The sequence below is a fragment of the Adiantum capillus-veneris genome, chromosome 9 (assembly GCF_014529385.1).
Source record: "Adiantum capillus-veneris isolate H3 chromosome 9, ASM1452938v2, whole genome shotgun sequence".
NCBI classification, from domain to species: domain Eukaryota; kingdom Viridiplantae; phylum Streptophyta; class Polypodiopsida; order Polypodiales; family Pteridaceae; genus Adiantum; species Adiantum capillus-veneris.
The window spans coordinates 340,017-412,105 of record NC_140939.1 but is presented as its reverse complement, the minus strand read 5'-3'; the positions used below and the strand labels follow the sequence as shown (position 1 = coordinate 412,105).

The 72,089-nt window shown below is 42.0% G+C and overlaps 2 protein-coding genes across 2 annotated transcripts; one reads left to right on the top strand and one right to left on the bottom strand.

The window, feature by feature from the left end:
• Window positions 1-31,763: 31,763 nt before the first annotated feature.
• Window positions 31,764-34,804, top strand: LOC147450013 (pentatricopeptide repeat-containing protein At4g18520, chloroplastic-like). The gene is made up of 9 exons (XM_086520972.1): window positions 31,764-32,052; window positions 32,128-32,298; window positions 32,434-32,532; window positions 32,623-33,290; window positions 33,391-33,483; window positions 33,816-34,084; window positions 34,243-34,395; window positions 34,497-34,668; window positions 34,751-34,804. The coding sequence occupies exons 1-9, from the start codon at window positions 31,764-31,766 to the stop codon at window positions 34,802-34,804; spliced, it is 1,968 nt and encodes a 655-aa protein (XP_086377098.1).
• A 2,019-nt stretch (window positions 34,805-36,823) lies between these two features.
• LOC147450012 (pentatricopeptide repeat-containing protein At5g66631-like) lies at window positions 36,824-37,432 on the bottom strand. Its single transcript, XM_086520634.1, has one exon. The coding sequence runs from the start codon at window positions 37,430-37,432 to the stop codon at window positions 36,824-36,826; it is 609 nt and encodes a 202-aa protein (XP_086376760.1).
• Between the last annotated feature and the right edge of the window lie 34,657 nt (window positions 37,433-72,089).

The following is a 72,089-nucleotide window of genomic DNA, read 5'->3' as shown; positions in this document are numbered from 1 at the left end:
AGAAAAGTTGTGGGACAAGTTGAGAGACTTGAAGCAGGAGGGTCTTTTAGAATATGCCACCTATGAGTCCAAATTTGTGGATTTGTGGGAACGGTGGGTTGAGTCACTGGCTAGGGGGGAAGCTGCACCCGATTTCCTAAAAAAAGATCGGTTCACGCATGGCTTATGGCCGCTTCTCAAGGAGAAGGTGAAAGGTAGATTCCCGGCTACGTACGAGTTAGCCGTTGAGATTGCTCGCGTTAAAGACAAGAAGCTACGAATGAAAGCCAAAGAAACCGAGTCAACAGAATCAGGAACAACCAGCAACTACGACAACCACCATTCCACCACCACCACCGGCTCTTGGGGTAAGAGATGACCAACAAGATATGTTGGCCCATATTACTGACCAACTGCAGAATTTGTCTGTCCACTTAATACAAGAAGGGAGGAGTCAAGAATGAGATCAAGACCCTAGAAGAGCACGACGACAAAACAGGGAGTATCATTGCTACAACTGCGGAGAAGACGGTCACGGTATGTACTACTATCCCAAACCACGACAAAACTATAATAGAGGAGGTAGGAGGAACCAATTGTCATCCCCTAGAGAAAGAACACCCCCACCCCGAGCACCACCCCCACCAACACAAATTCTACGTCCACCCCAGACACCACTACAAGCATCCATCCCACCTCTTCCACCAGCCCCACCACCTGATCGCCCTGTAAACATCATAAGGCTAGAAGAGAAAGGAAAAGCCATAGTAGTGGATCCACCCAGAGCAAAGGAGAGGGACAAGGGTAAGGAGAAGGTAACCTTTTGAGAACCACTTGAAGCCATGACTGTGAAAAGAGCTAGGAGGGAGAAAGCTACACAATCAGATGATGAGAGAAGCATGAGAGGAGAAACTAGCAAGAGGCCATCCAGGCCACGACGGAAATTGGGCATCGCCGACTTCCAGCTAGGGGAAAGTTCTAAGCCCTATGATCTAACATTGGATGTGGCAGATCAAGGACCGAAGATTACATGGCCACAGCTGCTACATCTTGTACCTAAAGTAAGGCGACAATGGTCTAAAATGGTAAGTACAAGACGCTCCAAAACAAAGGTAGCCGGAGCAATTTTGGGATGCAACATGGATGACATCCTTCCAATTGTCGACGTAAACATATAAGGAAAGAGGGTTGGAAACACCTACATTGATGGAGGTGCACAAATCTATGTAATGAGCGAAGCTATGATGCTTCGATTAGGGCTCGAGGTTGACAGGCCTTCTCCATGCAAGGCAAAGATGGAAAACAACGCAAAAGTTAAGTGTGTGGGTGTGGTAAGTGCCGTGAAAATCAAAGCTTTCAACACTGAGGTAGAGGTAGATGTTTTTGTACTGCCTACTAAGGGGGAGGGCTATCCACTAATTTTGGGAAGGCCATGGTTGATGGCCATGAAGGCAAAACAGGACTGGGGTACTGGCCTTCTACGCATGACCGGTAAGAAAGGGGAGACGCTGTTAGCAACGGAAATACACTGGGTTTTTATAACCCCCGGCGTCGCTAAAACCGTCGCTACGAGAGAGTCACTATATGCGTCGCTATGAGCGTCATAGCGACGCTCATAGCGACGGTTATAGCGACGTTTACAAAGAAGACTATAGCGACGCTCATGGCGACGCTACAGAGCCATAAATAGCGACGGTTATAACGACGCCCGAGAGAATTTTTTTTTGGTGACAGGGCATTGAATGCCCTGCCACCCATCAACCATATTGTACTTGATTCACTTTTTAAAAAAAGTGCAAGGGTAGATTATAGACCCAAAATAGTCACCCACAAGACGCATTGTTTGCAAAATTGACAAGCGTAAAATTGACAATTGTACACATCATAGGCAAAATGAATTGATTGGCAAATGTAATAATGACAATTGTACAACATCATAGGCATAAAGAATTGATTGGCAAAAGGAACTGCAGTGACAAATGTAATAATATACATGGTTCAAAAAGACGTATAAAATCCGTCTCATGATACATAAGCTATGAGAAACCCTAAACTAATGCTATCTAGCCACGGCTAAACTGACGTCGTCTAGTCAGACGTCTCATCGCGTCCAAGCGGCGTATCTGTCGAATTCTGCAAAAAAAGACAATAAGACAGCTTTCAGTAAGTATAAACATATAACGACATTTATAAAACAATACAAAAAATAGAAAAGAGTAAACCCTAATACTAACCATGCCGCTGCGAGAACTGAGAATGTCCATCAGGGCGTTTAAGCCCTTCTTGCCTGCGTACTCGCACTCGTACGGTGTGGGATCACGTCCTGTCATCGACCACTGTCAAAACATACAAAGAATTCATTATGTTAGAATTAAAAAACTCATAAACCCTAAACTATCGAACATAAAGAGCAATGCGAAAACACTTACAAAATCGGCCTCAAATGATGCCCATCCACCGCTCCCCAAGTGGTGCGAGCTCCCTGCCTCTACTCGCGCTCTAGCTGCATCCTTTTGTTGCTTCCACTTGTCGGGATTCTCGCGCGCTGCTTTCTTCGCATTCTTCCAATCTTCTTTGGCCAGCTAATCTGGCATGTTCCACCCATTCTTGATTGCTTTTTGCACTTCGGAACGCTTGTGTTTGCAGTATTCGCGCATTCGAATCTTGATCAGGTCTTCATTGAAGCGCTGATCCCGTGTTGGAACGGGAAACTCATCATGAAGTATGCTGATGACTCTGTTTTTTAAATCACTTGGTACTTCACTCCATTTGTTTAGTATGTAGTTTCTAAACAGCTGAGAGCAAAGACCACGCATGCGCGAGATCACCTTCTTGCCGTCATCATCCATGATGATGCCGCCGCTGAAGTCGACGGAGTAAGGCAAGCCCTCTGGCCGGTGATGCGTGAACCTGGGTGTCCCGGCAGGGGTCTCTAGCGGCGTGTCGATGGGGGTACGGACGTCAGGTGTCTCCAGCGGCGTCTGGGTCCCGAAGCGAGGAGTGTCGAGTGGGGTGGCTCCTGGCGGAGTAGGTAGAGGTGTGTAGCTGCTAGGAACAGTCAGCTGCGCAAAACCTGGCGTAGATGGCGATGCTGTGGCTGGTGTGGGGGCGGGCAAAGAAGGGGAGGGTAAAGAGCCTCATCGAACACGAGGCGGTGTGGAGGCATCGGCGGCGGAATCCCCACAACAACCGCCACCGCCACCACTAGAGCGCTAGTGTCTAGACGAGTGTGAAGATCGTCTCGTCGACGCCGAAGCTTCGGAGTGCGCCGAATGCTCCGAAAGAGAGGGAGATGCGGATGGAGTAGGAACACGCGATGATGCGCCAGAGCGATGACGCTCCACGTACCACTGTCTCTGCTGCGGTGACAAAGAAGAAAGAAACTCCTCATCATCCATACCTGCATTAAACACACGAATATTTAAACTTAATATTGAATGAATAGAGTAGACAATGACGCAAAGACCATTAAATACAATGACGTAATGACGCATATAAATACAATGACGCAATGAATTGAGTGATAGAAGAGGCAAGTCGAAAACTTAGAATTTTCAATCAAAAGATGTGAGCGCGAGTAGAAAAGAGCGTTATACACCATGGAAGGTACTTAGAGAGCCAGAGCTTTTACAACACGGAGCAAAATTGTTCAAATATAATATTTGTGGCTTTAAGATATCTCTCTCTCATCCTCGCATAACTCAGCATAACTTCCTATATCTATATAGAGCTCCCCGTTTAAACACATATCCTCTGTTTGATTTTGTAGCTCCTCTGCATGCACCCCATATAGAGTAGTAGCATCTTGATGCTCGTCTGGCACCACCGCAGCGGCTTCTGATTGAGCATCTTCTCTGATCGCCTCCATTGATGCCGTTGTGATTGGCACATGGTAGCCTTCATACGTCCTTGCACTACGAGGGGCTACCTCTATGACGTACCACCAGTTTGATGTAGACTTTGTAGGATGAAATATTACCTGCCAGAGCCACATAACTTACATGAGAGCTTTCAAGCACATAACTTGTAAAAGGGGGATGTTAACTATTTACATACTTACTTGTTCACAATGCTCTGGTAGTACGAAAGTGTCTCTTAGGTCAGTCCATTTCTTAGTAGAATCCACCTCAAGAAAACCAGACTCTCCTCTACGCACAGTAGCGTTGCGACCCTCCATGATTATCTTGAACCATTGCACGTCGAACAAGTCGACAAAAAATCCTCTGTAATCGATCCTCAAAATCTCTTGCAGCGTGCCGAAGTAAGTGAGTTCCGCCACCACAGGATCTGCATCAGAGGAACGTCGTCGACTAGACTGTTCAAATTTTGCCATGATTCCACAATCTTGAGTAAAACGCTTTTTGTCGATCCGTTCCACCCTAAAATGTCAACCTTTACAGACCCACGTCTACATGATACTGCATGTAGTGGACAAAACCCCTTTGCCTCTTCTCTAGCTGTAGCACTTCACAGCATCTTAACATCTTTTCACAGTAGATCTTTTCACTGTTCATCTAACTCTAAACCCTAAACCGTAAGTAATTCTTGCGTGGACTCGATCTAACGTAAATAAGCGTAAATCTAACTAAAAATAAACCTAAATCTAATTTAACGTAAGTCTACATCTAACCTAATCTTTAACGTCTTTTGGGATAGTTTCCTACGACGTTAAAACTCTCTTCTTCTTGTGTGTGTGTGTGGGTAAACCTAAATAAACCTAAGTCTAATCTAATATAACATAAATCTAAATCTAACGTAAATTATGTTATATTAAAAACAAAGAACTAAACTAACAGGGATACCTTAAAATTGATTTAACACATAATTTTTCACATAACTCGGCAAGAGTTGGCATTCTCATCACTAAAGATGTGAGAGTTAACTTTCGGCGGTGACGCTGCCTCATTTCCATCCACATCTGACGACAGAAATTGGCCCTTTAGACCGTTCTTGCTCTTGTTACTAACTTTGAAGTTGCTGTTGAATGACTAGAGGTTGTCTAGATGGTCATTGTGTCGGGGATGTAGTGACTCTTGCCGCCCTGAAGATCCACCTTCTTCCCTATCTTCTGAAGACATTTCACCAGTACTTTTGGATCGACGGAGCCCACCATGAGTGAAGGCAGCAATACCCTATATTCCATTGAGGGCTTTCTTCACCCGCTTCATGCAGGCATCGCAGTCTATGGAGACCTAAATCTAATCTAATATAACGTAAATCTAAATCTAGCGTAAATAAACGTAAATCTAATTAAAAATAAACCTAAATTTAATCTAATTTAACTTAAATAAACCTAAATCTAATTTAACGTAAGTCTACATCTAACCTAATCTTGAACGTATTTTAGGATAGTTTCCTACGACGTTATAACTCTCTTCTTCTTGTGTGTGTGCGCGTGTGTGGATGTGTGTGCCAATAAAAAGAGATAAATGGTATAACCTTTCTATCACCCATGCCAAGTATGATAGATTGGTTATGCCATTTCCCTCTTGAATAATAGGTCTTGAGTTCAACTCCTCGTCGGCTAGATCTTTAGGTCTTTTAATTTTAATTAGTTTCCTACGACGTTAAATTAGTTTCTCTCTCTTTCTCTCTCAATGTGTGTGCGTTTTTTTGTTTATGCATGTTTTCTCTCTCTTTTCCTCTCTCAATGTGTGCGTTTTTTGTTTATGCATGTTCTCTCTCTCTTTTCCTCTCTCAATGCGTGCGTTTTTTGTTTATGCATGCTCTCTCTCTCTTTTCCTCTCTCAATGTGTGTGTGCATTCTTTGTTTATGTATGTGTGTGTGCGTTTTTGTTTATGTTTGTACTCTCTCTCTCTCTCTCTCAAAAACACTATGTGTGTGTGTGTATGTGTGTGTGAGAGAGAGAGAGAGAGAGGGAGAGAGAAAGAGGGGAAGGGAACATGAGAGTGAGGAGAGGGAAGGAGCATACCTGGCTCTCCTTCCTCTCCTCGTGTGTGTGTGTGTGTGTGTGTGTGGAGAAGAAAGAGAGAGAGAGAGAGAGAGAGAGAGAGAGAGAGAGAGGGAGAGCGTTACCTGCTCCTTGCTTGAGGGCGCCGAAAAACTCAGATCTGAGATCTGAGTTTTTGGGCGCGCTCTGTTATTTTTTTAGCCCAGTCGGCGTCGCTATGAGCGTCGCAAATTTCTTTGGAAATTTGCGACGCTCATAGCGACGCCGGGATTTTTTTTTTTTGAGCGTCGCTGTGTGAGCGTCGCTAATATGAATAGCCTCTTGTTTTTAAAAGGAACAATGGTTGGCAGATCTTCGGCTAGTGTTGTGAGACCCATAGTCTGTAGCTGGTCCTTGGAGAGGATTTGACTGAGAGATGGTCGAGGCGGTTGTAGATAAACAACCAAGGAGAATGGTGTGTGACTTTTAGATGTAGGCGGCCTATTGAACTCATGATGGATGATTTCTTGATTGAGTTTCTTTTTACTTGCCGTTTTCACATTTGTTTCTTTTGACACGTTCGATTCAAAGACAGCTTTTGAATCCGACTCCAAAGTTACGGATGCTTTGTAACTTTCATCGTTGGCATCACTGGAAGTGAAGTCCTCCAGATCCTCGCGACTAGTTTCTGAGTCATCCTCCTCTTCGGCAAAGTGTAGCGGCTGAGGTGGTGGCTTCTTTATTAAGCTCGCTTTTCTGGAGGGTTTGCTGCTACCCACCATGGAAATTACAAAACTTATGACGCCAACTGACGTGTATAGCCCACTCCCTGCTGACTGACTAAGGTTGTTTTGATGCACAGCCATAAGAACGTCGGACACTCAAAAGCTGATCCACAATTGCATGCATGTCCACAACACACACTGCATACATATAATAACTTTTCAATTACTGTGTACTGCTTTCACCCTGCATGTATGTATGTTATCAGGCTTCTGCTTTCACCTTGTATGTATGTATGTTCTCAGGAAGAACCCAAACTTCTAAAAGAAGCCGAAGAGGCAAAGCGATTGAATTGGGTAGCGCGGCGACAGATGTTCGCTATTAGGGCCGCTTAGAGGCAAAGCGCACAAATACAAAGACATTAAAAAAAAGTCCAGTTGGTTTTTGAAGAACCCCGATACGGTCGAGTTTGTTAAGGGAAGAGGGGTAGGGTGAATTGGTGAGGGGACCAGTTGGGTAGAGGGCGTTGCGAGAGGGGAAGGGGGGACGAGTTGGGGATAGAGTGTTAGGAAATATGACGTAGCTAAATAGATATTTGAGTAGATTACTTAATGGAGAGAGATAGATTTCACACACAAGAGATTATAGAGTAGAGAGAGAGAGAGTACACATGATATACGTGGTTCATACAATGTGGGCTACGTCCACGGAAAAAGCAGTCACTCAATGGCTTTAGTACTTCAAAACAAGAAGTAGTTTACAAAGGGATTATACCCTTAATAGAGCTCCCACCTTGCTTCACTCTCACCACCTCACACCCACCTTGTTGCATCAACTTCACACTCTAAAATGTGTGTAGAAATGGCCTCCTTTTTTAGGCCAAAAGGGCTGTCCTCTCTCATGAGAGGCAGCCATGTGTAGCCGCCCTTGTGTAGATAAGTCCAAATCGGACCCTCCAATCCGCCCATGTTTGGCTGCCCTTGAGAAGACAAGTCCGCTTTTGAATTCGGCCACCGGCCATTGCCTTCCGACCATCGACTAACCGACCAACCGAAAGATTGTTTTCCGACCACTTTTCGGCCGCCGTCCGGCCATAATATTCCGACGAAGCCAGGCCGTGAAAATTTTGGTTTTCGGCGAGTGATTTTTATTTCCGGCGAGTGATTTTCATTCACGCACGATGGCTTATCCTCATAATGGGGGCCTTACAAATGTGCATTTTTACCACAAAAAATTACAAGGGGTAAATCAGGCTCCATACTTAACAATCTCCCACTTGGAGACTTATCTCCAAACCAAACATGTGACTGCTTTCCATCCTGACTTCTTATCCTTGAATGCCGATTGAAGATGAGCAGAAGCTCAACTTCTCGTTGTTGACCACCTTTGTAAACATGTCAGCAGGATTTTCACTTGTATACACCTTTCCTAGCTTTAGCTGTCCCTCTTCCAAAAGAGTGCGTATGAAGTGATATCTCACCTCAATGTGCTTTGTCCTTGAATGAAAGGCTGAGTTCTTTGCAAGATGGATAGCGCTTTGGCCATCACTGTACAAGACACAATTGTCTTGTTTGAATCCAAGCTCTTCTAAGAATCTGTGAAGCCACATAATTTCTTTGCTTGCATCCGTCATTGCTACATACTCTGCTTCCGTGGTAGAAAGTGAAACCACTTTCTGCAGCTTTGAATCCCAGCTTATTGTTGTGCCTCCAACCGTGAAGACATAGCCAGTAGTGCTCCTTCGAGTATTTTGTCACCTGCCATATCTGCATCAGCATACCCTTCTAGAAAAATATTAGTTCCTCCAAAATACAAAGCATTTGTTGTTGTCCCTTTTAGACACCTAAGTATCCACTTCACAGCTTGCCAGTGTTCTTTACCTACTACAACCCACTGCATGTGCAATATCTGGCCTTGTCTAGACCATAGCATACATTAGAGAACCTATCGTTGCTGCATATGGAACTTTAGACATATAGGCCAACTCCTCTTGTGTCTTTGGACACATATCCTTCGTTAGTTTAAAGTGACCAGCCAAAGGTGTAGAAACTGGTTTTGCATTTAGCATTGCATAACTTTCTAGTACCTTCTTGATGTAATCCTCTTGAGATAGCTTTATTGTCTTCTTCGTCCTATCCCTTGATATTTTCATACCAAGTATCCTCTTTGCAGCACCTAAATCTTTCATTGAAAAAGATTTAGATAGCCCTTCTTTTAGGTCTTTGATGTCCTGCATGTTAGCACTTGCAATCAGCATGTCATCAACATACAACATTAGGATGATGAACTTCCCATCTCCCAAATTCTTTGTGTAGACGCAATGATCTGAGTTGCATCTTCTGAATCCATGATCTAACATCCATCGATCGAACTTCAAGTACCATTGTCTTGTTTCTTGCTTTAATCCATACAAACTTTTCTTTAATTTTCAAACCATTTTCTCCTTACCTTTTACTTCATACCCCTTTGGTTGAAGCATGTAAATTTCCTCCTCTAAGTCACCGTGAGGGAATGCCGTATTTACATCCATTTGCTCAAGATTTAGATCATGAGCAGCCATAACAATTAAGACGAGCCTAATTGAGTTCATTTTTACAACAGGAGGAAATATTTCATTGAGGTCAATACCTTTTTTTGAGAAAACCCTTTTACCACAAGCCTAAACTTGTACCTTTTCTTCTTCCTTCAGCTTGTACACCCATTTGTTTTGAATTGCTCGCTTACCTTTAGGCAACTCAACCAACTCCCATGTTTGGTTGCGATGTAGTGAGTCCATCTCCACTTGCATGCTCTTCGTCCATTCTTCTTTGGATTCGTGTTGCATAGCTTCTTCGTATGATCCCACCTCTCCAGAATCTAAGATCAAGAGATGGTTGAAGGAAGGAACAAACCTTTTTGGAGGTCTACTTGCTCTTGTAGATCTTCGGGGAATAGCTCATTTGGTTGACGTTGTTGCACTTTGTCACCGTTTGCAGTCCTTGAGTCTTCACCGTCCTCAAGTTCCATGTACTCACCACCTGTTTCTTTTGTTTGTTTTCTTTCCAAGTAATCTTTGTACTTATTTTGTTCGTTAAAAATTACATCCCTAGTCCTTAAGATTTTACCATCTTCAGGATTCCATAGGCGATATCCAAAGTCACCTTCTCCATAGCCAATGAAGAAACACTTTTTGGACTTTGCATCTAGTTTTGATCTTAGGCTTCTATCTATGTGCATGAAAGCCTCACACCCAAACACTTTGAGAAATGCATAATTCACCGGTTTACCTGTCCATGCCTCTTCTGGAGCTCCCCCATCCAATGCCGTTGAGGGTGACCGGTTGATTAAGTACACAGACGTACTTACAGCTTCCGTCCAAAGCTCAAGCGGTAGGCCTGCTTGTAGCCGCATGCTTCGTGCTCACTCCATGATTGTCCTGTTCATCCTTTCCAAAATCCCATTTTGTTGAGGTGTCCTTTGCCTCCGAATGCCATTGCTAACACAAAAGCTTTCAAAAGCTTGGCTGCAATATTCGCCTCCATTGTCGGATCTGAGGCATTTAACCGTGGTACCTGTTTCATTCTCCACAAAGGCTTTCCACCTTTGAAAAATGGAAAATACATCGGACTTATTCTTCATGACATAAACCCATGTTTTTCTAGTCGCATCATCTATGAATGTTACATAGTACAATGAGCCACCAAGTGATGGTGTACTTGCAAGACCCCAAACTTTAGAATGAACCAACTCAAGTTTTTTATTTTTTCTTTCATTTCTTGATTTTTGAAATTTTACCCTCTTTTGTTTACCATAAACACAATCTTCATAGAACTCTAAGTCCACTTCTTTCAAACCTGGTAGAAGCTTCTTTGTTTGAAGGATTGCATTCCTTTGGCACTCATATGCCCAAGCCGGTAGTGCCACACCGCACTGTCAACTTCTATAGTTGTTGCACAAGCTGAAGGTTGCGTGCTGATAGTACGTGCTAAAAGCACCCTTTGGTGGTACAAAAAGGACTGTCCTTGACAGCACCTTTGACGAATCTTCGAGCTGCAATTTCTACATGTCACATGAAAAACTACCTATCATACTATATATCAGCGGATAGATCTTCAAAAGAGAATCTAAAAACACAAGGTCCGAAAAGTTTTGACCTAAACTACAAAAATTTTACCAGTCTCCACTTTTTCATTGGTAGAAGTAAAATAGGTCCTTTTTTTGTACCACCAAACCACGCAAAGTGTACCGACCTTTTCTCCCTTGGCAACCACCAAAGATCCCTTTGAGATCTTCCACTGTTTGTTTCCAAATGCAATCTTGTGACCTTCATCGTCCAATTGTCCTGTAGAGATCAAATTTTTCCGAAGAGAAGGAACATGCTTAATATCTTTAAGCTTCCATTCATCTCCGTTAGTAGTTTTGACAGAAATTGTACCTTTGCCCACAATATCACAAGCTCCATCATCTCCCAAGTATACATACCCAAAATTACCTTTGATGTAATCTTGGAAATGCTGCTTGTGTGGTGTTGCATGGAATGAAGCCCCTGAATCTACTATCCAGGAATTAGATACATTGCCTAATGAGAGAATTAGAGCATCTTGCTCTACTTTACCTACCACATTGGCCTCTGATGTTGGCTTGTTGTCTTGAGACTCAGTCTCCTTCTTCTTCTTTAACCAACAATCCTTCTTGATGTGGCCCTTCTTGCCACAGTTCCAACATTCAAGAGTTGACTTTGTGCGTGACTTGCTCCGTCTTGAGCGATCACGACCCTTTTGGTTTTTGAACCTCTCCTTAGGCATTCCCCTTGTTTCCACTGACAGTGCAGCACTTGATGATTCTCCTGTGATTCTCCTTCGTATTTCCTCGCTTAGGAGAACACCCACAACATCATCAAAATTAACAGTATTTGTGCCAGAAATAGAATTACTTACAGCCATCACAAGGCTGTCCCAACTATCTGGTAGAGATGATAGTATAAGGAGAGCTCGCACTTCGTCATTGAAATTGATTTTCACCGATCAAAGTTGACTTATGTTTGTATTAAAGTCATTTAGGTATTTTGTAACTGAACCATTCTCTGCCATCTTTAGATTGAACAAGTGCTTCATAAGAAATACCTTATTGGATGCCGACAGTTTCTCATAGAAGTCGTCAAGTGACTTCATCAAGTCCTTCGTGGTCTTCATCTTCGAAACATTGAAGGTCACCATTGACGCCAAGCTTAACTGGATTGTTCCCAGTGCCTTTCAATCAAGGACAATCCATGCTTCATTTTCCATTGTTGCAGGCTTCTTCGCAAGACCGCCTAGTGGCAAATAGAGGTCCTTATGGTAGAGATAGTCTTCAATCTGCATCTTCCAATGTTGGTAGTTTTTGATGTTGAACTTTTCAATCTTGAGCTTCCCTTCCTCCGTCATAACTCCCACTCAATTCAAGGAATCCTTTCCTTGAGATAATTTAGCTATGAGCAAACCTTGCTCTGATACCAATTGTTAGGAAATATGACACAGCTAAATAGATATTTGAATAGATTACTTAATGGAGAGAGATAGATTTCACACACAAGAGTTTATAGAGTAGAGAGAGAGAGAGAGAGTACACACGATATACGTGGTTCACACAATGTGGGCTATGTCCACGGGAAAGTAGCCACTCAATGGCTTTAGTACTTTAAAACAAGAAGTACTTTACAAAGGGATTATACCCTTAATAGAGCTCCCACCTTGCTTCACTCTCACCACCTCATACCCACCTTGTTGCATCAACTTCACACTTTAAAATCTGTGTAGAAATGGCCTCCTTTTATAGGCCAAAAGGGTTGTCCTCTCTCATGAGAGACAACCATGTGTAGCGCCCTTGTGTAGATAAGTCCAAATCAGACCCTCCAATCCTCCCATGTATGGCCGCCCTTGAGAAGACAAGTCCGCTTTTGAATTCAGCCACCGGCCATTGACTTCCAACCACCGGCCAACTAACCAACCGACCGGTCGTTTTCCGACCACTTTTCGGCCGCCCTTCTGCCATAATATTCCGGCGAAAAGGAATATTCTAGCGTGAAAATTTTGGTTCCGACGAGTGATTTTTATTTTCGGTGAGTGATTTTCCTTCACACACGATGGCCTCTCCTCATAATGGGGGCCTTACAAATGTGCATTTTTACCATAGAAAATTACAAGGGGTAAATCAGGCTCCATACTTAGCATAGATGGACAAATAGAAAAGGTACGAATTGGGAAGTGGGGAGGGGGCGAATTGGTGAGGGGGACAAATTGTGGAAGAGGGAAAAAAGGCCAAATTTGGATTTGGGGGAGGGGAGGGGGGGGGGGGATTGGGAGAGGGGGCCCGAAGACCGAATTGGGATAGGAGGGGTGGGCGAATTGGTGAGGGGAAGGGGGACAAATTGGGAGAGGGGAAGGGGGGCGAGTTGGGAGAGGGGACGAGTTGGGAGAGAGGGGAAGGGGGCGGATTGGGAGATAGAGAGGGATTGTGCGAGAATTGGTCTCAAGTTTGTCTATCAGAGAGACAAACCAACATTTGGCATCCATATCAATCAAAGCCTCTGACTGTGAAAAAGCATGAACAACATACACCCCTGGCATCACAGGCTTGTTCAGGCTTATTGTAGTACTAACAGAGAGAAACATAGCTTATACTGATAAGTTGCAGAGCACAGGATGGCTTTGGCTTGGAGTTGGGATCCATTAGGAGATTGCAACTATAGCGCCTTGAAATAAGTAGAGGTCAAGTTTGTCTTAAAGACAACAAAGGATGTGATTTCAAAACACCAAGGCCAAGGGCGCAGGGTAGGGGGTGGGGGCAGTAGAGAGGGCAAGGGCAGACACTAGAGACAGACAACTCTGTGCTACAGAGAGAAGCATGGGAACTTAGGGAAACTATCACAAAACAGACCAGGTGAGGAGTTCAACTTGAGAGACCCCAGTAAGAACTTCAAACAACACTGATGATAGAAACACTTAATGAAAGAATTATTGGATCTTAAGAAGTTCGAGACAAGTACCCCAATACTGGGCAAAGAAAGGATACCTTAGGAGGAAATGTGGAAACTTCTACAGGCATAGCATAGACCGAGAGTGTTGCAGAGAAAGTAACAGAACACCTGTTCTAGTGGGAAGGTAGTGGGGAGAAGAGAAATGGGAGATTCATAACCTATTAGGCATAACAATTACAGGTGGCGAAATGGTTGCAGACTATTTACTCAGATGTTTACTCAGAGGGATAATAGCACTTGATTCTGGAGCCATTTACAAGTGGATGGAACACCGTCCAAAGTTACTAACTGCATTGCTCCTTGTGGCAAAATTTCATGTATTATGAATGGCCCTTGCCAGGCTGGGACTAGCTTCTTAGCTTTTTTTAGATATTTAGCTTGATAGAGTAGCACCAGTGCTCCTTGCGTTATTTTTGGCTTTCTGAGGTGGCGATCATGCCACGCTTTGCGACGAAGTTGCTCGGCTTGTAGAGCATCTGAAGCTAACATCCTGCTTTCTTCTAACATTGCGGGATGAGAGAGGTTTGTGAAAGCAGTCCCTGCTATGACGCGAACACTTTCTACTCTTGCTGAACCTGAGTTGAACTCATATGGTGCAATTGCTTCTATACGAAAGCTAGCTGGAATGGGGTGTAATTAGTGGTTGCCTTGAAGGAGGTGCGATAAGCCCAAACTGTGTCGAGGATAGCCTGAGCCCAAGAAGTTGGATGCAGGTGACAAGCTTTCTTGAAAAGAGCGATTAGCACTTTGTTAGTGCTCTCAGCTTGCCCATTTGCTATAGGATAGTAACAGCAAGATTTGCGATGAAAAATTTTGTAGTTTGTGAGGAGTGTGGAGATCAAGTCGTTGACGAAATGACTACCTCGATCACTGGTGATTTCCAAAGGGCACCCAAACCTGAAAAAAATATTTTCATACAAAAATTTTGCGACAGTGGTGGCTGTACAGTCGATAGTAGAGACACCACTTCGGCCCACTTTGTTGCATAATCCGTTGCTACCAGGAGATACTTGCGATTGTCAGGTTGAGCATGTGGAGTAATTGGACCAACAAAGTCCAAGCCCCATCGCTCAAAGGGCAACCACGCCATAGATACCTGCAGAGGGCGAGTGGATTGCTTGCTAGGCTTGGGTGCACATCGCTGACAGACATCACAAATCTTGACATGAGCAATATCATCTCTAAATATATAGGGCCACCATAAGCCGGTCTATAAGATTTTTTGCACCGTGATGTGACCAGGGTAGTGGCCACCTGCAGGACCACATTGTGCATCTTCCAGAATGTAGTCTACTTCATGAGGTGAGATGCACCTACGCAGAACACCATCTGGCCTAGATTTGTAGAGCTGTCCGCCAATCAAAGAGAAGGGTCTAGACTTCAGCAAGAGTCTTCTTTTTTGCAAGGGACAAGCATTCTCAGGATATAGGCCAGTAGAGAGCAGATGTAACACATCTCCATACCATTCTGGGGTCGTGTCAACCTTAAAGAGATGACTATCCGAAAAGTCATCATCAACCCCAGTACCGGACTCACCTGTATGTATGCAAGAGAGATGGTCGGCCATGACATGCCGCTTGCCTGGACTAAGGACTACTTCAAAATCGAATTCCTAGAATATCAGTAAGCACCTCCAGACTCGTCCTACAACTCGGGGTTTATTGAGAAGATAGCGTAGTGCATGATGATCCGTGACAATAGTAAAGTGAACCCCTAACAAGTAATGACGAAACTTTTGTAAAGAGTACACCATAGCCAAACCTTCCCTTTCTGTGGTGTTATAGTTGCGCTCTGCTTTGGTGAGCAGGCGACTTGCATAGTGAACAGGGTGATCCAGGATGTACTCCTTACTAGGTTGAGTCGACACATCACCCATAGCCAGTTGACTGGCATCAATATGCACATGAAAAGGGAGAGACCAATCTGGAGCCACTAAAATAGGTGCTTCAGTGAGGATTTTTTGAGGTATGCAGATGCTTCAGCCTCAGGTTTTGACCATTGAAAGGGTACAGTAGCACTAGTCAGTCGAGTCAATGGTTGAGCCACTTGTGCATACATTCGTGTAAACCTGCGATGATAGCCTGTGTGGACTACAAAGCTCTGAACACCTTTCGGGTTGATGCGAGGTGGTAACTTCAAGATGGCCACGATCTTCTCTGGGTCAGGTGCTAAACCTTTGACAGACACCACATGGCCTAGAAGTGTGCCCTCAGTGACCAAAAAGTGACATTTGTTAGGATTGAGCTTAGGCGTGCCTCTCTGCACCTGAGGAAGACAACAAAGAGCTGAGCGAGGTGCTCCTCTAGATTTTTCAATGGGGTAGGACATTGAGCACCCGAGAAGGTCGAAAAATCGTCCATGAAGATGATCCGTAAGTAAGGGATAGAATATGAGACATACTGCTCGATTGAAGGAAGGTGGAGCATTTTTCAATGCAAACGACATTCTAGTGTAGATAAAAATACCCTAGGGAGTCACAAAGGCCGTTTTAAGCTGATCACTTGGATGGATGCCCAACTGATTATATCCACTAAACCCATCCATGAAACTCTACAATACATGCCCTGCTACATCTTCTAGCACACGCTCAGTGAAAGGTGTGGGAAAACCATATGGGATAGTTACCTTGTTCAGAGCGAGGTAATCTACGCACACATGGATTTTATTGGACTGCTTCTTAGGTGCTATCGCCATGGGTGATAACCACTCAGAGTGCTCCACAGGTACAATGATCCTTGCCTCTTGTATTTTTTTGAGCTCTGACTTGACAGCCTCTGCATACTTTGGGTTGAGCTTGTAAGCTCGGCCTATGACAGGCTTAGCCCCTTCAACCAGAGGGATAGTGTGGACACCCAATTCTGGTGGGATCCCTTCCAAATCCTTGTAGGACCAAGCAAAAACATCTTTAAAAGAGTTTATAAAAGAAACTACCTAATCAAGTAATGCGGGATGCTCCCATAACCAAGCTGCTAAGAGGATGTGTTGAGGGTTTTCAGAGTCACCCAGGTTGACTTTTTTTACCCGGTTAGGAGGTGTAATTGTGGAGGTGCTTCGGAAGTTGAGAAGTGAGTTGCCTCTTGGAGCTTTGAGACATCATTGGCTGGTGTTTGATCAATTGGAAACTCTGCATACTCTTCTTGTAACCATCCTGGCGGAAGCTCCTCAAAGGGTAAGTCTTCAGACACAGACATAGTAGAGTGCTTTTGAGGGGGTGGAGCGTCCGATCTGGGAGATGTTAGAGAAAGGGGGGAATCATTGGCGAGTTCATGCAGAGGAGATTTCTTCCCCCTTCGGTGATGTGCTATAGGTTCACCAACGTCGACGGCTTCCGTCAGAGGAACACTTGAATCATGGGCATCAGGGACTAACACACTTACTTCTTCGAGACTGGCACACTTTTTGCTATAGGGCTTGGGACACTGGTGTCTGCTGAGGAGCTGAGAGAGAGAGTGTTACAGGCTTAGGTGAGGTTTGAATAGGGACCACATAGCATGGCATCGATGTGGTAGCTTCCAACCACTACAATAGGTCTTTGTCAGACCCGTCACGTGGGATGGGTTGCTCGGGGTCGGGGTTGGACTGTACTGACAATGAGCTGTGATGAACCAATGGGTCCATACCTCCTTTGAGTCGAATTGGTTGCATGGGGGAGCCAGGAGTATGTATCCACATGGTGTCGTTTCCCCAATCATGAAGTGCCTTAGTATGCCGCAACCATGGTCTACCAATAAGCAAAGGAAATCCTCCCTCCACCTGAGGAAGACTGACCACCAAAAATCCAAGCTAAATGTGAAGTCTAAACTTCTATCTGCTTCCAAGTTGCCCCAATGTAAATACTGTCTTGAGAGCTTCACGCGTGTGCTCTTGGCTCGCTTTTGCCTATCAATGTGTGTGGGAATCAAGCCTTGCACACACTCAATGTGTGTTAAGTCATTTGTTTTAAAAAAAAATCATTACCGCAGCCTGTCACGCAACAGAGATGGCCGTGTATGTGTGGGTAATGTGCAAGGCCAAGAAGCTTCCTAGTCTTCTTCTGCTGCAATTGACTGCAGCGCTGTCTTGCTCCAGCCCTTCTTGCCCGATTTGAGCTCCTGCTTGTTTTTTCCTCTCTCAAACTTGACTTCTCTGCAGTGTTTGTGTGTGTGTTTCCACACACAATCAAAAGCTCGTTTTTTTATTAGGACTGCTTGAAACTCACAATGCCTTTTGTTGTTCTGCTACTCGTTGATTGCCTCCAAGGGCTACTTCTCAATGCTCCTCTAGCTACCAAACCACTGCATGCCCCAAATTTCTTGGGTTTTTCACAATGCCCGACTCCGAATCCTGCTTGCCTGAGAGTTGCTTCCAAGTTCAAAATGTTCTCAAGCTCAATTGCACTACTCTATACCTATCGGCCTGCTCTCTTTTGTTGTTGCTTCCCAGTCATTCAAGCATCCCTCACTTGGAGTCACTGCACACGCGAGTAGGGGAGCAGGAGATGCCGAGGCTTGGGGTCCTACTCCTGGGCTCTAATACCAGCTGTAGAATTGGGGATCCCGTGCGAACAGTGCAAGAGAGGGAAGGAATGAAGGGGCAAGGGGATGAAGCAGACACAACACTTCGGTTAGTGGAGTATAAAAGTGAGGGTTGCAGTCAAATATCACTTTCTCTCCCTATATTCATTACAGAGTAAGTGAATAGGGGGTGGTTCCCATGACCACCTGGCCTACACCCCAGTAGTGTGGCACCTTCGCCATACTCTACCGTCATGTCTCACAGTCTTCTTAGGAGAGGACATCTCCCATGTCAAAAGGAGGTTAGAAGCATGAGTAACTTAACCTCTGAAACACTCAAGGCTCACATGAGTTACTTGCAAAATACTTCCGCTTCACATGTTGGGGGAAGCAATCATTTAACATATCTATCAATTTTCTCCTTTTATAGTAGGACCACAAAATTATATTAGCTTTCTTTTTAAGAGTTATTATGAACTCGTCAACATCTGGTCTTACAAGACAAATTAGCGATCCATAGGCCTTTTGGAATTTCCCTACAGCTTGTCAATAACATCTCATTGAGATCAAGCACAATCAGCCGCTCGGGGTTAGCAGCCACACCAACCTCAAGCATTGTGTTTGTCGGTGGCTCATCTAGCCAACCAATATTTTACTACAATACCAATAGTCCAAATGAGTGGAGGCAAAGAGAGAGTACAAACATACAATGCAATCATCATATCAAAAAAGAGAAATGGTATGTCCCCAAAAAGTACCAAATTTGGTATTCAATAGAGCCAATTTGTACTAAACAGTACCAAATTGGGATTGTAGTGTGTAGTACTTAGTTTGGAAATGAATGGTAACATTGGAGCACAATTACAAGCTGAACACAGCAAAATACCATAGAGAGAAAAAGAGATGAAAGATAAAGGCCAAAAGTTGAATTGATTTAGTGAAATGAAAAGAACATTGTGCAAAATACATGAGTATGTAAGAAGGGCTACAGTTTAGATGCACGAGACAGTTGACCATGGGCGCGGTTGTGCTTCTTTCTTTGCACACAAAAAAGGTCATCGAATCAATAGAATCACCTATCAGATTCTGTACAGCACTACCAACAGTTGAGTCCACACTGCCATCAGTGTTGTCCACTTTTGCATCCTCTGTTATCACTTCCTCTCCCTGGCATCCTCTCCTACCACTTCCTCGTCCCTACTCTTTGCATTGTCTGCCTTTCCCCTTTCTGTCTCGTCCCCCTTCCTAGCATGTGCCCCTTCCACTTTCTTGGCATCATCTACACCTTTCCCCTTCTTAGCATCCACCCCCATATTGGCCTCCCCCTCATCCCCCTTCTTGGATTCCAACCCCTTCTTGGCCTCTCCCTCATCCTCCTTCTTGGCTTCCACCCTTGCTTGGAATCTTCCTTTGCCCCTTTAGGTTCTTCCACTCCTTTCTTGGCCATGTCACCTTCCCCTTGCTTGTTCTCATCCTCTCTAGTGATTTGATCCCCAGGCTTTGTGTCAACAACATCTGGTCCGGCAACATCAAGCTCCACTATGTGAGGGACTTTACCTCCCACATTGTCTTTAGTATTTTCAGCATCTTTATCCTCGGAGTCACCGTTTCCTTTCCTGTTTTCTTCGATGTCACACATGGTATCACAATGCTATCCCTTCTTAATCTCTTTCCCTTCCACACTACCATACTTTAAATCCTAGAGAACATTCCCTATCTCTTTAGTAACCTCCTCCTCCCCCCATAGAGTACTTACACCAAACTTTGTGGCACGTTGCCCATCCTTGACCGCCTCTCCATTTCTTCAATTGGGCCCAATCGCTGCAGTATCCTCTTACTTTGCAAAAATGGAGAAAGACAGCATGTACTTACAAACAACCTTGTTTCAATGCTTCTAAGCATATGATTTGCAAAACATGCGCTTACTTACTCTTCACAACATGATGCCCGTTGACCCAGGACTTTGCCACCTCGAAGATCACCATAGTACAAACAATTTTGGCACAATGATCCCTGCTTTGTTACAAAGCACCAAAGCAAAGAGGGTGATACTGATGTTGACACTCGAGCATAAAGGTTCCAACAACCCTTGCAGACTCCAATAGATCACCATATGCAACACACACATCAAACATGCGGATCATACCCACCGAATCAACAACTTGGGGCCTAGGATATAACATGAATCTCTCCCCAAGCCTAACATCAACAATCATCTTCTTCACAAAGAGGGTGTGGATTTGTGCTTCCTTCCATGTTGCCTCCAACATATCAAACCAGCCTATTGCCAACCAACAGCAATACAAGTAATCTCAAATTAGTACCCAAAAGCTAGCAGGCTGTTTTGAAGGCATCATACTACCAAGTAGTACCAAAAACTACCAAGTCATCAATGATAGAATACAAACATGAACTACCAAAAATAGAACCAAATCAGAACCATGAGCTACCAATTAGTAGTCAAAACATAAGAAGAGAAACCAAAAATCCTAACAGCCACCAAAAGAGCATTTTCAAAAGATACCATAATACCTACTAAAACTACCAATACCACCAAAACACCATTGATAGAAAACAACCATAAACCAAAGGGAAAACCAGAATAGTACCAAAAGATACCAGTTACTAACACAAGCATTATAAATACACCGAAGCCAAAAATAAACCACCCAAACATAACCAGAACTACCAAAACAACCTTGTTAGGTCCATGCCATAAACTACCAAAGCATGACCAAAAACTACCAAAAGCTTTCAGTAAGTATTTAGAGGTACTAGCAACACAACCAAAACTACTAAAACTATTAAAACTACCATTGCCTCCAAAACTTTCAAAACTACCAAAACAGAAAAATTACTAGCCTACCAAACGTCTAAAAACAACATAATAGAAGATACCAAATAAGAAAGAAGAGCCAAAAAGATCCAAAAAATACCAGTATGAAAAAAAAACCAAAATAGCATAGAAAGTTTTCAAAAAGTCTACTTGAAGCTACGAATCTACCTAAAATATACAACCACCATATAGAAGCAAGAGAACCAATCGTTTACAAAACTACCAAACTAGGATTTACAGATACTTAAAAAATACTAAGAGCTTTCATGAATACGAAAAACTACCAAAAATTTTTAGAATTGCTAGACCTGCGAGAATCTACCAATACTAAGAAAATTAATTGAAGTACCAGAAATTGTCATAAACCACAAAATGTATTAGAACTACCAATGCAGCAACAAATAGAAGTTATTAATGCTACCAAAAACTGCCAAAATACCAAAAGCACTTTCTCAAAGGATGGATGTCAAGAATTACTTGTTGCATATCAATTTCCTACTCAAGCTTCTTTATGTCCTCACTATTTCCAAGTTGGCAAAGCATGCGCCAACTGGCTCCCAAATCAGTCTCCACCTCTTTGATGTCCTCATCATTGCAAGGGTTTTTCTGCTTTAGTTTTGCAAGCTCCACCTCATACTGCACTATGTCATCTTTTATCAAAATTTCAATAGCATTGGAACCCTTTTCTCTCAACAAAGTTTCCTTAATGTTCTATTGTAGAACTACTCTCATCTCTTTTAGCCTATCAGATGCAGTTGCACATGTTTGAGGCACTCTCTCAACAATAATTTTCAAGTTTGTAACATACTCCGGTGTCCACATGTGATGTTGTGGGGGTCTACATCTGTACAAAGATTACTTCCACTTTGCATAAGGTTGGAATTTTTAATAGATGATGGGTGGCCTCCGTGGGAGACACAATTTGCCCTTCGCCACGTATCAACCTTCCACTCCAACCCTTCACACATATTGAGTACAGTCTCTCCAAACATCACCCATGCAACCTTATGGTGTGCAGGGTCCTTTGTTGCTGCATGGAATTTCTTGAAAGCAAAGCAACGTGAAAACTTTGAAGTGATCTCCCCACAAGATGGAGGGGCCTGGTATACCTTGCGGAACACGAACCTGCAATTGCCAACCAGACTTGGCTGGACATGATTCAAGTAAATATTTTAATTCTTCTGGTACTGTTGCTTGAAAACAGTCATCCATTGGTCATTAGTGAGGTCTTCTTCTGTAAGATCCTTTGGAAGCACGCCCTCCATGCTCATACCCTACTACTCATGAAGCTCCTCTGGTATAGCAAAGCTTGGTCAGAAGAAGGTATTCCTCCATTTCGTTTTCTCCTGCAATATGTAAACAGGAAGCTCACTAGACATGCCCTCATTCTACCAAACCAAACACCTAAGCATGCTTCCTATATGCCTTTATTTTGGGCACATTTTAGTAATGTAAAATTCAACACAGAGATTTTGAATTGCTCTTTATCACATGGATGACCTTGCCAATGCAAAATTTGGTACTGTACATTACCAAATTTGGTACTATAAAGTGCCTCATTTTATATGTTAACCTTCACTGCCCTACAAAGATTTAAAATTGTGTTGCATGAAATGCGGGAAAAAAGGCGGAGCTCTCAAGCCTACCAGACATGCACTTGCATGTATGCATGCAATTTAAGAAGAATACATGAATTGCCTCAAAACCTTAAAACCTTCAAATGACAATAGCTACCTTTCATGAAAGAAAATCATCTGCCAGTGACACAACACAACCGTGTACACATGCAAAGGAGGAACACCAACCTCTAGATTTTGTAGATGACTGAGTCTCATCCTCCACAAAAACTGCTCCAGACTTAGTTGATTTCTCTATATGGAAGCTCCCCTTGCTAGCTCTCGTGTTTGGGGTGTTGATGCTCCAAGGAGATTTTGTACCTGTTAGGGGGGACCTAGCATCCATGGTCCTAGGCTTCTTCCCCTTGTCGGTTGATGCCCTGGAAGTAGCCTTCCTTGTAGGTGTCCTCATTGTGGCGATGGTTCACAGCCAAAGACCTCGCTAGTTGGTGGTGCAACGCCTTTGCTACTTGCGCGAGAGGCGTGATGGATGGTGGACTGAAGGGAAGGTGCAAGTAGTGAGGATCGACAATGGCGAGTACGAGGGAGGGTAGATGTTGTCTGAGAGAGTGATACAAAGACACTAATGCAGGACAGACAGTGACAACCTCAATCACACCAATTCAAGCGTACATAACTCCCATCCATGATTGCCCCACCCACATTTTCTATCAAAGGAGTGGTGTTTCAATTTTTAATACATTCCCTCCTAGAGTGATCAAATTTAGAGGAAAAAAAAGGTTCCCTCAAGACAACCTAGATATATGTAAAATTACCAATTAGGTAGAAACAAAAAATGTCCTTTTTCTATACCACCAATGCATGCGTTTAGCCAAATACAAAAATAGAAAGTCATGTCCAAAATATAAAACATCTCGTTAATATAAAGATACGAGAAGACGAATCCCTCATGAGGTGCTTTGACATTTTGTTGGCACCCCGTATACATAACATATTTTGAACCCCAGATTTCTCATTAAACACATACACACTCTTTCAAATATTATAATTTATGTCAAGCTTTTAGTTTATCTGCCAACACAATTCGATCAAAGATTTTGATCCCTTGAGCAATAAAGGTCTCTCTCTCTCTCACACACACACACACACACACACACACACACACACACACACACACACACACACACACACACACACACACACACACACACACACACACATGTTGAGATGTCGAGCTCTACATCTTGAGTTGGCATCCACTATGGGTCTTGGCCGCTTACGGCATTTACTCACTGGCGCGTTAGGTGATCGACACGGAGGATCTCTGCCAGTGATTCTATAGCTGGACTACACTTATAGTGCCAGCCTAGTACGCTTCTAGCGTGTTCACACCTAGTGACTGCATGTACATATGTGCTACTTTTCAGCTTTAGCACTTAGTCATTTTGTACTCTCTTTTCTGTACGAAGAAGAAGAAGCTTTCCATCTGTGTGCTTTGTGCTTGTCTTGTGTAGCTCTCTTACATCCTCATTCTTTACAACACACACAACACACACACACATACACACGTACACACAAGGACAAGTATACACCCAAATTATTTAACACCAAGATTATTGTTCATAACAAGAGATATTTAAGGATTTTTAAATCAAAATAATCCAAATCAACTTTGCCAGTGACCCCTTGGGCGATAAAGGACTCACTCTCCCTCCATCTCTTGGGAAAGTATCTCTATTGATTTCATTGTGGGCCTACCAACCATTTGTACAAGGTCATGTCACGATATGGATGATTGTAGATAGGTTGACCAAACTTTGTACGTGTATTCCAACCATGTCCACAATTAAAACTCCAGAGTCATCCAAGTTGTTTGACAAGACGTATAGGTTGGATGGATTGCCCAACAATATTATGAGTGATTTATGATCCCAAGTTTAGCTATCATTTTTGGAGGGTTGTCTTTAAATAATTGAGAACATAACTCAATATCGGCATTATAGATTATCCATCAGAGATGGATGTGAAAACTAAATGTGCTAATCAAGTGCTAGAGGATATGCTAAGAGCATATATTAACAAGTAACAATCTGATTGAGAATATTATATCCCTATGTTATGACTATATTTAGTCCTTTCATGCTTATGTACGGTTTTCAATCTAGATGACCAAGTACGATAGGGTCTAAGTGGGACCTGGGGCATGGGGAGTGCCCTATGAGTAGAGGGCATGATGGTTGAGTGGAGTATTGGTTTCCACATCCCATGGAATCTCATCAATGTGGTTGAGTTGACCTTAAGGATCACTATCTGTAAAACCTATGTATCACGTGCGTTCAAGAATTATTTATAAAACCCCTTAGTTGTGAATTTTCTACCAATAAAAAAGAGCCTTTTCCTATTCAATTTGTAATTTTTTCTCAAGATCATTTTATCAACACCCTTCTGTATGTGAAAATGTGAGAAAATATAGAATAAAATAATCCCTATTGTTGAACCCACATGGTAGGCATTTTTTTAATTAAAAACACCCCCTTCAGGTGCCAACATCCAAGATGATGAAAGCATGTTAGAAGCAAAACCCTTAAGTTCAAAAGAGTGCAAGGAGTTATGTCTTAACCACTTTGTTCAAAGTACTCTCTTCAAAACTCAAGTCACGCAAAGGAAAATCTACCTCTAAATCTTTTGGATTCACAACATGCTGACTTGGCAAGAATTTGGTTCCAACAATTTTGAGCTACTCCCAACAATAGCCAAATTGCCATTTTTTTCATTCAGCAATTCAACATCCATTACGCATTCGATAGAAGAGTTTATTGGGATGATAAATGTGATACACAAGTGTTGGAGACTTGGTCACATCACTGATAAGATTCAAGCACACAATGAGCAAAGTGTAGCACCCTCAAAAAAATGTTCACTCGTGCTTCTTACAAAAGATAACAATGTTATTTTGGAGATGGCAAGCCAAGCAATTGATTTGGCCAACCAAGGCAAAAATCTTACAAACGTGCACTTAAAGGTACTAGAGCTTGAGACACAACTCAACACCACAAGAAGGGATTTTGTACTAGCTCAAAGCAAGCTCGCAAAGTACAATGAAAAGGTTGTCCCTTTTCTTGAAGAAGATATTGCAGTTGCCACCACAACCAATCTCAATGCTTTTTTGAGTACATCTACCAACTTTGTATCCCTTGGCACTAATGAGTTTTGCATAAATGAAGAAGATATTGCAGCTGCCACAGCCAATCTCAATGTTTTTTTGAGTATGCATCCATTGGCACTAACGAGGTTTTTCTTAAATGAAAAATTGATTGACTTTACTTAACATGCTGAGTTGCAAAGGCATTTGCCTTAGACCTTTAGTAATCATTTTGAGCAACCAACGCAAATATTTATCGCTTTGTATCTTTTTCAACCATGTAAAAGTTTTTTTGCAAGATGTGTAAGAAAAAGAGACGTGTGTGTGTGTATGTGTGTGTGTGTGTGTGTGTGTGTGTGTGTGAGAGAGAGAGAGAGAGAGAGAGAGAGAGAGAGAGAGAGAGAGAGAGAGAGAGATTATCATAACATTAACTTGATTTTAACAATTGAATTACAAATTAAAGATGATTAATACAAGTGAATTGTAACAAAAACTAGTCTAAACGACACAAGAAATGACAATGTTGTCAGAGTGCATCCTTTATGAAAAGTACCACCTAAATATTTTTATCGATTAATTCAACTCTAAATTAAACTTTAGATGTGCAAACATGTAAACTAAACTTAAGCTGTCCATACATGTTCATATTGAGCATGATGCACGAGAGCCACTCGGCAAAACGTTGAAAAACACAAGAGACAACAAGTATCACCCGAAACTTCTCTAGTAGCCTTTCAAGAGTATTTTGTACCTCTTTAATAGTGGATTTAACACTCTCAAAAGTTCTTTACATACTCTATCTCATAAGCTAACTCTTGAGTTGTTTTGCTTATCACATTTTCTTCTTCAGGTCTGATATAGTTAGCCCTTGGTTGCTCGCCTTTATATCAAGTAGAATCTGTTTCCTTTCTGTATAGCTAGGTTCTCAACAAGAACTACTGCCATTCTCTTTGAAACTTTGGCTTCCACTTTTGAGTTTGCTACTAGAAGCTCCACTCCCTACACCTCTCTGTTCTATCGCAATCGACTACTATACTTGATAGATAGATCCCTTTCTTTTTGTGCACATACATACTCAAGCACAATTTCTAATCTAAAATCTTTACACAATAAGTACTACCTCTACCTATCACAAAAGCAATCTCTAACATTTACAATAGAAGTGAACCAAATGATTATCTCCAAGTGCAAATATGTGCGTCCAACAACAAAACAAATTGCAACTAAATGGAAATGCTTTCGCTCCCCCTTTTTTTTTTCCTACGAATGTTCCAGTTATCCTTACTTTTCTAGAGAATCCTCATATACCAATCTCTCTCTCTCTCTCTCTCTCTCTCTCTCTCTCTCTCTCTCTCTCTCTCTCCAAGGCAACTCGATATGATTAGGTATGTTGGTTGGAGAGAGTCACGAAGACATTGTTGGTCAGATGATGGTGGAGCTGGGAGACACAATCCGAGATTATTAATTAGGCAAGAGAAGAAGGCCTCGACACTACAACAAAGAGAGTTCACGATGCAATTGACTATCAAGAACTGTTCGTGAGAGGGAGATATCTACATTCACTCAATTTATTTTAGTAGTTGTAGTAATCACTCTAGCACAAGGATGAATAATCTCTATTTTCAAAATGTAACCATCTTCAAGTGTGACCAACACAATGACTGATGGCATAAAATCCTACACGACTTCTCTTTAAATGTGAGAAAACTTCAAGACAAAAAGATCGAAGCTTACTAAAGTTAAATCTAATAAGAAATAAGTTTAACCTTGAGAAACAAAACCAAAACTGCAAACTCTACTACAACCTAACATTAAAGTAGATTGATAACTAAATTTTTTAATCTATCTACTAAGCTTACAATTTGTAAGCTAACCTTTTGTTTTTCACAGTTTTTATTTAATTACAAGGGAGAAGTAAGTACTTTTTAACGCTCTATTGATATTTGTTGCTTTGATTATTGATAGAGAACGGAACCGGCGATCCTCTATATACATATGTTTTTCAATCAAAACTAATGAAAATAATATGGAAGCCCATTTTTTATGACATGTCTCCGTATTTTATGATCCTTATACATCCATAAGACACATATAATATGTTTAGTGTTTAACATATGATGCACTTAGCTAATCACTGATTCAATCAGTAATGTCACTTGCACATCATTGAGTATATATGATCCAGCACACCTATGTACAACTCATGATTGAATCTAATCATTATCATCAAGTGTTGCTCCTTACCTTGTGTCAAGCTCTCTCTCTCTCTCTCTCTCTCTCTCTCTCTCTCTCTCTCTCTCTATATATATATATATATATATATATATATATATATATATATATATATATATATATATATATATATATATATATTTTATTAAATGTATATGTATATATATGTATGTATGTATAAATCCATTCCCAGTCCCAGCATGGTATTAGAGCGGGATTTATGATTTAGATCCTTATTCTAACCTAAAGCCTATCATTATCTTCATACTACGTATGCTTAAAACCCTTAATGGATTGGGAAGTAATCTTATGTATCTATTTAAATAAACTTGGAGGATTTTCTACTTAATATGGACTCTGGTTAGATTCAACCAATGGCTCAAACAATGATGTCATTTGACAATTTGAATTGGGAGGCTTTCTAAAAAGCCTTCAGTGTTTGAGCATGGCATTTTTTAGCAAGTGGCATAGAAGCTCCATATTCATGAGCTTGTGAGCTTGAAGCTCATGACCACCCTCACCAATCCCTCAAGGGTGCTACCAATCAAGGGGGGAGCTTCCCCAAGCGCCTTGTGCCCCACTCTCTCATTACGCATGCCTAAATTGTAGCCCACTTTGCCTGCCTTTCGACGGTTAACACCCAAGGTCTCAACCCTCTACCACTTGTGTCGCCATGTAGGCAATGCCCCAAGGCATCTAGCACTACCTTCTCTTGTCTCATGGGCATACATTCATAGCCTTGGATATTCTCTATAAGGCATTTCTTCTCTCTAGTTCAATTACAGAGATCTTAAAGGTCTTTTTTTTTCACAACCTCAATGCGAGCCAACTTGCCAAAGGATGAAGCTCCAAAAGAAGGAACACACAAAAAAGAATTGATGAACGATGTACCTTGGCAACTATGATTTGGCCATCGTCATCGCCTTATGCCCTCTTCTTGTAGAGAACATGGAGCTCTACGGCCTCGGTATCAAGGATCTTCAACAACCTCTTTCATCCAGAGGAGATGACTCTAGTCTTCTCAAGGCTCTGCAAGATATGAAGAAGACCATTCCAATACCCAAGAAAAATGGAATAATTTGGCTTGGAAACCATTTTCTCTACTTAACCATTTTGACTGATTAAAAATTATTAAAATTGTCAGCCTTTGCACTGCATGAATAAACCTCAGAGATTTTTCCTATGGGTTTTAGTTTCATGTGTATATATCATGTTTGTAAGGGTTTAGACACTACCCATGTCTCTGACATGTGGTAAGATCACCCATCATCATTCCTCATGCATCAGCTTCCCCATCACTTGTATCTGAGTTTAGATTACATGCACACATTTACAACTCTATACCCTGCAGGATTTGTATTTTGGTAGACCGTTACTAGCCTTTGGGTGGGCCTAAGACACATATAGCCCAACCTCTAAATTTCCGAATGCATATCTATGAGCCATGCTAGATTTTGTTTAGCCTATGAACCATGCATGGAAAGTTATTCTAAAGTCACTTTGGAGTATCATCACCTCTAAGCCTAAGAAGTCTATGCTAGTATTCCTACCTTCTCCCCCAAACAGGATCACCTTTTTTGAGCTATGTTTTACCTCATATGTTTGAATCACCTTATGAGTTGAAGGGGGGTTTGTTAGCTCTATGGGATACCTCCACCGAACACAATTGATTATATTACTTTTTACGAACCCAATGAGTGATGCCACCTGCACATAGTTGGGCCTATGTAAGCCACCACCTATATACATTTCATGGTTCAATCTAATCATTTTCATTGAGTGTTTCTCATTGCCTTGTGTCACGCTCTCTCTCTCTCTCTCTCTCTCTCACCCCCCCCAAAAACCCAACAAAAATAAATAAATAAATCAATAAATAAATTCTCAATAGTGAGTACGTACAAGGGCCAATGCTATGTGGCTATGACATTATGACCTTAGGATTTGCTATCAATGCATATGAGTTTGTCAGTTGCCTTGAAGATCTTTTGGAAGGTTGTTCTACATATCAATTTTCCTTTTGTTCTTCTCCTCTTGTGGCTCCTTTAGGGTGATTTCCCACGATGAGAAGTTTTATTCCCATCGTATCACACCATTTGTGCGGGTTGTTTGAGACCACGCTAGGGGTTGAGGCCCATAACGAGTGGGAGACCACGAAGAGGTTTTCTTCCCATCGTATCACACCATTGGTGCAGGTTGTTTGAGACGACACTAGGGGTTGAGGCCCACAACAAGTGGAAAACACCCATGAAGAGGGGTTAGTTGCTTGCCTCTTCTCTTCTTGTTTCAACTCCTCAAATTACCCCTACAATGTCAATAATCTACTCTCTTTACTTTCTTCCCTAGTGATCATCTACTTGCATAACACTCTAATTATGGGGAAAAATATTAGTTAAGCTTACCGACAACATCAAGTGGATGGAATTGGTGGAAAAATAAATAATTTTTTTTAGCTTTCATATATAATTTGTTACAACCGTCTTCATCGTAGGCACAATTCGTGTATTGCTAGAAGCGTTTTGTTGTGCTCTGATACCAATGCTACAATGAAGGCTATAACGGCCCTACAAAATAACTCCCTCACTTATTTTTTAATTTTGAAGGATAATTATTGAGGGCTTATTCCTAATTAATACGCTTATCTAGGTTTCAAAAAAGACCCCTCCCCTACACTTACATGGACAACCATTCTTATGAGACACAATACTTCCCTTCCTTTGCCACAATAAGTTTCCCATAAGCTCCCCCCACACAAGATTGAGCACATTCCTCTTGCGTGTATTTATTTATAAATACTATCACGATTACAAAAAAAATTACACTTTTTTCGATTGGGCATAAAAATAACCATTGCTCAAAATGAGTTCTCAAACTAATGATAAAATGAATGTCCATAACTGTTGACTAATCTACTACATAAACCATACATAAAATTGCTCGCCAGTAACATCCAAAACGTAGCTGCATTATTCCAACTATCGGAATCCATCGCACACATGTCTCTGCACTTGCCACTCACTGAACTACTAAGACAACACTAATATCGTGTGAGCATTAATTTAAATTAAATTCATAGTGCAATTATCAACAAAATGTATCAAATAAACATTAAACAAAATATGGTGTGATCATTATTTAACAATTTAATTCATAGTGCAATTATCAACAAAATAAATCAAATAAGCAATAAACAATTCGTATCATTTCCATTTCAAAATTGGGGACTTCAACCATGTCAATGCCACACCCATAACTACAAATCATGACATGCTTCTCTCCATGCCAAAAAAACTACAAATAAATGATGCACTTCACAATTACCATAGACCATCAACAACAATATGCGGCGCAAGATTTTTGCTTTCAATGACATTACAATTTTCACACACGTATAGCTTCCAAAAAAAAATGTGGAATCAATGAATCATGTACACACAGTCCGTCTCTCTCTCTCTCTCTCTCTCTCTCTCTCTCACACACACACACACACACACACACACACACCTCTCCCCTACTCTTGAGTCCAAGACTGAATAAATCTCTTGGGACGACGATAAAATTTATCTTCTTCTTTCCCGGCCAAATGGCAGTTACTTGAAAGATACCATTTTGAAAAGCTCTCCCTATCGTCTCTCGTTTGCCAAAGCAGCCACTGCGATTAGCCATCTATCGCCTTCCTTGAGCAGGATACATGCGTGGGTTCCTTGAGTATGTATTGTGAAGTGTGGTGCGCTAGTCAGAGCACAACAAGTCACTCACGAGCTTCATGTCCGTGATGGCACAGAGCAGCTCCACATCCACTAAGACGGTGATGAGCCTTGCTTTTGTGCATTCATTCAAAGCCTGTGCTAAGAAGCTGATATTCATGCTAGTGGTGCTTAGGGAACGTGTTGGTGACAATGTATGCCAAGTGCAGTGCGCTTGTCAAAGCACAACAAGTCGCTGATGAGCTTCCTTTCCGCGATGTCATCTCTTGGACTGCACTTATTTCAGGGTACATCCAACATGGGCAGGGCCAGGAAGCTCTGGCCTGTTTCCATCAAATGCGAAGCGAGGGCCTCCATCCAGATGCAGTCACGTATTCTTGCCTTTTGAAGGCATGTGGCATCATGCAAGATGTTGGCATGGGAAAACAAATTCACAATGGCATTGTTTCTCAGGGGCTGTTGAAGCAAGATGTCGTGCTTGGCAACGCTTTGGTTGACATGTATGCCAAATGTGGTGTAACTTTGAAAGCAAAACAAGTTTTTGATACACTTGCAGTGAGGAATGCCATCTCTTGGACTGCTCTAATCACAGGATATGCCCAGCAGGGACAAGGCCAGGAAGCTCTGGGCTGCTTTCAGCAGATGCAGAGCCAGGGCTTCTCCCCAAATGCAATCACCTATGCTTGTGTTTTGAAGGCATGCGGCATAATGCAAGATGTTCGAACAGGCAAACAAATTCACAATGACATTGTTTGTCGGGGGTTGTTGAAGAAAGACATCGTGCTTGGCAATGCTTTGATCAACATGTATGCCAAGTGTGGTATACCTTTGAAAGCACAACAAGTTTTTCACATGCTTCCAGTTCGAAACGCCGACTCTTGGAATCCATTGATTGCAGGATATGTGCAACAAGGGAATGCCCAGGAAGCTCTGAGCTGTTATCAACGAATGCAGAGCCAGGGTTTTTCCCCAAATGCAATCACCTATGCCTGTGTTTTGAAGGCATGTGGTATCATGCAAGATGTTGGCATGGGCAAACAAATTCATGAAGACATTGTGAGTCAGGGACTGTTACTTGACAAGGACACATCCTTAGGGAACGCGTTGGTGAGTATGTATGCCAAGTGCGGTGCACTTGTCAAAGCACAACAAGTCGCTGACGAGCTTCCTGTCCATGATGTCATCTCTTGGACTGCACTTATTGCAGGGTATGTCCAACATGGGCAGGGTCAAGAATCTCTGGGCTGTTTTCATCAAATGCAAAGCGAGGGCTTCTCTCCAAATGCTGTCACCTATGTTTGTGCTTTGAAGGCATGTGGCATCATGCAAGATGTTGATTTGGGCAAACAAATCCATGAGGACATTGTTAGTCAGGGGCTGCTGAGAAAAGAGGTCATCCTTGGTGGAGCTTTGGTTGACATGTATGCTAAGTGTGGTGTACTTTTGAGAGCGCAAGAAGTTTTTGATGAGCTTCCAGTTCGTAATGCCATCTCTTGGAATGTATTGATTGCAGGATATGCTCAACACGGGCAGGGCCTAGAAGCTATCGGCTGTTTTCAGCTAATGCGAAACCGGGGATTCTCTCCAAATGCGATCACCTATGCTTGTGTTTTGAAGGCATGCGGCATTGTGCAAGACATTGAGATGGGCAAAAAAATTCATGATGAGATTGTAACTCAAGAGCTGGTGAAAAACAACGTCATTCTTGGCAATGCTTTGGTTGACATGTATGGCAAGTGTGGTGTACTTTCGAAAGCACAACAAGTTTTTAATGAGCTTCTTGTCCATAATGTTGTTTCTTGGACTGCATTGATATCAGGATACGCCCAACACGGGCAGGGCCAAGAAGCTCTGGTCTGTTTTCAGCGAATGCGGAGCCAGGGCTTCTTCCCAAATGCAATCACCTATGCTTGTGTTTTGAAGGCATGTGGCATCATGCAAGATGTTGACGTGAGCAATCAAATTCATGAGGAGATTGCTGGTCAGGGTTTATTGAAAAACAACATCATTCTTGGCAATGCCTTGGTCGACATGTATGGCAAGTGTGGTGTACTTTTGAGAGCACAACAAGTGTTTGATAACCTGTGCTGAATGTGGTCTCTTTGAGTGCGCTGATTGTAGGATATGCCCGATAGGAGCAGGGCCAGGAAGTTTTCATTGGATGCAAAGCAAGAGCTTCTCTCAATTTAGAGTCATGCATTACTGCATTTTGAAGGCGTGTGGCATTGTGCAAGATGTTGATAGCTGGAAAATGACATTGTGCTGGGCCATGCTTTGGTCGACATGTATGCCAAGTGTGGGTGTAGTTTTAAGAACACAACAGATTTTCAACACACTTCCTATCGAGGATGTGGTTTCTTGGAGTCCATTGATTGCAGGACATGCCCAATAAGGGCAGTGCCAAGAAGCCCTGTGCTGTTTTTATCGGATGGGAAGCGAGATGGTCACTTATGCCTGTATTTTGAAGGCATGTGGCATTTCGTAAGACTTCGATATGGCCTAAGAAATTCATGGTGAGTTTGTCAGTCACGGGCTGTTGAAGAAAGACGTCATGCTTGGCAATGCTTTGGTCAATATGTATGCCGAGTGTTGTCTACTTTTGAAAGCACAAACAAGTTTCTGAATCCGCACCCCATCTGGGATGTAGTTTTTTGGAATGCATTGATTGCAGGATGCACTCCACAGGGGCAAGGCCAGGAAGCACTGGGTTCCTTTCATGGATGCGCAGTGAGAATTTCTCTCCTAATGTCATCTCTTGGACTGCAGTTATGCGACGAGGATACGCCCAGCAAGGGCTTACCATGGAAGCTATGGACTGTTTTCAGTGGAAGGGAATCTTCCCAACTGCAATAATTTTGTTGACGTCCTCAACACATGTAGTCATTCAGGTCTGTTAAATAAAGACCAAAAGTATTTTGATTACAGGAGGGAAAAATTTGGTAGTGCACTCGGCGAAGGATACTACGCTTGCATGGTTTACCGTTTTGGATGTGCAAGGCATTTTGACAAGGCTATGAGATTAATTACGATGATGTCGTCATCTGAGCCTCCTCCAGTTCAGTCTGCTCTTCTAGTGCTTGTCAAAAATGTGGAAAAGGTTAGCCTTTGAGTGTGCAGTACAAGCAGATGAATGTGATGTGGCAGCATATGTCTTAATTTAAGCAGCTGTTTGCATGTAGGAGGAAGCAGAAAACACTGAACGTGTCTGCCTGGAAGCAACTGGGATGACGTGAGTGGAAACGTTCATGAAGTTGTTCGGGGTACAGAGTTCCAAGAGCTTGAATTGTCCCAAGGATACTCCCCAAATCTGCAGTGGGTCTCACAAAGCCTTTCTACTAATTCCAAAAAGATGTTGCAAACTCTTGAGCTGTGTTGACCAGGGTTGTTGGAAAAACATGTTGTGCTTGGCAATGCGTTGGTCGATGTGGATACCAAATGTTGTCGATGCATGCATCGAGCACACTAAGAGAAGTGATTGCAGTTCAGGAGGTGGCCTTGTGTTGCATCCAATAAAAATAGTTCCCAGCTTTCCCGGCTAACCCTTGCTCTGTATACCCTCATATAAGAGCATTCTAAGAGACTTTGTCTAGCTGTGTAGGCCACATCCCTTCAGCATAGGTGATTCCATTTAGAGTAAGGTCTTCCCTTCACGTCTGGTTAAAGCAGCCCACAGCTTCCTTGCAACAGCCATATCCTATAGTCAACATACTCCAAGAGAGGACAGCTTTTATGCACTCATAAGTATGCACAATCTGTTCATTGTTTGAATACATGGCACACACATACACACACAAACATACGTTCTCTCGAGTGTTGCACGGGCGGACTCCGGCTCGGGAAACATTTTTTGTGGACTCGGCTTTGGAACCTTTTCACACGCATATGAGCAGGCTAACTCTAAATTTGAGAGGGATAATCACACTAAAAATCTCATATTATAACAAAAAGTTTCATAATTTGAACCGGCTTGAGAACCTTCGTGCGCAAATTTAAGTTGCCCATTTTCCATTTTGAGCAGGCTTTGGATAAAGCGAACCTATCTTTTCCCAAGCCCTGGGGCCCGGTGGAGGCAAGCCCGAGAGAGAGAGAGAGAGAGAGAGGAAACAAAGGTCCTCCTTCCACGTGGCCTACTCCCTTTTCCTTCTGCAATGAACCCTTCCTTTCCCTTCTCTTTTTTTTTTTTTTTTTCCATAAATGGCGGCAGAGTTAAATTAATAGAAACGGCAAAATTACAAAATCATTTTCGTCACCATGACATCTAGAGGTAATACTGGGGAGTTCCACCAAGATGGAATATTACAATTAATTGTCAGGGGTATCAGCGAATATCATGTACAAAACTTGGAGCCAAATAAAATTTGAGACCTACTCACTCAGGCAGGCAAACTCTGCAGTAGCCTCACCCCATTTCTCCACAACCTCCTTGTAGTCTCCCTTTCCCTTCTCAGATTAATACCATTTTTTGAATTTATACCAGCTGGTACCTCCTACTCCTACTTGCACATCCTACTCGCTCATCTGGATATTTATTCATCACTTCGGAAGATTCCTCCGATTAGACGTAGGATTCGTACTCGACCTGACAGGCTTTATAACTCACAAATTAACGTGATAACCAATCGAGCACGCTTGTTGCACTGTAAGCGCCAGCGTCGTCGTTTAATGAAAAACAAAAAATCCCTGTCCCCAACCCCTTCAGCTACTTTCCCCCTCTCTCGTGGCCATCTCCTTGCTCCCCCATGCTCTCAGGCCATCGGTTGCTTTCCCTCTCTCTCGCGGTCCTCGCCTTGCCTCCCCCGTCGGTCGCCACTCCCGCATCTGTCCAAATTCGCACTCGTTTTTCTTTTGTAGCACCTACCTAGCAGGCCTTCATGTTTATTGGCACTGCGGTAAGGCAGGGTCTATAGGGAGGAAATTTGTTGCCATGGCCATAGGGGGTTTGGTCAATGGAGAGGTTCCACGCAAAGGTGTGTTTTACAGGTGAACGACATGCATGGGTTTGCTATTTTTGTCTCTCTATCTCTCTGTTGACACCGTACGCACTGTAGCTTGCTTCAAATCGGACCACGTTTGTAATAGGAGAACAACTGAGAGGGCAGATAGCAATGGAAATACCTTGCGGGAATCGAAGGCTGGAGCTTTAGCTCAACAGCACAGCCAGCCTAGGCCCTTGTGTGTGTACCGATTACCGCATACAAATGGCGCATCTACAGAGCATATCTTAGCTAGGAAATCAATAGCGCAAGGGATCTTCAGGTTTGTAGTGCATCAACAATCTGAGCAGGTACTGATCTCGAATTGTATGAGATACGATTAGGTTCCAACCCAACTTCTGTTATGAGCTTAAACCTGAAAACTCTGTCTCCTTCCCCAGTGCCAACATAGTATCGCATTACTCGATTGAACATAGGGACAGTAAACTTCATACCTTCAGAACGGCTATAGCTATCATGCTTGTATCCCACCTTGTTCTTAAGCCAATGAAAAAAGGGCCAAAGTACATCTACATTCTTGACCCGCTTCAAGATCCCCATGACAAGATGGCGCTGCCAATGTATGTTTGCTTGCTCGAGCATCTCTTCGACTTTAGAGTCCCATGTAGGAAGAGCTTGTGCAAATGTATTCACATCAAAACCAAGATTAAAGCATGAAATGGCCCTCCACTCAGACAAACTACACTCAGAATCGCCCATATCTTCATCATCTAATGACTCGATTAGCTCATTGTCACTTGAAGAAGAAACTGATGAAATCTCTAGCAAGATTGCAGCGGCCTCGGACTTACCTGCCGCTTGCAAAGCTGGCATGAACTGCTTTGTGGGCCAGTGAAAGTGCTCCTTCATTTCCTCCAAGCGCTCCATACCCTTTTCAAATTCCCACTCTTTGCATATGCATTTATGAGGGTCTTGTATGTAACTCTATCAAGAACCAAGTGCATGGCTTGGATAATTTTTGAAACCTTGGCAGCCGCATCCAAATTCCCATTGTCAATGAGATACATAACAAAAACGGAGTATGTTTGGTTCACCAATGGGCGGCAATACCTTTTTCATGCTTCGCCTTAGAATACCACAGCATGATGTTGCTCAGGGCAATAGGGGTCACCAAGCAAGCATCTGCCTCCATTTTATCAAAAAATTTCTGCATCTCATGCTTCACTATCTCATCCTTATCTTGAATGAATACAAATACAACAAGAAAAAACAAATCCTCTTACTGCTCCAACATGCAAGAACCAATTTCAAGAAAATAAGTTGCACTCAAAAGTTAGTTAAAGATGATTAAAAAAGCCCACAGTAATACAAAGTTTTTGATAACATGACCCTATACATACCATAATTACAAGCTTGCAACAGTACTCTCTACATCTAATTTGGTTATTTTTTTGAGATAGAAACATAAAAATCAGTACATATTCTTCCTTAGAGTACACAACTACCAATATTCTCTATTCTAATTACTTTCATTGGTCAAAGTTTAGTGTTTTTCCAAAATACAACTTATATTATTTGTTACTATCGGTTGTCAAGCATAGAGTACATCTATATGATTTCTTGCACGTATAGTTTAATAACATTTTTAACCAGCAAATACAATTTTTAATCGAAGGCAGTGCCCTCGTCTACTATAGACGACCTTGTTCATTTCACTCGTAGATTCTTCAACAGATTCATCTTCTCACCTGCCAGTTTGACATTCTGAAGCTGTCGGACATGTCATAGTAAAAGGCACCATGCGGATTCGAATTCTTACTTGCGTTGAATCACAAACGAGGCCTACCAACAACGCGGACCCGTCGTGTCGGCCCTTGCTCTCGCAATGTTTAGAAAAACAAGTGAAAGAATCACGATGACTTTCTAAAATAATTAGAACGTGATAAAATTATTAGGTTGAGTTTAAGTAAAATCAGTGTTCAAGAAAGGATTGCCTCAGAATAGCCTTGAGCCAGTTAAAAAGAGAGACTACCTGGTTGCAAACCATGGTAAAGGGAAGAAAAACTGATGAAATATGTGAGAAAATAATTCAAAAATCCTGCAAATTTTAAGTTTATGCTAGTATTTTTGGTTTGCTTCTTTATGGGAAGGAAACTCAATCGAGGCCGCTTAATAAAAAAGACTTTAATATTGACTAGAATTAAGCTATAGAATGTAAAAAAAGTCAAGCCATGTGAGGCTGTGAAATGAAATGTGAAATTAAAGAAACTCATTAGAATATATGTGTGTGTGTGTATCCATAGAATTTACTAGAATTATGCAAGTGTAGTTTCAATTCAACATTCTAAAACAATAGAATGCAAAAACACTCAAGATATGTCAAATGAAAGTGAAATATAAACATTTAAAGTAAGTCTCCACCATGCACCGGAAACAATGAAAGTCTCCCTAACCCAACACAACACTAAGGTTTCTTTTTAGAAATCAAAAGGGAAAAAAATACCAAAATACCCCTCCAATTTGATGAAACCCAAAAAGCCCATCATATTTCAAAAATTCCCAATCTGCCCAGCATATTCTTTGAGAATACTCTGTCGCTAAAAGATGGTCGAAACCATCGTGACCCTACAGACACTTCTCGACCGTGCAAAGACGCATTGTTTCTCGCTGAGAAATACCTAAAACCATCGCAACCCTGTAAAAACAAAACGTTGCCCTGCAAAAACAACTACACAAAGGACGAATGTAGCAAGGTGGGGTACTGGTAGGGTATTTAGGGAATTTCCAAAAAATTGAAGGATATTTTGAGAAATTTAAGGTGTATTTTGTGGGTACATTGGGAATTTTTAAACTACAAGGGGCATTTTGGGAATTTCATCAAATTAGAGTGGTATTTTGGTAATGTTTCCAAAAATAAGACAGAAGGACAACGTTATCATTTTTTGCACTCCTCGCCCCTCATCGCCAATTAGATTGTACCCCCTGATCATCGCCTCCCCAACACCTGCGACCCTTGTCCCCGCAACACACATCCTTCGAAGGTTCCCGCCACATCGCTGTCGCATCTTCGAAGATTCTGCTTCTTTTCTAAATAAACACCAGCTGGTATTCCCTACACCTATCTGTTGGAATTAGGGTTGTAGAGAAACGTACACAGCTTGGAGAAGACGAAGGAAGCTCAAGGCACACAATAGAGAGTGTATTACTTAGTGTGCAATGGAAAGATTGATAGCCCTAGAGTGATGGGCATATATATAATGCTCGGGGGAAAAAACCTCCTAAAGAGGGAAAAAATGCCCCGGCGGTCTTACTGTGTTCACACACATCACTACGTACCTATGAACTTTTTACCAGGAGGCAAATCACATAAAGTCCATATGTCATTTTCTATAAGTGCATCATATTCTGATTGCATGGCAACCATCCAATTTTCTGAATTCTGTGCTTCATCAAAAGACAGAGGTTCCTCAACATCATGTAAGCTAGACACAGCCAAACCATAACAATCTGATGCATAAGATGCATGGCGAGAGCCTGAACGAGTACGAATAGACAAAAATGCATCCAATTTACTGTCACGCAAAGTGTGCACCAACCATTTTGGCATATCTCTAGCCTGCTCATTTTTAGCCCTTTCCTCATCAAGTACATCATGTACATTTGCATCAGTAATAGGCTGATCTGTAACATTTTCAGAAACCCTCATAGGCTGTACATTTGCCTCATTGGAACTTACATTCGTATTTCCACCATTGAAAAGAGGCAACAAAGTGTCATAAATGTCCTGTCAGCTTACATTACTGTGTCTAGTACATGACAAGAAGGGCTGAACAGAATCTTCCACAAACACTGCATCCCGCGAAACCAGAATACGTTTTGTTTGCGGATGATACAACTTGTAACCTTTGCTTTCAGCACTATAACCAACAAAAATACATTTGACAGCCTTATCATCCAATTTTTGCATTGTGTTTGTGGCACCAAAGCATATGCCAAACAGCCAAAAACACGCATGTGCTCAATAGAAGGCTTTCTATCATGCCATGCTTCATATGGAGTAATAGACTGCAAAGCTTTCATAGGATACCTGTTTAGTACATAAGTGGCACACATGATGGCCTCAAGCCAAAAAGAATGCGGAAAAGCTTGACTTTTGACATTACATCGTGCCATTTCCGTAAGTGGCCTGTTTTTCCTCTCAGCAACAGCATTTTGCTGAGGTGTATAAGGCACTATACATTGGTGTTTTATCCCACGGCTAGCCAGAAATGCATTGAATTCATGAGACATATACTCCCCCCCCTCGATCGGAACAGAGGGTACCCATAGTACATTTTGAGACATTTTCAGCCATAGCCAGAAATTGTTTTGAAGCACATAAAAACTTCGGACTTCGCTTTAAGCGGAAATACCCATGCATGCCTGGAGTAATCATCAATGAAAGTCATGAAGTAAAGGTAATTACCCAAGGACAGGGTTTGCATGGGCCCACAAAAATCACTATGCACGAGCTGCAACCTGCATGTGGTCCGAATTGAACCATCCTTTGGAAACTTAGAATGCTGCATCTTACAAAAAATACAGCCTTGACAAAGAAGCAATCATATCAGATTTCTGCAAATGCAGCAAACTGGCAAATTCAGATGACCAAAACGTGCATGCCAAAGTTTTGCATCTGAAATAGCCCTTGAATCTGCAGCAACATTTGCAAAATTTTGCCCACACTTGTCATACAAAGTGAGCTTATACAGCCCACGACACAAAAGGCCAGATGCAACAATTTCATCACCAAAACTGAGATCATGAACTATACATCTGTCATCCACAAATTTGACTACAAGTCAAAGTCTAGCAAGTGCGGATACAGACAAGAGATTCTTCTTGATTCCAGGTACATAAAGTGCATCAACAAGTGTGAAGGAACTACCATTTGTAGCAGTAAGCACAATCTTTCCAACTCCTTGAACCGGATAAGAGGCATTGTTGGTACAAGTGACTGAATTCCCATGAGGGACAGACTCGAGAGAGGTGAACATTTCACAATGTGAGGTAATGTGCTTTGTAGCACCACTGTCAAAATACCACACATGTGAATCTGCAGCAACTGACAAGCATGCATCATGGACAACAGGATTGTAAGTGCACTCTGCACTAATAGCCCATTCTGCATCAACATCAACATTACAGTCTCCTTTTACAAAAGACTCAATAATGGCTACATTTGTAGTGGAACCAACATTTGCAGTGGAACCACCCTCTTTCTTCTTAGCCTCTTTTGCCTTCAACTTAGGACACTTCTTGATCAAGTGATCATTAGCTTTACAATAATGGCAACGCATCTTCTTTTTGCCCTTCTCACCAAAATTGCCAGACGAAGTGCTTCCAGCAGAAGCATTAGGAACAGAAGTTTTGCCACTCACAGCAGAACCATAAGAAGTGGTTGCATTGCTGTTACCACCCTTTCTTTGAGAAGCAATAAAAGCCTGTTCAACTGCACACTGTCTGGTCCTGTTTTTTCTAGAAAGTGACTCTTGCAACAGCAATGTGCGTAATGCATCAAACTTGACAACTTCTCGATTTCCTTGGGTCATAAGTCTCCAAGTACTAGCAAAAGTCTGGTAAGAATCTGGTAAGACATCAAGAACAGTCTGCACAAGGGAACTGTCTGAAATGACTTCACCTGCAGAAATAAGTTGTTCATTGATATCCTTGACACTAGCAAGGAAAGTGTCCATATCATCTTCCTCATGCATAATCTTCGACTCCATCTCTTTACGTAGCAAAGCAATTTTAGCCTCATTGCGGCTTGAATAAAGACCTGCTAGAATATCCCAAGCCTGTTTTGCAGATTTTGCTAAACGGATGTGAGGAACAATGGTGCGCTTCACAGATGTTAACCCTCACGGCTCACGGATACCCTATCACCTACGAGACGAACGTTGTAACCTACGGTGGACATTGTATTATTTATTTGGTAGAGTCAGGTACCGGGCTTGTCGGTCCAATAGGAAAAGGGTAAGAGTGATCGCCGATGAGAGGCGCACTCTAACTGGAACATTCAAGGGATTAGTTGGCTAAGCATGGGCGCCCAAGTGTGAATGGGGCGAGCTCATATAAAAGTCAACTAAACCTAAAATTCACTCATTCTCTCATTTGTGCAATAGAAGAGTGCTCTTGCTCCATCTCCATCTTTTTCTTCTTCATCTCCTTGTATGCGTGTGTGTGTGTGTGTGTGTGTGTGAGAGAGAGAGAGAGAGAGAGAGAGAGAGAGAGAGAGAGAGAGAGAGAGAGAGAGAGAGAGAGAGAGAGTGGGCGATCGAGCATTACGAAGGCACGATGACGGCGAAGCGGTTGAGCGCGGCGTAGCGGCGTCTCCCTCTTCTTCGCAACGAGGAATCCTCCACGAAGCAAGCGTAGAGCGGTGAGTGACACACCATCACCTTCTTTGAGCTTACTAGTTTAGGCTTGTTGTGTGCTTGGAGCCATTTGTGGCTCGCACACGGTGTATCGGCAAGTTCCTTGCATTGACACGTGCAACATACGCGCACATTTTTGGCGCCGCTGTCGGGGAATGCCGTGCATTAAGCTCGAGTAGCACTCTGTGCTTCTTCATGGTGCAATTTCAATTATAGGAAAGGTAGGGAAGGAGTGTGCGTGTGTTGAGAAGAGGGATTTGGTGTTATACTGTGTGTTTTTTTTGTTAATGGAGTTTTCAAAGGTACTGTGTTTATTCTCTGTGTATTAAGGTAGTTAGTTTTCTTTGTTAATGGAGATTTCAAAGGTTCTGTGTTTATTCTCTGTGTATTAAGGTAGTTAGTTTTCTGTGTACAGTAAGTAGGAAGTAGATTAGTGAGAGTTGATAGAGTGTGTTAGTGTGTAAGAGTAGGTGTATTAGTTAGAAGTAGGTAGATAGAGTGTGTGTGTGTGTGCTCTCGTGCAGGCCGGGCGACCTTATCCTTTAAAAAAAATAAAAAAATAAACTCTTTTTTAAAAAAATAAAAATTTTTAAAGCTAGGACCAGGATCGGGAATATCTCCCAGATCCAAGCCCAAGCTCACGCTTAGGCCTAGGCCTCAGTCGCCTTTTAAGAAAACGAATTTTAGCTTCACACGTAGCTAAAAATCGATTTTTTGAGGACCAACGGAACGTCAGATGCCCGAAAATTGTGCTGTAAAGCACACAGTGACCCTCTAAGTGATACGCTCGTTTCGAGCTATCACACACTTTAATCAAAAAAATCAAACATTAAAAAACATTCAAAAAACATAAAAAAAATAAGAAAAAATCAAGTAGAAAACGGGGTGCAAAACACCCACAAAACAAAGCAAGTAACCTTTGAGGGTACTTGCCGACACTTGTAGGGCATCCAAAGCACATGTATCTACGCTCTGGTCGTGTGCTAGAGTCCGAACAACTAGCTAGTGCTTCGATTTACGGGGGTACTCACTATCCTTCCATGCTAGGGTCTATGCCCTCGGCGGGGACCCAAGGTAGTGCAACCAAAGACCCAAATATAGCGGCTAGTGACTCTTCCTCTGACTACGATATTATGGAAGAGCATCTTACACAAAGCCCCGGGGGAACAAATGAAACCGTGCCTAGCTGGGCCCAACAACCTGGAACTAGTATTTTTAGCCGTTTGATGAAAACTTTTAGTAGAGCTACGCGCTCTGAACCTACGGCTAGTGAAATAAATGAAGGGGGTGGGGAAGTAGAATCACCATTCACATCTCCTATAGACCACACACTCCCTCAGAGTGTCCACGTGGACATTCTACCTACCTTATTTAATGAGGGCCCTATCGAGCTACCACCTTCCAAAGTCGCCTCTAAGGTAGCGGTGATTAAAAGTCAAAACACGGAAAGCAACATTGCATCCACCTCACGGCAACCCTCTAGTACACCAAGTTTGGACGGGGTATTTCTCAATGAAAATTGGGAATATGACCTACACACAGAGACTTTGACCGACCTATACATGGGTTACACATACCATGTGGGTTGGTTAGAAGTTGTACAATCCACATCTAGTGCCACTAGTCTAGAGGAACAACAACACATGATCTGCAATGTCATCCATAGGATTATCCAGTCCGAGAGGCAAAATCGAGGAATAAACATACCTTCGACGGGTCCTATGCGATTTTTCGACACGGGCAAAGGGAACCAACCCACTCTATCACAAATGGAGACTCTCCCAGTGAGTCCCATCGATCCCCCATATGTTGTTTCGCCAGGGGTCTCAATGCAATCTGAGCCCACAAGTGATAGCTTTACTTTTCCAAGTCTAGCTCATCTTTCCATGGATGACACCACGGATACGATGCCTACCCCAATGATGGGCATGCCAAGAAACACACCATGGACCTCGTTTGTTAGTAAAGCAACGCTACATGGTAGCTCAATGCCTGCAATAGTACCTACAAGTGTGTACCAATCGTATGCACCTATGGGTCATCACACTCATGTAGTCCCTACCCCTCCCATTGTTTCAACTACCTATGCTCCACAACCACAATACACAAGTTCTTATTTCCATGGGACTATACCGGCTAGCATTAGCATGTCACATCCGACGTCTCCTATGCCTAGGGCCACCCATATGAACTATGGACCACCACATGGCACAACATCGTACCCAACGTGGAACCCAAGGGCTTCCTATGTGCCAAGCCCAATGCCAATACCTACTCCACATGTAGTCTCTGGAGCCACCTTCACCCACGGTGCCTGCTCACTTAGGTGACTTGGCAACATTTGCTCAAGCTATTGGTCGATCTATTGCTGAGAATATGCGCAACACGCCTGATAGAGAGCCTAGAAGTAAGGCAGTACAAATACCCAAGCTCACACAAAAATTTAGTGGAGACAGGGATGTGCGAAAGCATATCAAAGTGTTTGAACAAATATGCGATTCTCTAGGAGAACACAATGACCTACATAAGAGCAATGCTTTAAGCCTAACCTTAAGTGGAAAGGTTGGGGATTGGTATAGAACCCTAAGGGTGGAAGAAAAAACGATTTACCCTACTCTTAGGAGACTGTTCTTAAAAGAATACATACGAGAGGGAGTGCTTTGGGGTGTAGCCTCTCAGCTCCAGAAAGCCCAACAAGAGGAAGGAGAGTCTGTGAGAGACTTTATAAGTCGCTTGAAGCATTTGAATTCTCGTTGTAATCCAAATGAGCGCTTCAACAATAACCAATTGCTTGATAGATTCATTAGGGGATTACGGCATGAGGATATCTACAATGGCCTAGTCATTAGAGGTATCATCACTTGGGAAGCAGTCACCACCAATGCGATCCAATTGGAGGATAATCTAATGCTTCAAGGAGAAAGAGTGTCTATTGAGTCTAAATCTATTAGTACGCAAGCATCAGGGCATCAGCCAATGACCCTAAAGCCTATTGCTAAGGAGCCAAAGATATCTGAGATGACTTTAGCAGATCTCACCAAGGCTATTCAAGAGAGTCTTAGAGACAATCGTGCTCCGCAAAACAATCATATGTATTCAAGAAGGGAGCAGCAATGGTGCTCAGTATGCTATGGACCGCATAGTACCAGTAAATGCCCTACTTTTAGAGTAAAATTCAATGGGAACTGCAATGCATGTGGAAGGTATGGTCATCAAGCTAAGGATTGCATAGTATTTAAGCGCGCGATGGCCAATAGACCAACCTTAGCATGGACAGTCACACCTCGAGTGACTGCATTGATGCCGGACCCACCTCTTGAACAAACAACACAACACATGGTCCCTAGGGCCCAAAATGTTCTTCAAACAACACCCTTACCACCTCCAGTGCTAGGGCCGCAACCACCACATCCGAGAATCACTTCTGTGAATCAAGTGGGTTGTGAGTCATCTATTTCTTGTTTGGAAGGCTATGAGGAAGATATAGATCGTAATATCACCTATGGGATGGATGTGCTTGAAGAAAGTCCACAATACTACATGGAGGACTAATGGGGATAAGTCAAACCTGTATATCAAGTAGCTGCTCTTGCGGCAAGAGGCCAAAATATCAACTACACTGCTAAGAGACCACCTCTTCAATGCTATGAGTGTGGAGGCCCACATCGTGTAGCCGAGTGTCCTATTAGGCTACAAAAGAACGCCACACTAATGCAAACCAATCAAGCGAGTACGTCTACAATGCCGATACTCATGTGTAATCGATGTGGCATAGATCATTTGATTGCCCAATGTCCAAATAATCCAAATGCACCGAAGATCACACCATTAAACTTGATTGATGTTACCGAGGAGCCATCACCAAGTACACCCGTGGTACCAGTAAACGTACTCACACGATCGATGCTCCAAAAACAAAACTATATTCTTGAGGAAAGAGACACGGCATCAATTGCCCAATCTCAAAAAAAGAAGAAAACAGGAAGAAGGAGATCGCCAAAAGCAGCGAAGTCAGACCCCAGTTCAAAGACCAACATAGGGATTGGTGACGACCCCGTATATATGAACGACGCTGAAGAAGATTCTGATTCAGGTGAAACCATGGAGACCAAAACGACCATTAACATAGAAACCAACAAGGAAGATCTTCATGAGCCACAATGGACAGGATCCAAAAAGAAGATAGGAACTTACCCAAACCCTACAGAGGAGATTGAGCGAGTCAAGCAATTAAGGAGTTTGGTAGAAGATACCCAAAGGGATCTAGAACCAGCACCTAGGAAGATCCAGATTACAGACACCGTGTTCCCTACACAACAACAACCTCACCAGGTCCATAGACCCTTGGACATACCTAGTGTCATCCAAGAAGAAAGTGAGTTAAAGTCATGGGAAAGCGGGCGTACTCACTTCTTGATGGAAAGAATGTTTACAGAGGGACCACCTGATCCTATCGAAGAGATGGAGACCCCATCTTCCCCACGTCAAGGGACTCAAGGCCAAAAGGTGCCGTTAAACATTCCAAATTGATGGATTTCATGTCTTCAGAAGTTAGAACCACCATCATGTCCAAACTATATAAAGACCTCGAGCTAGTCTTAGCTCTTCGAGCCTTCCTCAATGGAGAACTGAAGTTTGGGCTACCACAATTTGCACAGATGGATGGAGTTGGGGAGATGCCATTAGAGGAGAAATACATAGATCCACAACCCAACCTACATCCATAGAGGTAAAAGCTTCTTCACAGCCTCCACCTACAATAGTGGACCTCCATGAAGCTACAAAGGAATCCACACCTCCCAGTGTTCAAGAATCACCTGATGAACCACTTCAAGTTCGATCCTGGGAGAGTACCTTACCACCCTTGCAACTCGATGAGGCACCTAAGGTAATAGAAAACTACTAGCAAAAATCCTCACCTATTACCAATTGGAACGATTGGTTTCAAAGGGTGACAATCTCATTTCAAACGGTATGATCTACACAAGGAAGGGGGGAGTGTTTGCTGACATCCATCATTCACTTGCTTCCCTCTCAACCTTCCTCCCTGACCTCTCAATCTCCCAATCTTAGGGAATGTATATATAAAGACTTATACTCACAAAAAAACAAAAACAATAAAGAGCAAGAGCAATTAGCAAACGAGTATGCACAACAAAAGTCAAAACATTGACCAGACCTACACATTCGCATTCGATACACTGGAACAGAAACCTATGCCATAAAACACCTTTGATCCTCATCGCTCAAGTGATGGAGGGTAGGTAGAATTAGTACAATAGGAGTGTTTCTGTTTTATAGTTGAGTGATTACCAAAGTTCTTTTTTCCCACTGATGTGCCTCCTAGAGGTATTCTTGTGTTTCATAGTGTGTACAAGAACATGTTGTTGTGGTTAGGATTTGGACCTTCATGGAATATTTCTCTCGTTCACACTTCAAATCACGCGCGACCATCAACACAAACAGGTGTTTCTTGTCCATTAGCATTGCCCCTTATCTTTTTTGCATGTATGATCGTCTGCTTTGATTGTGATTGGTAGCATAATATCCAACACATTTGCTTAGTATCAAACATTTAATTCAATGTCATTTTTTGTCATAATCACTTGTCTAGGTTTAAACATCAAGCAAGTCCGACTAAGCTAGTTTGACCAAGTTAGGTGTTAGAGATCTTCTCTTAATACCATGGGGAATGCCTTCCTAATAATTAATGGTTACTTAGGTTCTTAATTCGATTTAGGCAGCATTGTGTGAAATGTACTAGGGCTTTCTAGTGGTCTTGACCCTATTGACCTTTAGCTTAAGTATTATAAAGGGAGTTTACTTGTGTGATGAGCCTGGGGAAGTGTAACAGTGCTATATGACCCCCCAACGTTACAAAATTAAAATGCTGAAAACGAACAAAAAAAATAAAATTAAAAAAATCAAAGTGCCACAATGTAAAATCTTAAGCTGGAAGAGAAACCTCAGCTTGATTTGGTACTTCACTCACATGTATAGCCTATGGTACTAGAGCCCTAGAGGTTCCCAGTGTGGGCGCTTTTCTTTGAAAAGCAAAAAACCCAAGGCATACAAAATAAGCATACACATCAAAATTGAATCACTGTGAAAGGACTTTGGGGGGTCAAAGAAAAGGTAATCAGTCAGGCGATGATTTCATGAGAAATTCCTTTTATCGTAGCTTAACTACAAGGTCTTCTAGGTATAACCTCTAGTCAGCCCTTGAACATGAAATACTTGGCTCTCGCAATTAAACAACTTAATTGACTAGAGAAAATTAAGAAGCTTACCCATGGTATTAATAGTCGATCTCTAGTGCCTTTCGACCGTTAAATTAGCGACCCCAGACTTGTTTAATTTTTTACCTTTACATCTGTTTATGCATTTGATTACATTGCAATTTAATGTTTATTGCTGACAAATTGTTTAAAATTCTGTTACTAATCAATTTGTCTGCTTAAAACTGCATATGCTTTTTAATTGCTTATGAGAATGCAATTACTGTGCCAATGTTGTTTGATTTTGCAGTGACTGAAGAAGGCTAAGGACATTCATCTCAAATGCTCTTCCACCTCGACGAACGAGCTTCAACTCAATAGCTTCCGAGGACGGAATCTACATAAGGAAGGGGGGCATGTTAACCCTCACGGCTCACGGACACCCTATCACCTACGAGATGAACGTTGTAACCTACGGCGGACATTGTATTATTTATTTGGTAGAGTCAGGTACCGGGCTTGTCGGTCCAATAGGAAAAGGGTAAGAGTGATCGCCGATGAGAGGCACACTCTAACTGGAACATTCAAGGGATTAGTTGGCTAAGCATGGGTGTCCAAGTGTGAATGGTGTGAGCTCATATAGAAGTCAACTAAACCTAAAATTCACTCATTCTCTCATTTGTGCAATAGAAGAGTGCTCTTGCTCCATCTCCATCTTTTTCTTCTTCATCTCCTTGTGTGTGTGTATGTGTGTGTGTGTGTGTGTGTGTGTGTGTGTGTGTGTGTGTGTGTGTGTGTGTGTGTGTGTGTGTGTGTGTGTGTGTGTGAGAGAGAGAGAGAGAGAGAGAGAGAGAGAGAGAGGACGATCGAGAATTACGAAGGCACGACGGCGGCAAAGCGGTTGTACACTATTGTGTTTGGAGTCCACCCAAAATTGTGTCTCCTCTCTTCTCCATCGCTGCACACACACACACGCTCTTGCACGTGCTCTTCAACTGGTATCAGAGCTCAGGGATTGGGAGCACCATTGGAGCTCGACGGGGAGGCAAGCAGAGAAGCAGCAAAAACTGCAGCACGTTTTTTGCAGATCTATTTTGGCCTACCAAAACGTCTTCATTTAAGCTGATTCTTGTGCTTCCTGATTGGTTTTTCGTCCTCTTTAACTTTGTAGAAGAAAGTTTTCTCAAAACCTTCATTAATTTGGAGATACGTCACTCAGACTGCCTGTAGGTCGTGAAGTAGAAGCTGCAGATTTTTACAGATCTGTTTTGATCTTTAAAAACAGCTTATTTCAAATCCATTCCCACGACCCCCAACTGTTTTTGCGTGGTCTACAACTTTGCAAAAGGAAGTTTCTGCAAATTTTGCACAGTTTGAGAGATATTCAGTTGAGACCCTGTTCAGACAGCAGGGTGGTCTACCCTCGACGGTTCTTTTGCGTACAGGTTTTCATTGCAGACTCTTTCTACAATGTCTATCACATGCATATTTGATGTCAAGTCTTGAGGGTCTGTTATATCAGACAAACCGCCGCAGCGGTTACAGAAAAGGGTTTCTGTGGTTGATGTAAGATCTTATGCGGTTTATGTATTGTGATGAAAATATGTAAAACCTATTGTTGAGGGTCGTGGTAAGGTTTTATTGAGCTAGGGGATTCTCAATTGTGGAGATCCTTTTGGTGATACAGGTTTTGGAGCGAGCTCTCGACATCCCCATATATAGTTTCGGCATCGACATAGGATGTATGTTTATGCGGTTAGTGCAGTATTGGTGTGCATCTCCTGACCTGCCATTGTTGGCATTGCTGTCATCTTTATGCATATGCCTTTGACAGTGTTCAATTGGTCAGAGACACTCTTCTAGAGTTGGAGACATTGATAGTGACAGTTCTTTGAGATTGGTGCAAAGGAAGAAGCTTGAAACTCTTGCCATATCCAATGCTTCACTATTATATTTTGATGGCTCTTCTGAAAGAAGTCATGATGTTACTTCGGGAGGATTTGTCATTTATGATGCACAAGGAAAACTTGTAAGGAAACATGGGTTGAAACTTGATGCAAAAAGTAACAACGAATTAGAGTACATGGATCTTGAAGGTGGCTTTCAAATCCATTTATATCTGGGAATTAGATGCCTACAAATCAAAGGAGATGCCTTGTTGGTTGTAAAGCAAGTATTGGGAGTATGGAAGGATAAGAATCCTAAATTGAAAAATTTATACTCCAAGATGAAATTGTTACTCAAAAAGTTTGAAGCATGGAGTTTGCAGCATATTGAAAGGTCTCAAAATGAAGAAGCTCATGATGCTGCCCAAGAAATGATCACTTGTGTGTTTGTGCTGAAGGCTAATGCCCCTTTATATCATGGAAGGGAAGTGTTATCAAAGGAGGTGGATTTTCTGTTGACGGGTGGTTTACCTGAGGGTCTACCATCATCCAAAAAGTATGTTTTCATAAGAAAATCTAGAAAGTACAAAACGCTTGATGATGTGCTTTACATGAAAGGAAGTGATTTAGTATTGTGTCGTGTGCTCAGGAAAGAGGAAGTCTACAAGATTTTGGAAGAAAATCACGAGGGATCTTGTGGAAGCCATTTTGCCATGAAGCTCATGTTGCGTAAGATTTTGCAAGAAAACTATGTGTGGCCAAGTATTACACGAGATGTTAACCATTGGTGAAAATCTTGTTTATCTTGTCAAAAAATGGAGAAGAGAATTTTGAAGTCTGAATTACGAAAGACAATTCTAGCTTTTGATGTGTTTGAAAAATGGGGTCTTGATGCTATTGGACCCTTACCCATGGCTAGGAAAAGGAATGCTTACATCTTGACAACAATGGATTATTTGTCACGTTGGGCATAAGCTAAAGCTGTCAAACAGATTACTAGTAAGGAAATGGGAAATTTTGTATATGAACATATATGCTGCAAATTTGGTGTGCCACTAGAACTACTTTTTGATAGAGGACCGGGATTTAGAGGAGAGCTGTTTGATTTCCTATGCGAAAAGCTCAATATACAGCACCGGTATAGTTCTCCTTATTATCCACAATGCAATTGTCTCAATGAAAGGTTCAATGGAGAGTTGCTGAGTATCTTAACAAAGATGAACCAGACACATGGGAAAACTTGGGATTTAGAATTGCCTTGTCCATTATGGGTCTATTGAATTGCTATCAAAACGAGTACATGGTTTTCTAGTAACCACGGTCTATGGAAAGGAAGCATTATTGCCAATTAAAGTGGAGATTCCTACACTTAAATTGTTGTCATTGGGAGATGAATATCAAAGAGATACTTGGCAGAAAAGGTTATTGGGTCTACAATGTTTGCAATTGGACAGAGTTTTGGCTTTGAGCTACTATGAAGAAGTGTCAAAGAAAGCTCAGATTAAGGCTAGTGAAAGTCTGAAGGATAAGCGAATTGAAAAGGGTGATCTTGTGTTGCAATACAATAGTAAGTTGAACAATACTTTCCAAAAAAAGTTTCAAATCAAGTGGGAAGGTTCTTTTACTGTTGTGAACAAGTTTGACAATGGTACATATCAATTGGCAGATTTGAGTGGTGCACAACATGAATACCGTGTTAATGGCTACACATCACATCAAGAAAAAATAAATGCGGCAAAGCTTGACTTTTGACCATGTACCGTGCCGATTTCGTAAGTGACCTGTTTTTCCTCTCAACAACACCATTTTGCTATGGTGTATAAGGCATTGTACATGACTAGCCAGAAATGTACTAAATTCATGAGACATATACTCCCTCCCTTGATCTGAATAGAGGGTGCCCATAGTACATTTTGAGACATTTTCAGCCATTGCCAAAAATTGTTTGAAGCACGTAAACACTTTGTACTTTGCTTTAGTGGATATACCCATGCATGCCTGGAGTAATCATCAATGAAAGTCACGAAGTAAAGGTAATTGCCCAAGGACGGAGTTTGCATGGACCCACAAACATCACTATGATAATATGGTTCGGTTGACCAAGTACGCCCCCCCCCGTTTCACAAAAGAATCACCAAGATGTGCCCCCCAAATGTCGACAGCGTCAGACGAGCCGAGTGCCGTGGTGGTCAACTTAAATTTAACATACCCAACAATTCAAATACTTATAAAAAAAATGTAAAAAATAAAGTTGAACAATTGTACGAATTGGTAGAAATTTTCCATTTGATATTATAGAAAAAGATTACAAATCTCATCAAGAGAGAGTACATGGGTAGACTATTTCTGATGAAGGCATCCTTCATTTCTTAATTTGATTGCTAAGGCTAAATCCGTAGTTTTTGATGTTACACGCTTTGCATGCACCATACAGGAGACGCCATCCTAAAAAATTTGCACAAAAATATCTTTGACGACATCATGTAGGGCCAATAGAATTGCGCGTTGTATTCGTGTAACCGAGTCGCTATATTTATCCATCATCTCTCTCACCACCTGAGAAAAGGCCACTTTGGATATGATTGGCTTAATGCTCTTTTGATATTTTCTAATCTCACACCGGGCACCTATGTCTGGCTTCCATCTTTGCTTTTTCTTTGTTGTTGGTGGTGGTGGAGGAGCCGCCTGCCTCGCCCATTGAGGAGGATCATCTTTATACTTTTTCCTCCTCTCCTCTTGAGCTTGTTGCTCTTTAGGTGTAACCTTGTATTTTTTTCACTTTGCACATTGATTGGCTCTCTAAGGTATTTTTGAAGGCCTTGAGCTCCCAACCTTTGCTTGTTGGGTGGCTTGAGCTCTATACTCTGCCGCCTTTCTCTCTGCCTCTGCTCATGCTTGTTAATTTGCCAAATGAGCCTCTCGGCCTAAGATCTCTGCTATTCCTTCTCTCTCTCTCTGTCTTCTTTGCTCTTCTTGTACTCTCCGCGATTCCTTCTTAGTTGCCTCTTTCTTTTCCATCTCTTCTATTATTTTTCTCCTCTTTGCATCTCGTTCTTTAGAAACCGGGTCGCCTGGTATAACCTTGATTACTCTTTGCTAGACTCGTGGTGGAAACTTTCACGGCGTGGTTTCTGTGGTGGCTTGAGCACCAATTGTTGTAACAGCAGGCGAGGGTGTTGGATTTTCAAGCGAACCTTGGTATTCTTCTTCTATTTCCCTTGTTTCTTGTGTGGCTCTATGAAGAGGTGAAATTGGTGGGGGATTTGGTAGAGGTGTGTGAGTGGCATGGTTTATATCTTCGAGATCTCCAAAAATATGTCGCATGGTGGTTAAATAATCTAGATTTGATGGTTAGGGAGGCTCTTGGGTGTCTAGGGCAGGCTGGGGCGCTGGATTATCCATTGTGGTTGAGGATGTGGATTTGAAGCCGTAGATTTTGCATTGGGTTTGGGTTGCAGATTTTTTGCGGTGTGAGTGGCTGTGGTGGTATTGTTGTGCGTAGTGCGAGTCTACTCGTGTGAATCAGCCATGTGGTGCAGGATATGAGTGCATGTGCGTTTGTGCTCGAGTGGATCTTCTAGAATATGCAAATAAGAAATGAACTTCAAGTTGTGAGTTTTGACTTATATAATACTATTTTAAAAAAAACTTAAAAACTCAATAATACCATTAAAAATTTTAAAAACTCTAAAATATTATTGAAACTTGCTACATGGAGCCACTGATTGGGGCATCAACAAATCACGACGTGGCATTACAATGTATGTTTAATATAGAAGTAGTTAGTATTAGAAATTTATTGGTTTTCCACCCAAGGCCTGCCATTTCGTTGTCTTGTTGCCAACCATCATCGGAATCGATCTTTTGTACTAGAAGCATGATATGATTGTGATCGCCTCATGCTGACCACTTTCTCTATTCTACATTTCAAGCTTCTTTGCACTCTGCTCTTCTTCCTTTCTCTCCTTTCTAAAACTCTGTATAACCAATTGAACATTTCGTGTAGGGCATTGCTCTTTTTTCTCCCACCTCCATGCCGTGTATTTTTAAAATACACTACTTTTTTTTGATACTGTGAGCGCTCTGTTCCTTCACTACTCCAGATGCCCAATGAACGGAATGTGTTGAGAAAAAATGAGCTATGAGCAAAAAGAATGTGCTGCAAAAGTATAAAATTCTATTTCAATCACTAATGTTTTTTTACTACAAAGACAAAGTGTTCAACCCACCATGTAATGTGTTATGTGCGTCTCCCCCCAGGCATCCACCATTTGCCCTATGAAACTATTCATTGCAAACTTTAAGGTGGATATCTTAGTAGAAGTTAGCTTTGCCTTTTCAAGCAAACAAAAAATGTCATCTACAGACTGCCATACACAAGCATGCTTAATTTCATTGCGTTGTTACCTCTGTAGGTGGTAATGTCACACACCTTTTTTCACAATTGAAACTCATTGGGACCTTGGGATGCATAATAGTCTGAAAGCATATGCCTAGATTTACTACCACCCATAAATATTTTATTAGGATGCCTTCTTGTCCTTTATAACTCTACTGCACCTCCATGTAGGCCAACACTTGATAGAATAGATCCGAGTTCTGTGATACACTCTTTCCTTCTTTCTGCAGGCTCCATATTCCAAGCATAATTAATATGGAGCATAAGCAACTTGTCAAGAATTCGTAGACGGGCATGAAGAGTGCACACATGCACATTTATCAGAGGAATTGATAGGATATGATCCCAATTTGGATCGTCCAAGTATCAATTAGGGGATGCACACTGGTTACAACTGAGGATACCTTGAAACCATTGTTGTAGTGCTTTACGCATTTTTTGTGTAGTGGTCACACCTTTTGTAGAGTTGGCTGCAGCTTTGCCACCCTTACCCTTACCCTTACCTTTCGCAGAGTTGAATGCAACTTTGCCACCCTTACCCTTACCCTTGCCCTCAGTTCCTAATGAGACTTTACTCTAGCAGCAATAAATGCATGGAAAGAGGGTCATTGCACCTTGCTTGCATCCTAACATACATTTGAGAGTTTTCAAGTCTCCTACCAAATTCCACTCCACTTGGAACATACCCACACCTGAAACCTACAATCATTGTCCTTCTTGTTGTTGCCGAATGACGTCAATGATTGGGGTGTGATTAAAATACCATTTGAGGTACTCATGTGTCTCATGTGTGAGATGAGAAGCTGCTAGCCATCAACTATTCTTCTCAAACTGAACACCTAAACATGTGTTTCCCTTCTTGCTGGCATTTAGCTCAACATCGACACCCACTAAGGCTCTGTTCATAATCATAACGCTTACGCTTTTGAGCCGTTGACCTTTGACAATCTGGCAATCATCAAGCTTCATCACAAATATAACTTTGCCATCACACTCTTCGTGTGTCAACCCATAAAATCTGATCATTGACTCCAGGAGCTTCAACAAGTCAACATAGACATATTGAACTCGTTGTAACGAAAGGATTTGTTCTCTTCTAATGGCAGGGCATCCTCCGCATATTGAAATCCACCCAACAAGCTTGCAACATCATTATTGGTGCACCTTTTTGCAACGCTAACACTATAAGGCATTGGAAGCAACCTAAACAAACCTTCTGCTCTGTGACCTAGTGTGACAAGTCTATACAAAGATTTGTAGGCCTTGAAACTTATTCCTGTGCCGTCACACACCTCCATCATCTCCTGAGGCGAAACAATTCTCTTTAGCTCACTGAAATACTTCTAGTGTAAAACATTAGCAATGCTAGCATTGGATGTATCATCCAATAGCTCCACCAACTTCTTTGGTTTGATGATATGCTGCAGTAGAGTATGTCCAATCGTTTTAGCCGGAATTGATTCCCATCACTATCCGAGCCAAGTTCCTGCATATTGCAATAATATTATAGCAACGTGCAAAAAATGTATGAAATTAGAAGCTTACATTTGTATTCATATTGAGTTTGACGGAGAGTCTTACCAATCATCGAGCGAACTTATCCGAGCGAATTAAAAACTGAGGAAATCGATTTAATGAACAACTTCATATGTGCTTGTATATATTTAAATATAATACATGTGTATATATCACTACAAGAGGTTGTGTGCTCTTGTGACGCTGTTAGCGACGGAAATACACTGGGTTTTTATAACCCCCGGCGTCGCTAAAACCGTCGCTAATAGCGTCGCTACGAGAGCATCGCTATAACCGTCGCTATATGCCTCGCTATGAACGTCGCTATATAGAGACGCTCATAGCGACGCATATAGCGACGGTTATAGCGACGTTTAAATAGAAGTCTATAGCGACGCTCATAGCGACGCTACAGAGCCATAAATAGCGACGGTTTTAGCGACGCCCGAGAGAATATTTTTTTGGTGACAGGGCATTGAATGCCCTGCCACCCATCAACCATATTGTACTTGATTCACTTTTTAAAAAAAGTGCAAGGGTAGATAATAGACCCAAAATAGTCACCCACAAGACGCATTGTTTGCAAAATTGACAAGCGTAAAATTGACAATTGTACACATCATAGGCAAAATGAATTGATTGGCAAATGTAATAATGACAATTGTACAACATCATAGGCATAAAGAATTGATTGGCAAAATGAACTGCGGTGACAAATGTAATAATATGCATGGTTCAAAAAGACGTATAAAATCCGTCTCATGATACATAAGCTATGAGAAACCCTAAACTAATGCTATCTAGCTACGGCTAAACTGACGTCGACTAGTCAGACGTCTCATCGCATCCAAGCGGCGTATCTGTCGGATTCTGTAAAAAAAGACAATAAGACAGCTTTCAGTAAGTATAAACATATAACGACATTTATAAAACAATACAAAAAATAGAAAAGAGTAAACCCTAATACTAACCATGCCGCCGCGAGAACTGAGAATGTCCATCAGGGCGTTTAAGCCCTTCCTACCTGCGTACTCGCGCTCGTACGGTGTGGGATCACGTCCTGTCATCGACCACTGTCAAAACATACAAAGAATTCATTATGTTAGAATTAAAAAACTCATAAACCCTAAACTATCGAACATAAAGAGCAATGCAAAAACACTTACAAAATCGGCCTCAAATGATGCCCATCCACCGCTCCCCAAGTGGTGCGAGCTCCCTGTCTCTACTCGCGCTCTGGCTGCATCCTTTTGTTGCTTCCACTTGTCGGGATTCTTGCGCGCTGCTTTCTTCGCATTCTTCCAATCTTCTTTGGCCAGCCAATCTGGCCTGTTCCACCCATGCTTGATTGATTTTTGCACTTCGGAACGCTTGTGTTTGTAGTATTCACGCATTCGAATCTTCATCAGGTCTTCATTGAAGCGCTGATCCCGTGTTGGAACGGGAAACTCATCATGAAGTATGCTGATGACTCTGTTTTTTAAATCACTTGGTACTTCACTCCATTTGTTTAGTATGTAGTGTCTAAACAGCTGAGAGCAAAGACCACGCATGTGCGAGATCACCTTCTTGCTGTCATCATCCATGATGATGCCGCCACTGAAGTCGACGGAGTAAGGCAAGCCCTCTGGACGGTGACGCGTGAACCTGGGTGTCCCGACAGGGGTCTCTAGCGGCGTGTCGATGGGGGTACGGACGTCAGGTGTCTCCACCGGCGTCTGGGCCCTGAAGCGAGGAGTGTCGAGTGGGGTGGCTCCTGGCGGAGTAGGTAGAGGTGTGTAGCTGCTAGGAACAGTCAGCCGTGCAAAACCTGGCGTAGATGGCGATGTTGTGGCTGGTGTGGGGGCGGGCAAAGAAGGGGAGGGTAAAGAGCCTCGTCGAACACGAGGCGGTGTGGAGGCATCGGTGGCGGAATCCCCACAACAACCGCCACCGCCACCACTAGAGCGCCGGTGTCTAGACGAGTGTGAAGCTCGTCTCGTCGACGCCGAAGCTTCGGAGCGCGCCGAATGCTCCGAAAGAGAGGGAGATGCGGATGGAGTAGGAACGCGCGATGATGCGCCAGAGCGATGACGCTCTACGTACCACTGTCTCTGCTGCGGTGACAAAGAAGAAATAAACTCCTCATCATCCATACCTGCATTAAACACACGAATATTTAAACTTAATATTGAATGAATAGAGTAGACAATGACGCAAAGACCATTAAATACAATGACGTAATGACGCATATAAATACAATGACGCAATGAATTGAGTGATAGAAGAGGCAAGTCGAAAACTCAGAATTTTCAATCAAAAGATGTGAGCGCGAGTAGAAAAGAGCGTTATACACCATGGAAGGTACTTAGAGAGCCAGAGCTTTTACAACACGGAGCTTTAAGAGATCTCTCTCTCATCCTCGCATAACTCAGCATAACTTCCTATATCTATATAGAGCTCTCCGTTTAAACACATATCCTCTGTTTGATTTTGTAGCTCCTCTGCATGCACCCCATATAGAGTAGTAGCATCTTGATGCTCGTCTGGCACCACCGCAGCGGCTTCTGATTGAGCATCTTCTCTGATCTCCTCCATTGATGCCGTTGTGATTGGCACATGGTAGCCTTCATATGTCCTTGCACTACGAGGGGCTACCTCTATGACGTACCACCAGTTTGATGTAGACTTTGTAGGATGAAATATTACCTGCCAGAGCCACATAACTTACATGAGAGCTTTCAAGCACATAACTTGTAAAAGGGGGATGTTAACTATTTACATACTTACTTGTTCACAATGCTCGGGTAGTACGAAAGTGTCTCTTAGGTCAGTCCATTTCTTAGTAGAATCCACCTCAAGAAAACCAGACTCTCCTCTATGCACAGTAGGGTTGCAACCCTCCATGATTATCTTGAACCATTGCACGTCGAACAAGTCGACAAAAAATCCTCTGTAATCGATCCTCAAAATCTCTTGCAGCGTGCCGAAGTAAGTGAGTTCCGCCACCACAGGATCTGCATCAGAGGAACGTCGTCGACTAGACTGTTCAAATTTTGCCATGATTCCACAATCTTGAGTAAAACGCTTTTTGTCGATTCGTTCCACTCTAAAATGTCGACCTTTACACCATGCTGCTGTGTATGGCTTATACTACAACGAACAAAGATTATGAGTGGCCGTTCAAACGTTTAGAAATAAAGCCACTAGCTAGTCGTACATTGCAAACTTACCTTGGTCGCGCAACCCCTAGAGTACTCCCACTCTTCCTCAGTCACTTCGTCACCGCATTGTTGTGCGCTTTTCAATTGGTTGTGCAACCATCTTAAGCTCATGAAGGTTGGTAGGCTCTCCAGAACCGTCGGATAGTGCATCGGTGGTCGTCTTCCCCGTCTCCACTCGATTCGTGCCCTTTGTCGCTCTTGCTTTGCATCCTGATATTGTGAAATCCACTTTTGCATCACTGGATTGTGAAGCATGCAAAATCGGTTGATTTTAGCCTCTAGATCTTCCGTCATCTTCTTCTCAACACCGAGATTGCACATGACAATCCCAGATATGCGCTCATCATCTATGGTTCGCCATAGCGTGTCCCGGGCTTTATCAAATCCGTCTAGCCACTCTCCAATGTACACTAGGGACTCTGATACCAACCAACCTTCTGCCATGCTACCCTCCGGACGTGCCTTTTGACGCACATATCCCTTAAGCGTTTTCATGAAACGTTCTAAGAAGAACATCCATCTGGAATGAACTGTGCCAGCTATTTCCACCTCATCAACTATGTGAACAAGAAGATGCACCTGAATGGTTAGCATGGTAGTAGGAAAATGTTTCTCAAACATGCACACAAGCTCCGCAGCATTTAGTTTGGCGAATGGTATGGAGTCTACGTTGATCTCCTTTTGTGAGATCCATTGCACCAGCTTTGCAAGTTTGTAGATTGTGTTACAGATGTCGAGAGACAAACATCCCTCAATGGCAACCGGTAAAATAAACTGTAAAGTATGTGCAACAATGATATTAAAGTCCACATTTTATGCAATGATATTAAAGTCCACTATGAACGTACCTGACACATTTTATGCCAATCGTGTGACTTCAAACCGGTAAGCTTTCCTTCTTTAGTAAAACACGTTCGGAGCGAGTGCATTACGCCAGTGGGGGTCCGCAAAGATCAAATGGTCTCTTTTACTGCGTGTTCTTCGGCTCCTGTGAAAATCCATGGTGCTTTAGGGAGTTTTATCGATCCATCAGACGCTGTTTGCGGCCAATATTGCTCCATATGATCCACATTTCTAAGGTCAACTCTGGCTCCCAAAGTATCTTTCTTGCCGGTCAGATGGTCCCATAGTAGATTACCCACATTCTTGAATATGTGCATTGGATCGAGCAAGTGATTGATCATGAGTCGGGGCCAGTATGGTAACTCGTACCATAGAGATAGTCTCTTCATCCCTGGAGGCAATCGGTCATCGCATATCTCCTTCTGCTCTAACCATGCTTGTGCAGACATCCTTGGTGGCTCTCTTCCCAAAAAGCCGTCGCGTAACACATGATTCTCTGGAAGATACGCTTGATGACCTTCGTAGATTTGCTTCTTCAGTGAGGGCGCCCTACGTGCATTCAGTCTAGGTCCACATGTGACACATGCTCTGTATCTGCTTGTTTGAAGCCCTGCATGTATACACATGATAATAGATCAACTATGGGAAAAAACAAGATTTACAGTGTCTGAGTGAGGAGTGTCAATAGATCACCTGAGCATTCTGTTAGCCCGGGATAGTCATGCATGGTCCACATTAGAATGCCCCTGATCAAAGCATTCCGTCGTCCTGTGTGTCGGCTCATATCCACCACCTCTATGCCAATCCACAATTGTTGTAGCTCTTCCAATAGTGGACGAAGATACACATCCATATTCTCCACTTTATATCGCCCTGGCAGAATCAAGCTTAGCCATAGGTGCCCCTTCTTCGTAGTCAACCACGGGGGAATGTTGTAGTTGAGGATGACAACAGGACATACACAGTAAGATGTTGATCTTTGAACAAATGGATTTACGCCATCCATAGCCAGGCCTAAGCGCAAATTTCGAGCTTCCCTTGAAAAATCCGACCATGTTCCATCTATATGTTTCCAGGCTGCGCAATCTGCAGGAATTCGTAGCACACCATCCGAAGATTTATTCTCCTCATGCCATGATGCTAGGGCGGCCATGGACTTACATTCGAAGAAATGCTTGATGCGAGGAAGCAGAGGAAAATGTCGCAAAACCTTTTGTGGAATTTTTGTCCCGTGGAGATCTACTCGATATCTTTCGGAATCACATTTCGGACACTTCTCCATGTCTATGTATTCCCCTCTGAAAAGAATGCAGTCATTAGGACAAGCGTGGATAGAATTGTAATCCATCTCCAAGTTTCGCAAAATCTTTCTTGCTTCATCTCGGGAATCTAGCATCACATTGTCAGCTGGTAGTATGTGCTCTTTAAGCAATCTACACAACATAAAAATACGATACAGTCGTGTAAAAATCTATCAGATCATTATACACTTAGAGTTTTATTAAAGTAAACTAATTGTAACAGATCACCTGAAAAGCGCTGTAACGCTAGTGTCACTCCATCCAAACTTTGCCTGTATGTTGAGAAGAACCAGGAGTGCTTTCAATCTAGACATACGTGCTCCATTATACAATGGCGTATCGGCTTCACTTTTCATATCATCATAGATAAGCCTTTCTGAATCCATGATCGTCTCGATCATTTCATCAATATCGGGCTCAAACATTGCCTCGTTGGGAATGTGCTCTGCATGATCATCCCCCGAGCTGTCAGAGGCTACATCTTGTGGCCTCACATATGCTGCTTGACCAAAGCGCTTGCGAACACGTCTATTGGGTTGCAAGATTGCTGCTTGTTGGCCAGCGTCAGAGTCCGACGAGTTATAATTGGCAACAACTCGATCTATAATAGATGGATCGAACTCGCCAAATTCGCGAACGTGCTGCAAAGAAACACGTCTTGTCAGTTGCACAGCATGCTTGCATTGATTACAAGGACATAAGACCCTCGTTGAGAGATAGGTGTTTCGGTTGGACGGTCCCACATCCTCGTCACTACTCATAATGAGGATAAAAATCTTATAACCTGGACAACAAATTTAATATTCTATTGGCATTCTTCATCTTATCTCTCTCTCTCTCTCTCTCTCTCTGTCTCTCTCTCTCTCTCTTTACCTCACATTCTCTAGTCATGTCCAATCCCCGCACACCTCGGTCTAGAGGTGCACGGAGATCAGAACCACCGGGTTATAATCTCGTCTTTATTGGTCAATACCTATATTTGTGGGTACAAGAAATCTACAGACCCACGTCTACATGATACTGCATGTAGTGGACAAAACCCCTTTCCCTCTTCTCTAGCTGTAGCACTTCACAGCATCTTAACATCTTTTCACAGTAGATCTTTTCACTATTCGTCTAACTCTAAACCCTAAACCGTAAGTAATTCTTGCGTGGACTCGATCTAACGTAAATAAGCGTAAATCTAAATAAACGTAAATCTAACTAAAAATAAACCTAAATCTAATTTAACGTAAGTCTACATCTAACCTAATCTTTAACGTCTTTTGGGATAGTTTCCTACGACGTTAAAACTCTCTTCTTCTTGTGTGTGTGTGTGTGTGTGTGGGTAAACCTAAATAAACCTAAATAAACCTAGGTCTAATCTAATATAACATAAATCTAAATCTAACGTAAATTATGTTATATTAAAAACAAAGAACTAAACTAATAGGGATTATAAGAACCTTAAAACTGATTTAACACATAATTTTTCACATAACTTGGCAAGAGTTGGCATTCTCATCACTAAAATGTGAGAGTTAACTTTCGGCGGTGACGCTGCCTCATCTCCATCCACATCTGACGACAGCAATTGGCCCTTTAGACTGTTCTTGCTCTTGTTACTAACTTTGAAGTTGCTGTTGAATGACTAGAGGTTGTCTAGATGGTCATTGTGTCGGGGATGTAGTGACTCTTGCCGCCCTAAAGATCCACCTTCTTCCCTATCTTCTGAAGACATTTCACCAGTACTTTTGGATCGACGGAGCCCACCATCAGTGAAGGCAGCAATACCCTATATTCCATTGAGGGCTTTCTTCACCCGCTTTATGCAGGCATCGCAGTCTATGGAGACCTAAATCTTATCTAATATAACGTAAATTTTAATCTAGCGTAAATAAAAATAAATCTAATTAAAAATAAACCTAAATCTAATCTAATTTAACTTAAATAAACCTAAATCTAATTTAACGTAAGTCTACATCTAACCTAATCTTTAACGTCTTTTAGGATAGTTTCCTACGACGTTATAACTCTCTTCTTCTTGTGTGTGTGCGCGTGTGTGGATGTGTGTGCCAATAAAAAGAGATAAATGGTATTACCTTTCTATCACCCATGCCAAGTATGATAGATTGGTTATGCCATTTCCCTCTTGAATAATAGGTCTTGAGTTCAACTCCTTGTCGGCGTTAATTAGTTTCGTACGACGTTAAATTAGTTTCTCTCTCTTTCTCTCTCAATGTGTGTGCGTTTTTTTGTTTATGCATGTTTTCTCTCTCTTTTCCTCTCTCAATGTGTGCGTTTTTTGTTTATGCATGTTCTCTCTCTCTTTTCCTCTCTCAATGCGTGCGTTTTTTGTTTATGCATGCTCTCTCTCTCTTTTCCTCTCTCAATGTGTGTGTGCATTCTTTGTTTATGTATGTGTGTGTGCGTTTTTGTTTATGTTTGTACTCTCTCTCTCTCTCTCTCTCTCTCTCAAAAACACTATGTGTGTGTGTGTGTGTGTGAGAGAGAGAGAGAGAGAGAGAGAGGGAGAGAGAAAGAGGGGAAGGGAACATGAGAGTGAGGAGAGGGAAGGAGCATACCTGGCTCTCCTTCCTCTCCTCGTGTGTGTGTGTGTGTGTGTGTGTGTGTGTGTGTGTGTGGAGAAGAAAGAGAGAGAGAGAGAGAGAGAGAGGGAGAGCGTTACCTGCTCCTTGCTTGAGGGCGCCGAAAAACTCAGATATGAGATCTGAGTTTTTGGGCGCTCTCTGTTATTTTTTTAGCCCAGTCGGCGTCGCTATGAGCGTCGCAAATTTACAAGTAAATTTGCGACGCTCATAGCGACGCCGGGAATTTTGTTTTTGAGCGTCGCTGTGTGAGCGTCGCTAATATGAATAGCCTCTTGTAGTGTATATTTATTTTTTGTGGAGTGTGTGTGTGTGTGTATATATATATATATATATATATATATATATATATATATGTGCATTAATGCAATGTTTAAATTATTATTTTCAAAGAAAATTTGATAAATAGAATTTATGTGTGAGTTGTGTTGTTACTTGTGTAACCAAATCAAACTCTTCAAAATAGTAAAAGGAGAAAAGAGCGCACTTGCTATAATATGATAGTAAAACCTTAAAGACCCAGCATATTTTAAACATTACATCTCTTCATTTTGCACACTTTTTATTAAAAAAATTCCATAATCACAAGAAGTAGCTACTACAAATATCCACTACAAGTGTATGTATAATGGTATCCATGCTAAGATAAGTGTCAGTCCTCATACACAAAAAAACATCTCATCATTACCGTTTATTTAGAGAGCCATAATCTTACAATGTAAGTAACCAGATCGAACTCTTCAAAACAACTGAGTAATAGAGTAATAACACCCGAGAATTTCACCACATTTTAAACATTACACCTCTTCACTTGAACATTTTCGATAAAAAGAAATCCATAATCACAAAAAGTTGCTACAAATATCCACTATAAGTGCACATATGGTAATCATGTAAACTAAGATGAGTCGCACTCATCATCCACAAAGAGATTGCATGGTTGTCGTTTATCTCGAAAGACATAATCGTACTGCTTGTTTGATGCCATCCTTTGAGCAACATCTTCAATGTACACTGGCAATACACTAACATAAGACAAGAAACAATAATAATCACAAATCTAACCACAAAATTATACCATACACAAATCATATGGAAATCAAAACAAAATACATAGCCATCAAAGTCTCAAAAACAAAAAGTACTCTAAAATCTCTCAAAACCATAAACGATGTCCTACTAGAGGGTGGAAGCCTCACAAATCATCAAATGTAGTACCTCCTAAGAATCTGTCTCCCTCATCATCCACATCTATGGAAGTAGAAGCCTCCTCTCTGTCACGCTTTTTTGAGTGAAGCAAAGGCCGCATGTGAAATATCGTTAACTTTGGGTAAATGAAGAAAGTGTGTATTGTAGCGATTAGAGTATTGTAGTGGTGTTACCATTTCAGGACAATCGAAACCCCCCCCAAATCCATCCGCGTCGCCACGGATGGGTTTCAAGGGTTCTCATAACACAATACACACAATTAGCAGGCTGTAAGCACTACTCACAAATAGAATTTGGAGCATCGAAACCCCCCCCAAATCGATCCACGTCGTCGCGGATGGGTTTCAAGGGTTCTCATAATGCAGGTGACAAGGTGGAAATCCACAGAAGACATAGCCTCATTTTTCAAATGGCATTAAACATTGTCGTTTATGGTGGTTTGTTTCCAATTCAGAAGGTGACCATGGCCAGCAACGCGGGCTCATCTCCGGCTCAAAACAACCTGCACACCCCCCCCTAAATCCATCCGCGTCGCTGCGGACAGGTTTCTGGGACTATTCAGCAGTCGAAAGTCACGCAGTAAACAGTTAACGTAGTAAGCAGTAAATCACATAGTAAAAGTTAACACAGTAACACAGTTTTGCAGTAAACAGTTAACACAGTAACCCGTTTTGCAGTAAATCACGTAGTAAACCATTCATTGCATTAACACAACTTTGCAGTAAATCAATACGCCGTAAACAGTTTTGCAATCGAAAGTCACACAGTCTTGCAGTCGAAAGTATTACAGCCAAAAGTCAAATAGTTTTGCAGTGACACAGTAAGCGGCAACACAATGTGCAAGTTAGCAGTAACGCAGTAAGCGGCAACACAATGTGCAATTTTGCATTATCGCAGTAAGCGGCAACACAATGTGGTGAATAGTAACTCAGTAAACAGCAGTTAGCGCAGTTAGCACAGTTAACGCAGTACACAGTAATGCAGTTACTGTACACAGTAACGTAGTTAGCGTAATTAACGCAGTACACAGTTAACGCAGTTAACGCAATACACAGTAACGCAATTAGCGCAAAACGAAGTCAATAAATGTAAGCAGTCTCCCAAATCCATCCGCATCGCCGCGGACAGATTTTGGGGTTTTCAGGGCAGGTTTTTCGCACATAGGTTTTGCAGGTTTACCTCAATGGGGGTCGACCTTTGCGGGGCATTCTGGCAGGACTTCAAAGAAATTCAACAAAATCAAGCTAGACTTGAGCTTCAGCTTCAGCTCCCTCAACTCTAGACATTAGCACAACATCATTAACCTTCACTCCCAAACCTTTCATATCAATTTAATATCATCACCTAAAACTTTACAGAAACATTTAAGACGTTGTGAAACCTAGTTTATTTAATACCATTACTTTAAATAATTTTTCGTGCCGTCCAATAATTTTTCATGCCGTCGAATATCTCTCATCATGATTCGTATGGTCCCCAATATCTGTCAAAAATTAAGGCGGTGCTTTAATAGAGTTCAACTTTTGGTCAATGAACTCAACTTTTGTCTCTATTTGAAGCATTTCAACAATTCTATCTATTCGAGCTGCAAAAGATGAGCCGGCACATCATCATCTACGGTCCAAAGCTCGGCCTCAAACTAGTGATACTATTTGAGAATCGTGTGCAGGAGATTAAGGTCAATATACTGAGGCAACACTTTGAGCTGAATGACAATGCGTTTACTCTTCGTCCACTTACCCTTTCTGGTCCACAAATCAAACTAGAAGCTATAAAGAATAGTTCTGGAGATGATGTTTTTTTGCTAGATCATGAATTTAATCAATTCTATAGAGTCCTTTTGAACTCTTCGGAAACATCTGCAGAGATAAAAGGTTCAAAAACGTCTCCAATTCATATTTGTGATGATTTTCAAAGTGCTTCTAGCGCTGCAATTGAGAGTGTGATTGATAAGATCAGGGCATTGCCCCTCCAAAGTAACCTGCTAGTTGCACTTGAACAGGTCAAAGATGTTGTGAAAGTGAGTGCGCTTCCTAAACAGTATGATGGTTACATTGCATTTGAGCTACCGCCTGCATGTCTTAAATTAGCAATGTTTGGAATGGAGCAGAGGTATGACAATCACATGTGGACTGAGTATGTTACATGCAGTAGTGACAGTTTCAAAGGGATAGTCCGATTTAGCAGATGCTCTGGCCACATACGATGTGGTAATATTGATTGTCCATTTCTGTTAAGATCTAAATTTTATAATAAAACTCAATGGAAGGGAAGGTTGTCTTGTTCTCCAGCAAAGGGGCTGGTCAGTGGCGAGCATGGAACACTCTCTTGCACACATTGTGGACAGATGCCAGAGTGTGTTGGTCCGTGTCCTGCCGTCATTTATTATTGTATTACTACAAATAGAATCTCTGCCACAAGGTGTGCAATCCACTTGGGCTTTCACAAACACCCTGTAGGTGAAGGACATAGTCAAGCTATAGAGCAAGGAATTGGTGAAGCATTGTTTACACGAGCAACTTTAGACCCATACACCACTACAAAGCAATTGCCGTGGGGTGCAACAGAAGACATTATCATGGACAAGCTCATGGATTTGAAATTAGACAAGATAAGTCATATTGAGGATGATGAATTTTCAAACTTTCTTGATACTATTACTCCTCTTTCAAGAAAGCACCGTGTGCAAAGAAGCTTGGATTGTGCAAAAAGATCTAAGGGTGTTTCATCAAAAGGGTTGGAGGTTGTTCTTGATCTAAAGAGAAAATGTAGATACCCATTTGTGCATAGTGTTTTATTTCCAGGACAGTTGGGAGGTGGTCAACAACCTCACGTATTTAAAATGTCTATTAAAGGCCTAGGTAGTGGTGTGGATTTGGTCAATCGTATGAGGCGAGGAGGAAATCTACAGGATGTGTGGGTACACTTTGACCATGTGCATCTTCTTGTTGGCTGGCCCACAATGGCAGCCCATGTGTATGACACCTTTGTGCGTGAACTTTTGACTTTGGCTACTTGTGAGTTCAATGTTGAGAAAAAACATGCATAGATTGAGTTCTGGAATATGCTAAATAAAGTCGTCATGGAGCAAGGATTTGAGAGACCTGAGTTTAGAGGTTTTATGGCAGATGAGGCGAATGCAAATTGGATAGGAATTAGGACAGTGTATTTTGGAGGAGCAAAAAAATCTATGCCAGAAAAGGGAAGGTCATGCATTTTCCATTGGGAACAGAGTATGATTAGACATACTGTTAAATGTATTTGCCCCTCCTTTCAAGAGGACCATAAAATTTTGTGCCGCAAGTGGATGCATGCCCCTACTGAGACTACAGCTGATGTTTGCAAAGGCGAGTTGCGTCGTTTTTGGAGAGCTGGACATGCTATTAAGAGTGAGATACCAACTCTAGAAACATGGTTGTCTTGGTGGGATGTCAGGGTGCCACATTGGGGGGGGGAGGTTTGTTGCACAAGAGGGGTCTGGTGTTTTTGTTCCAATTATAAACTTGTCTGAAGAAAAACATGCCAGTATGCGTGCCTCTGTGGGATACAAGTCTAATATAAGTTTGTTTGAGGCCACAAGTGAAGACATGGCTTTGGCAGTTCTTCAAAGTGTGAGATACAATGCGTATTTAAAGGGAATGAGATCATGCACTGGGCCAGGTGTTAAGGATCTTGCTGAGCGCTTTATGGGCCAATCAATGGGTTCTGGTTCTCAAAAGAAATTGGTCGAGTTGGCGCACTCATCAATGCACGAGATGGGAATTTTAAGTCCAGAGATGAGCAGAGCAACAATGAGAGAGAAAAGCATTAAGAAAAAACGTCCTATTTTAGTAGACTCTGATGTAATTTTGGAAGAAGATAGTCATAGGCCTGAGTTTGTCACGGTTACTACACAAGTTGGACAACATACCAAGGCACCTAGAGTGAGTGCAAATCAAGAGGCATGGCCTGAGCAGAGTGTTCCCAAGACCGTGTGGGCTATACGAAGGACAGAGCCGGGGAGAAAAATGACATGTTTTGGTAAGCTAACAAGCCAAGGCACAAGATGTGGTCTATTCATTAATGATTCTGTGACTGCAAGCGTCAAGTAGGGTGTTGCTGCTCCATGCTTTTGGGGATGAAGAAAATATCCTCCATGTGGTGCATGTCCAGGTGGCTTTGTGGTGATTTTTGTTTGGTTTTGCAATAGTAGCAACACTCACTCTTGGAACATTGATGAGATGATCGTTGGCCCTCCAAGACCGGTTCCAGGTGTGTGGATGGTGGCACAAGGTACAAACTTGCTTTCTGAAGAGGCTGCAATGCTTTAGAGAAATGGCTTTGTCCTTCAAGGAGGAAATAGATTTCCACAAATGCCGCAAGGTATGGCTACTCCTGGTCGTGTGCCAACTAGTTTTCACCCAAAGTATCGAGATGGAAAGATTGTCAAATGGAGGTCTAAACTAACAAAGGAATTCCATGATAGGATAGAAGCTGGTAGAATAATGCAAGCCAGCTTAATTAAGGAAGTGATTGTGGTTTGCAACGAGTCCCATGTTTTCTATGTTAGCACAGAAGGTTCGGTGGAGAAAGGGGTGACTTATTCAGTGACTCATTCTGATTTTCCAAGGTGCACTTGCGAGGATTTTCAGCACAGGGAAAGCAAACGGCTAACCTATGTTCCATGCAAGCATCTTTATTATGTTTTCTTTCAGATTCTTGGGCTTGACTCGTCAGCTCATGAGTTTGTACATCAGTCTACTTTGACAAAGGTTGAATTGTACCAAGCATTGGGAGGAACTAGGGTATGTGTAAAAACTTAGTTAGAAGAACAAAAGTTGAATTACGCCTTTTTGTGCCCTTGTTGGTGGCGGCGGCTATCTACACTATATATGCATTATCGTAATGGTGTTTAAAGTTGCTAGCATATGTTTTGCAGTAGTATATCTTCCATTTCGATAAGTCTGGAGATCTTATACATCAAACAATGTAAAGTGTTTTCTTGAGAAAATTATTATTTTGTTATTTCTCTTTGTTATATTATAGTTTTACTTGTGATGTCATAAATGTTCAATTAGTGGGATATTATTTGATAGATTCTATTGCATGGATGAAGAAGAATGGCTAACATGTTATTTTGAGAATATTTGTTTTGTTGTTATTAGTGTCTACAATTGGTTCAAAAAAGCTACAATGCTCTATTTGGGTCAGTATGTCACCTTTTCAGGTGATATATATTACATGATCTGGTAGATTGAGGATGGCGAATGTTGCAATTTGTTTCTTGCAGGTAAAATATTGGATATGATAGTGGTATGCTTTACTGTGCAATCAAATTCTTTTATTGTGCTACATCCTACATAGAATCCATTCCATGTAAAGATGAAATTGGTGGTGTCGCTCGGAACTCATACTGCTCGAAAAAATTCGCTCGGGCATTGGAACTCCCCTTTGACGGATATGTTTCTTTCCCGCTCCACCACTTGAAGATAGCATAGACATCGCATGTCTCTGGCACTTACGAATGTGATAGCCCAATGGAATATGTGTGAGATGATTGATTTGCTAATGCATATTACGTAAAGTGTGTTTTAGCTGAACATAATTGTCTAGACGGTGCTCTTGCTCCATTTTTTGATGCTCTGCTTTTTCAATAAGCTTTGACATCTTGTCATTTAGCTACTTCATCTTCTCATTGGCTTCCTCTCTGACTTGCTGGATGTCTTTTAGGTATGTCTCTTGCAATGATGAATAGGCAGCACAAAGATGTTTCCTTGCTTCCGTTTCATTGACAAAAGCTAAATGTAATATCTAGCAGTAGCCAAAAAATCCGTCTCTCCCATCTTCAATAAAACGCAGTAGCTCAGTGACATTACGAAAAGGCGGTGATGCATTGGTCCTTGGATCGCCAAGGTAAAATATGGACATAAATCCATAAGTTGATTGCCTTGCATCCATGGTTTTGTAGCTAGTCTCTAGCATTGGGATTAGATGTGCCAAGTTGCACAATAGCATACTCCTGCTCTA

Bases quoted from the DNA above. Each gene is read 5' to 3' on its own strand.
- LOC147450013 (XM_086520972.1), top strand. From the start codon at position 31,764: ATGTATGCCAAGTGCAGTGCGCTTGTCAAAGCACAACAAGTCGCTGAT. The intron at 33,291-33,390 runs GTTGACATGTAT...CATTGATATCAG, and splicing joins TCATTCTTGGCAATGCTTTG to GATACGCCCAACACGGGCAG. The intron at 34,396-34,496 runs GTGGAAGGGAAT...TTTTGATTACAG, and splicing joins GAAGCTATGGACTGTTTTCA to GAGGGAAAAATTTGGTAGTG.
- LOC147450012 (XM_086520634.1), bottom strand. From the start codon at position 37,432: ATGGAGCGCTTGGAGGAAATGAAGGAGCACTTTCACTGGCCCACAAAG.